Source organism: Rhinolophus ferrumequinum, chromosome 18, assembly GCF_004115265.2.
Source record: "Rhinolophus ferrumequinum isolate MPI-CBG mRhiFer1 chromosome 18, mRhiFer1_v1.p, whole genome shotgun sequence".
In the NCBI taxonomy this organism is placed as follows: Eukaryota; Metazoa; Chordata; class Mammalia; order Chiroptera; family Rhinolophidae; genus Rhinolophus; species Rhinolophus ferrumequinum.
In genome coordinates this window covers 27,013,496-27,085,584 of record NC_046301.1, presented here as the reverse complement: position 1 = coordinate 27,085,584, position 72,089 = coordinate 27,013,496, and the positions used below count along the sequence as shown (strand labels likewise).

Genomic DNA, 72,089 nt, shown 5'->3' with positions numbered 1-72,089 from the left:
GTACAACATAAGGAAGATAGTGGAATTGTAACAGTTATACAAGATGTCAGAGGGGTAGTAGTTTGGGGGAGGGGAGTTATCATTTTGCGAGGGATGTCAATGTCTAACTACACCTGAAACTAATTAAAACAAACAAACAACAAAAAAACTGCATGTCTAAAGCCAGACCAAAAAAAAAAAAATGTGATCTCTTGGGAAGCTCAAGAAAATAAATTCTACCTGAGTGAGGGATCTGGACTTCTGTTCACCCATCTTAATCATTTTTATGTGTATCAGTGATGTTAAATACATTCATAACACTGTGCAACTGTCATCATCATCCATCTCCGTAACTCTTTTCATCTTGTAAAACTGAAACTTTATACCCACTAAACAGTAACCTCCTGCTTCTCCCTCCTCTCAGACCTGGTTACCGCTATTCCACTGTTCTGCTTTCTGTGTCTGTGATTTCGACTACTTTAAGTATCTCATGTACTTGGAATCACACAGCATTTTCCTTTGTGACCTGCTTATTTCAGGTAGTATAATGTCCTCAATGTTATCTCTGTTGTAGCATACGTCTGAATTTCCTTCCAGAAAAGAATACTGTTGGCAATCCTGAACCTCTGCCTCTCCATACATTGTCATTACATGTATCACTGACAATATCAGTAATGCTAAGTAATTTTAAAAGTGAAGAGATTAAGAGGATTACAGGAGTTTTGGAAAGAAAGTAAGAAAATGACGGTGATGCTGTTATTTAATAGATAATAAAATTTTTCCCCAAACTAAGAAAGACAGATCCCTCAATTTAGAAATCCACTAACTATTGAGAAGGACTAAGAAGAAAAAAAGTATCTATCTAGTCAACATTTAGACTATTAAGGAAAAAAGTATACCCTGAACTCTATTAGCCTGTTTGTAAGAAAAGGTAGATTACCTAAGTAAACAAAACAAAACAAAACAAAAAACAGAAAGAAAAAAACAAGACCTATACTGATATCAGACATTTCATGAGAAACATTAGTGGAAAAACAACTTTAGATTTAAACTACTATACGCAGCTAAAAAGTCATTTAAGAATAAGGGAGAAATGTAGACATTTTAAGGTGTGCATGAACTCATAGTTTACCACAGTACATTGTACCTTGATGAAAAACTTCTGAATAATTATTACAATAAGAAGAAAGAAATATAGGGGCATGCTGAAAGGATAAGCAAGTAACTCAATAAAATATATTGACAAATCTAAAGTACTGAATTCAATAATAAGCATCTGTGGTTTTCATAGAATTCTAGAATGAACATTTCAGGCAACTATAACATAGGACTTGAGGGAGTAATGATAAAAGAAGAAAACACTTGTTAATATTCTTATCTTGTTCAGAGAATGAATACAGATATTACATACATTTAGATGTAAGAGAAAAAATTTTACGTACATGTTAAAAATTTTACACATACAGTATATATGTGTATATATATATATACATACATATGTATATACACACATATACATATAATATTTCTATCTGACAGGGAAATAAATAGAATCAAGATAAAGGCAACAGAGAACAGGAGAGAGAGATGGGAAGAGAGGAAGAGAGAGAGAGAAAGAATGGGAAGAACATACTACATAAAATGGCAGAAGTAAGCCTATAGATATTACTAAAAGCAGTAAGTATAAGTGAGTTAAACATGCCTAGCAACAGAGAAACTCAAATTATATTATACATTTAAAAAAACATGCTCAGAAACACAAATGTCTCTCAATCTACTCTCAAATAGCACAAGGCTAGATCTGTTTTATTGGAATTTTGGAAAAGTCAAAGAACCAGTACTTTCAGACTTTCTAAAGTTATTCCAGAGTTTAGAAATGAACAAGAAAATACTCCACTCATTTTATGAGACCAGTGTAAACTTGATAAACATAATATGGGTGACGTTAGAAATTTTTACTATTAACCAATCTCATTTATAAATAGTTATTTTACATAGCTCTTAAAAGGCCATATTATGAGGTCTGATGGTTAAATTTACAAACGTTGCAATGATGTTGCTAACCTTTTTTGATACAAAATTCATTATGAATTTGTACCAACTGGACAAGCAGTTAACCAAGTTTACTATTTGGAAGTGCTGAAAAGGCTGCATGAGAAAGTAGACAACCTGAAATTTTTGCCAATAATTCAAGACCCTTTCATCACAACAATGCACCAGCTCACACAGCATGGTCTGTAGGGTAGTTTTTAGCCAGTAAATAAATAACTGTATTGGAACACCCTCCCTGCTCACCTGATCTGGCCCCCAATGACTTCATTCTTTACCTGAAGATAAAGGAAATATTGAAAAGAAGACTTTTGATGACATTCAGGACATCAAATATAATATGAAGACAGCTCTGATGACCATTCCAGAGAGTTCCAAATTTGCTTCGAAGGGTAGACTAGGCGCTGGCATCGGTGCACAGCTTCCCAAGGGGAGTATTGTGAAGGTGACCATAGTGATATTCAGCAATGAGGCATGTAGCACTTTTTCTAGGATGAGTTCTTGAACTTCATTGCCAGAAATAGAAAAAAAATAATAAGTTCAACATAAAGCAAACAGTTTATCCCAGGAATACAGATATTATTTCAAATTAGAAAATCTTTTAACATAGTAACTACATAATAGCTTACAGGAGAAAAACAATATAATAATTTTTATAGTTGCAAATTGAGGCAATGAGTGTATTCAGCTTTTTAACTTGGAAGAAATTCTAAATGTTAAATTCTGACTATATCACTTGCTTAATGGAAGATGGGAAATAAGTTCTTTCATACAATCTTGGGCTGCATTGTAAATTGATATGGTTATTCTATGGAAATTTTTTACATTATAAATTAATTGTTTTAATTGTACAGTGTTTCTACTTGTAGTTATCTGCTATACAGAATCATTCTCGCATTAATGCTAGGATATATACACATAGATATTTATTTCACTATTATCTAAAATAATGAAAATTTTGAAGCAATATATTCTTAAATTTCATGCATGCAAATGAGTGAATAATTTGGATATATATATGTGAATAGCTCTCAAAACACCTATTGTGAGTGATACATACAGTTAGATCTCATTTATGTAAATTTGAAAACAGTAATGTTTGTAAATTTTTCTTTAAAATGTTATAAAAAACTAGGGGAAAAATACAAACTGATAATCATGGTTGTGTCTAGGTATAACTGCAGAGAATCGAGATAAATAACTGAATGTAATGATTATTTTAAATTTATCTTTAAGGTTTTAATTCAAGAAAATAAGCAAAGTATTCATATGTTACTTATTGATAAAAAATAAAAATAAACCATAATTCAAATGTAATGTGGCAGAATGTTAAGGTAATTTAATTCTCAGTGTTGGAGTATAGGTAATTATTATATTTCCTTTACCATTTTTCTGATTTTTTTTCTCTCCCTACTTATATAGTATATCTAGTATATCTCTCTTTCAAATCTCTAACATAGATACACACACACACACACACACACACACACACAGACACACACAGATTAAGCTTCAAAAGAAACGGGTTTTCCACAGTTCGATGATAAGAATTTTAGTGCCTCCCAAAATTCGTGTGTCAAATATGACGCTAATTCCAATATGATATTTGGAGGCTGGACCTTTGGTGGGTAATTAGGTCACAAGGGTGAAGCCGTCATGAATGGGATTTGTGCTCTTATAAGAGGAGGCCAGAGAACTAACTGTCTTCCCACCATGTGAGGACACCACAAGAAGATAGCCCTCTGTAAACCAGGAAGCTCATCAAGAACTGACCAGGCTGGCACCCTGACCACAGACTACCAGCCTCCACAACTGAGAAATAAAGGGTTAATGTTTAAAACATACAGTTATGGTGATTTATTATAGCAGCTCAAACTAAGACACATAGAGAAATAATCTCAGAGAATCATTAGGGAACAAGAAAAATGCTAATTTGAGTTCCATACCCCATATATGGCGAGGGAAAATAACCATGAGTCACTTGAAATAGATAGTTTCATATCTATTTCACAGTTTGATATCTAACTTAAACAGTTATCTGGAGAGTTCTAATTGAGTACATGCAAGGCAAGGGAAGGAGTGAAATACATAAAGCTTAAGAATGTGAAAGTTTTCTTTATAATAGCAAGGAGATTCCAGAGGGCACAGAAGAAATAGATAGAAAGGAGGGATAAAAAGGAGAGTAGTATCATAGAGTGAAAAAATGAAAAGACAAGAAGAGCTGGGATTTGGGCTGTAATCAGAGATGATGGCTCATGAATAGATACTAAGATAGGACATTCTGTGGGTGCCAAACCCCCTGGAGAACAGGACTGATGTGACCTATGTGGAAGAAGTTAGATTCAGCCTGAATTATATGTAAATCCAAAAGAAGTTAGACTAAGTGTGTAGGGAGGCAACTAGGTGTGTTTCCTTCCAGAACCATTTGGCATGTAGAAAACAGGAGTTGTTCTTATTGTATAGAATGATGGGGTGAGGGAGACTGTAGCTCATTTTATGAGGTGGGGCAGAATAAACCTGGGGTATGTACAAGAATGAGAGTGTTTTTCAATGAACAGCATGCAAATAAATAAATGGAACAATCTGTTGAGACTAAATTTTTCTCTGTGGGCCATCTGGTTCGTATCAATTAGCACACACTTATTTTATTTGATCCTTAAATAGGCATTCTCTCAAAGAGTTCCTAATGTGACCTTAATGTAAAACTGTTCCATATATACATAAAATAGGTACCCTAAAAGACTTGCAAAAGTGCAAAAAAAATAGTATGTTTTAATTGCACATAAAATAACAATTAACTTTATTATACTATATGTATGTGTATATATACATGTACATATGCATATATATACATATATGTGTGTGTGTATGTGTATATATATATGTATATATATATATATACATATATATATATATTCACCTACAGCTATTCATACACATTTATTTTAGTACCTTCCCAGCATTGTACTTGTCATGTGTGAAGTGTTTAACAAATATTTCTTCAACACATTGATGTTATGCTATAACATAAAATATAGCGCCTGAAGAAGAGTTAAATATGATTGCATTACTTAGAGGTTGGCCTTATACATTTTTAATACAAGTTCAGAATGCAACACATTATTATTTATACAGAATTGAGTTAATTGGATATTTTAATTAGTTGAGAATAACCATTATGTTCTGTAGTTAGATTACCAATCTTCAAAGAATTACACTGTAATAAAATATGTTAACACTACAATTTTACTGGACATAAATTATCATTTTCTCCGTGTTTTAGAAAGAACTGCAGAATCATGCAGTTTTCCAGGATAATCATAATGAGCATTAATTAACTTTTATTACTACCATGCATGCTTGAATTATAAGAGATTGAGCACAATTTGTACAACATGTTTCACATATCAAGGAAATTCTTCTCCTTATTTTTTTTTAAAAAATTCTGAAATACTCTCATTTATTCAGCTTTTCTTTTATAGGATAAATGTAAAATATGACCCTTAAATATGTGGATTCTGAATTTTTAGCATTATTACATCGCATTACGCACAACCTACTTTTAAATTGTGGACCACCATGTAAATATTCCAAAGACTTCTTTACTCACTAGAAGAATATTACAATATGCAACTTATAGTTCCTGCCAATGCTCCTATCCTTAAATTATTGTATGTTCTAAATTTATCTCAATGATTATAAATGCGAACATACCTAAAGGGCAGAAGTAATATGCATCTGTTGTCAAAATGTCAGTGTATATTTTAGCCTAACACCCAAAATTAATAAAGAAATTTGGAAAAACTGAAAAATGATTAGAAGTAGTTTTAGTGTAGTAGTGATAGTAATGAGATAAAAAGAGATAATAATTATAATTTATTGCACACTTACAATGTGCTAGAACCTCTGCTGAGCACTTTACATTTATAATATATTAAATCTTCAATGTAACGTTTTGAGGTTGTCATTATTACCCATGTAATAATGGTGAAATTGAAGATCACAGATGTAAAATAATTCACCAAGATTTACACTAGTAAGTGGAACTCTAGCCTAGACTATACTTCCGAGTCTTTGCTTATAACCACTGTGAAAGACAGACTTACACGTTGTAATCGGTAATTCTTACATTCTTTTTTAGTCCCTCTTTAAAATTAGGGTAACTGAGAAAAAGATTTTTTGACAAAGTTTTCAAGTTTTAAATGGCGAACCCCAAACTATAACCCAGATACTATTATTCCAACCCAAGTATCTTTCTTCTACCCTCTCCTTCCTCCTTATATGTTTACATACAACACTGACTTTTGGCTTACTTTAGACCCTTAGATTATTTTTTATTTGATACACGTCCCACATAATTGCTTAAGACATTTCACATTTTTATTCAGACATTTCAATGAATTCTTCTAGAAATTTGAAAGCTTCTAAGATGCCAGCGGACTGATTGGAAACTTGAGTGATTTTTTTTTTCTTTTTAATGAAAGGGCTTTTGAGTATCCAAATGAATGAACCAGAAACATGCAGCTGTGTTCAGAAAGAGGCTTTATAATAGTCCAAGGCAGAATTTATTAGGTATTTCCTCTTAATGAGTTCCATATAATATTCTCTCAGCTAATAAGTTAAAGATCATCTTTATAGCTGACAAGTCTGTAGATTATAACATAGATTTATAGAAACAAATGCTTATGTTTGTTAGTAAAGCATGCAGATACGTGTACGATGCTGCCATTGTGTGCCAAATTCTTGTCCTAAAGAGGAGAGTACTAAAAGCTAGGTGGCATGAGATTGCAGTCCTCAAAGAGAAGCGGATGGGTGCTTGCTATTGGTAAATGCCATATTCCCCCTGTTACATTTCCAACTATAATAAACACGTAAAAGACCATCCCATGGGAATATACAATAAACTGAGCTGAGCTTTTCAAAGCTAAAATTATTTGCCTCTTCATCTTGTTTACCGTCTCACAAAATGGGATTTCTGTTATGTGTCCATGATGACATAGGGCAAGATAATGATAACTGACTAATAAAATCCCTATTTGGTGAGGTAATTGGGAAAGGACCTGTAGTTTGACCGTGATTCTTGCTAAACCACATAGGGCTCTGCCTCCTTTTGGCTGCCTCACTGTGAATGATATTAATTGACCTGTAATTGCCTCAGGCTGCAAATTGGGATTTACTGAAAATTGTTTCAAGTTACAGGATTAAGATCAGATGGGAGTTTTAGTTAAGAAATAAACATTAGGTAAAGTGCATTACATCATCAACTAAGGCAAATTTGCTTTACTGCTCATTATTTCCTCAGCAATATTAATTACGAAATAAAATTCAAATAACACTTGAATATCTTCCATTGAGATATTTGTGCAATTTGCAATTCATTATTTTTCTTTTAGTTAACATCTAGCTTCAAAATCATATGATCTATAGTAAAGAGGCCTTTATTTAGCTATATTAAAGTATTTGTTATTTTTCTTTAAGACAGGTCTTTTTCTTTTAGACAAATGATTGATTTTGTTTGTTCTTTCTTATGCTTTTCAATATGCATTATATTCTGATTTATATTATAGAGATTTGTATATTTAGCATATCGTTCCTTCTCACTCTGTTGACTATTATTTAAGAGTGCCACTCATGTTTTATTCATCTTTACAATTTTTGGTTAACACAAAAACCTTTAACATATGAAATACACAATAAGCATTTATTGATTTATAATTTTTTTTGTTTAGTATTCTACTCTGAGAGGGCTTAGAAGGAACTGTTTTGAGTCCACTTGTATAGTAATAGTCTATCAAGAAAGCCTTGGTTAAAGGTTATAAAAATGATTTCAAACGATTTCTCAGCTGAAGCTTGCTGCTTTAAAATTTTATTTCCACCTATTTATGTAAACTGAAATTTTCATCATCAATATAAATGATGATAAATTGAGTAGTTTTTAGGGCAACTTAATTTGAAGACTGCATATGTAACGGTAAATATTTTAATTTCATTATTCAATAGAGATAAAAACCATATGACTAAAAAACAGGGAAGGTTGAATGAAAACATATTAGTTAAAATGAATGTTTGAAGACATGATATATAAATTGGCCCACTTAAGAGAAATAGTGAAACATAAAATTAACCACTTACCTAAAAGGAAAGGGACAACTCAATGCTCTAGTCACTGCTAAACACATTACATAAAGGTCAAAATCAGTTTAGTTGGAGTTTAAGATGTGAACAGAGGAATGTGATAAACAGCTGGAAAGGTAAAGTAAATATTTAGTAAGAAATAATTTTATGTCAATAGAGGATTTTTTTACTTGGTTCATTGAGCAATACAATGTACTAAAGATGCTTGAGCAGAATGCAATGATCACAAATTTATTTGAAAGAAATTAATGTCATAACAAGTAATATATGTGAGACTGGTTGGATTCTGAACAAAATAAAACATCATTGTATATATGTATATATATGGGCAATTGGCAAATTGAAATAGGTCTCTAGATTATAGTGTTTTACCAATGTTAATTTCTTTATATGGATACCTGGTACGACTGTGGTTATGAAAGAATGTTCTTGTTTAGGAAGCATACACTAAAGTGTATAGACATAAAGAGACATCATATCTGCAACTTTATTTTAAAGTTGCAGAAAAAATGTCTGATGTACATACACACAGTAGGCAGGGCAAAATAAAGCAAGAGTGATAAAATATTAACATTTGGAGAATCTGGATGAATGGAACAGAGGGATTCTTTGTGATACTTTTGTAACTTTTTAAAACATCTGAAACAATATCAAAAAAGTGTTTTGAAAGAACTATAATATGTCAACAACATAAAATAGGTTAAGAGATGACTAAGCTGTGAAAATGGTGAAAATCTACGTTAGCAGCTTTCTGGAGGGAAATTTTGGAGAACCTATCAGAATTTAAAATGTATACATCTGGTATCTGCCTTATAGAAATTATATATATATGCACAGATAATCATTGCAATGCTCTTTGTATTAGAAAAGGAAAACAATCAAAATTTCTGCTTAATTTCAGGCACATTCATGCTATAGAATAATAGGAGGCAGAAGACAAGATTTATGAACATCCAGTGTGTCCTCAAATAGAAAGTCTGTGAGACATATGAGAAATAAATTGCAAAACTATACATATGGTAAAATCCCCTTTATGCTAAATCCCATTATGTTAAATTATCTCCTTTATTTACAAATTAGATAGAGGACATAAATGCCTATAGTAAGGTCCGGTGGATACAAGACAGTGGTGACCTCTGGGGAAAGAGAGAGAAGAGTTTGAAGAGCAAAGGCTATGACAGTAACTTTTAAGTGATTACTCTAAATACATGTTTTTTGTTTCTTTGTTTGTTTGTTTGTTTTAAATAAAACAACAAGGCAGTCATGTATTATTTGGACAATTAGAAAATGAAAATCACAAAGTCAGTTCAAAAATAAATTGAATTATAGTGGAGTGAGTGTGTGACTGCTGAAATAGTCTGATTAAGGATGGGAAACTGGGGTACATCATCAAAATGGCGACGTGAGGTGAGCCTCTGTAAAGCTCCCCTGGAATTTACAACTAATCGAACAACAATAACTCCACAAAGGACTCCTTGCACAGCAGACAGGCAAGATGAAGAGGCCCACTACTGAATTCATCTAAAGGTGGGCAAATGGCGCGAGTGGGGGAGGAGGGAAGGAAGAAGTGCAGAGACAGAGCCTTGAGGGCGCAGGACGCAGACCTAGCTCAGGCTCTGAGCTCGCTGCATCCCGGAACTACCGCAGCTGCAGGAGAGGGAAGAACTCAGACTGCTAGGGCTCCGCTTATGGCCCACAGGGCTGAGAGGGCAGCATATAACACGGCTGAACCAACGCTCACGGCAGAGACCTCGGAGCAAAGACTGAGGGAAGAAGGCTGAAAATGGTGGTTTAAGCCCTCACTGCCGAGCAGAGAACAAAAGCCTTGGGCAGTGAGACTAGCCGCCCCCTCACTACCCTCCCAGAGCTCACCCCGCCTCCACCTGCCTGGTGCTAGAAGCGGAACAGTAGCAGTGTCAGATCAAAAGGACAGAATATTTGCTGTTCTGAGAACTGTGGACCGCAGACACAGATTCGCAGTCCAACTAGTTTCGGCAAAGGTGAGGGAGCTGTGGAAGCAGGACCGGCTGTGGTGGTGGTCGCCGCCATTGCTCTGGGCCACCTCTCACAACACACCTCGCCCCTGACCCCATCTATGTGGGTGGATTCCTGCAGGAGTAAACAGAACTGCTGAAACATACAGACTCTGAATCTGGTGCAGGAAGAGCTTTGGAACTTCAAAAGCTCTCTGCATACCCACAGGGACACTGCGCCCTGTGACCCAGGCAAACTATTAACAGAGGAGAAGCCCATCTCCCAGGGAATCCCCCCATTGTGTGAGAAACTGGAATAATGCAGAGAAAACATAGCACTACTGTGTGAGAGAGAAAAAAAGGCTGCAGTCAGAGAGAAAATAAAACATTCTACCAACAAGTACTGGAAAACAAAAGAAAGACCTCTTCCTATCAACCTGTTACAGAAGCCACTCCTGTAGATGTCTAGGAAGAGAAATAATAAATCAGTAATTGCCATGAATAACCAAGGCAACAAGACAGCTCAGAAAGAAAGTGAAAAGTCTCCAGAAAAGGAACTTAAAGATATGGAAATATGTGACTTAAATGACAGAGAATTCAAGATTGCAGTTCTGAAAACACTCAACGAGATGCAAGAAAACACAGAAAGGCAGTTTAATGAACTCAGAAACACAATCAAAGAACAACATGAGCATTTTACGAAAGAGATTGAAATTTTAAAAAAGAACCAAATAGAATTTCTGGAGATTAAGAACTCAATAGAAGAAATCAAGAATGAAATAACCAGCTTAGGTAGTAGAGTTGACCAGATGGAGGAAAGAATCAGTGACATTGAAGATACAAACCTGGAAATTACACAGATGGAAGAAGAAAGAGACTTGAGACTTAAAAGAAATGAAAGAACTCTACAAGAACTTTCTGACTCCATCAGAAAGAGCAATATAAGAATAATGGGCATACCAGAAGGAGAAGAAAGAGAGAAGGGAACAGAGAATATATTCAAATAAATTGTTGATGAGAACTTCCCAAACTTGTGGACAGAACTGGATCCTCGAATCCAAGAAGCAAATAGAACACCTAATTACCTCAATCCCAACAGGCCTTCTCCAAGGCACATTATACTGAAGCTGTCTAAAATCAACAACAAAGAAAGAATCCTCAAGGAAGCCAGGGAAAAGAAGACGGTAACCTACAAAGGAAAGCCCATTAGATTATCATCAGATTTTTCAGCAGAAACTCTACAAGCCTGGAGGGAGTGGAACCAAATATTCAAACTATTGAAAGAGAGAAATTGTGAGCCAAGAATAATATATCCAGCAAAGATATCCTTTAGACATGTAGGAAGAATAAAGACCTTGCCAGACATACAGAAGCTGAGGAAATTTTCTAATACACGACCTGCACTACGAGAAATACAAAAGGAGGCTATTCGACCACCATCAACAGGGACAATTTGTGGCAACCAAAACATAAAAAGGGGGAGAGTAAAGGCCTGAACCGGAATATGGGAATGGAGAAAGTAAGCGTGCTGAAGAAAATGGAATACTCTAAATATCAAACTTTCTTTTACATAAACTTAAGGGTAACCACTCAAAAAAATCCAGAACTGAAATATATAACGTAATAAAAGAAGAAACAGAGGGAAACATGATAGAATATCACCACACAGTAATAATGAACAACAACAAAAAGGCAAAGAAACAATGGAGACACAACCTTACAAGAAAACTAAAGATAGAATGACAGGAAATCCTCACATATCAATAATCACTGTGAATGTAAATGGACTGAACTCACCAATAAAAAGGCACAGAGTAGCAGATTGGATCAAAAAACTAAAGCCAACCATATGCTGTCTCCAAGAGACACATCTCAGCTACAAGGACAAGCATAGACTCAAAGTGAAAGGGTGGAAATTGACACTCCAAGCAAATGGTACCCAGAGAAAATCAGGTGTAGCCATAATGATATCAGATGAAACAGACTTCAGGGTGAAAAAGATAACAAGAGACAAAGATGGACATTTCATAATGGTAATGGGGACTATACAACAAGAAGACATAACAGTCATCAATATTTATGCCCCCGATAGGGAGCACCGAAATATACCAAGCAACTACTAACAGAACTAAAGGGAGAAATTGACCAAAGCACAATTATACTAGGGGACTTAAATACATCATTGACAGCTATGGATAGATCATCCAAACAGAAAATAAATAATGAAATAGCAGCCCTAAATGACACATTAGATGAAATGGACATAATTGACATATACAGAGCAGTTCATCCTAAAACATCAGACTATACATTCTTTTCTAGTGTACATGAAACATTCTCAAGGATAGACCATATATTGGGACATAAAATCAGCCTCAGCAAATTTAAGAAGATTGAAATCATGCCAAGCATATTCTCTGATCACAAAGCTTTGAAATTGGATATCAACTGCAAAAAGAAAGTAGGAAAAAACACAAATACATGGCGATTAAACAACATACTTTTAAACAACGACTGGGTCAAAGAAGAAATTAGAGGAGAGATCAAAAGATACATAGAAACAAATGACAATGAAAATACATTCTACCAAAATTTTTGGGATGCAGTGAAAGCAGTTTTAAGAGGGAAATTTATATCATTACAGGCCTATCTCAAGAAACAATAAAAATCCCAAATAAATAACCTCATGTTACACCATAAAGAACTAGAAAAAGAAGAACAAGTGAAACCCAAGAAAGGAAATAACAAAAATCAGAGCAGAACTAAATGAAATAGAGAACAAAAAGACAATAGAAAAAATTAATGTGACAAAGAGCTGGTTCTTTGAAAAAATTAACAAGATTGACAAACCCTTGGCTAGACTCACTGAGATAAAAAGAGAGAAGACACTAATGAAATCAGAAATGAAAACGGGGAAGTTATCATGGACATCAAAGAAATACAAAGGATCATTCAAGAATACTATGAAGGACTATATGCCACCAAATTCAATAACCTAGAAGAAATGGACAAGTTCTTAGAAACATATAGCCTTCCAAAGCTGAACCATGAAAAACTGGAAAATCTAAACAGACCAATCACCAGTAACAAAATTGAATCAGTCATCCAAAACCTTCCCCAAAGCAAAAGTCCGGGACCAGATGGCTTCACTAGTGAATTCTACCAAACCTTCAAAGAGGATCTAATACCAATCCTGCTCAAACTCTTCCAAAAAATTGAAGAAGAGACAGTACTCCCTAACTCATTTTATGAGGCCAACATTACCTTGATACCAAAACCTGGTAAGGACAACACAAAAAAAGAAAACTACAGACCAATATCTCTGACCAATATCTACAGACCAATACAGATGCAAAAATCCTAAACAAAATTCTAGCAAATCGAATACAACAATGCATTAAAAAGATTATTTATCACGACCAAGTGGGGTTCATTCCTGGGGCACAAGGATGGTTCAACATCTGCAAATCCATCAATGTGATATATCACATAAACAAAATAAAGGACAAAAATCATATGATTATATCAATTGATTCAGAAAAAGTATTTGACAAGATACAACATCCATTTATGATTAAAACACTTAATAAAATAGGTATAGAAGGAAAATACCTTACCATAATAAAGGTCATATATGACAAGCCCTCAGCTAATCTCATAATTAATGGTGAAAAACTGAAGCCCTTTGCTCTATGTTCAGGAACACGACACGGCTGTCCCATATCACCTCTGCTTTTCAACATAGTGTTGGAAGTCCTTGCCAGAGCAATCAGGCAAGAGAAAGAAATAAAAGGCATCCAAATTGGGAATGAAGAAGTTAAATCGTCACTCTTTGCAGATGACATGATGCTATATATAGAAAACCCTAAAGACGCCACCAAAAAGCTATTAGAAACAATCAACGAATACAGTAAAGTTGCTGGCTACAAAATCAACGTACAAAAGTCCATTGCATTCCTATATACTAACAATGAAATCTCAGAAAAAGAAATACAAAACACAATTCCTTTTGCAATTTCAGCAAAAAGAATAAAATACCTAGGAATAAACTTAACCAAAACTATAAGACATTTTTGAAAGAAATTGAAGAAGACACAAAGAAATTGAAAGACATTCCATATTCATGGATTGGAAGAATCAACATAGTTAAAATGGCCATATTACCCAAAGCAATATACAGATTTAATGCAATCCCCATCAAAATCCCAATGGCATTTTTTAAAGAAATAGAAAAAAAATCATCAGATTTGTTTGGAACCACAAAAGACCCTGAATAGCCAAAGCGATCTTAAGAAAAAGAACAATACTGGAGGTATCACACTCCCTGACTTTAGCTTGTACTACAGGGCTACAATAATCAAAACAACATGGTATTGGCAGAAAAACAGACACATAGACCAATGGAATAGAATTGAGAACCCAGAAATAAAACCACATAAATATGGACAGGTAATTTTTGACAAAGAAGCTAAAAACATACAATGGAGGAAAGCCTCTTCAATAAATGGTGCTGGGAGAATTGGATAGCCACAAGCAAACGAATGAAACTGGACTGCTATCTGTCACCATGTACCAAAATTAATTCAAAATGGATCAAAGACTTAAGCATAAGACCTGACACAATAAACTGCATAGAAGAAAACATAGGTACTAAACTTATGGACCTTGGGTTCAAAGAGCATTTTATGAATTTGACTCCAAAGGCAATGGAAGTAAAAACTAAAATAAATGAATGAGACCATATGAAACTTAAAAGCTTCTGCACAGCAAAAGAAACCATCGACAAAATAAAAAGGCAACCAACTGAATGGGAGAAGATTTTTGCAAACAGTGCTTCCGATAAGGGGCTAATATCCAAAATATACAAGGAACTCATGAAACTCAACAACAAAAAAACAAACAACCCAATTGAAAAATGGGCAGAGGACCCGAAGATACATCTCTTCAAAGAGGATATACAAATGGCAAATAGACATATGAAAAAATGCTCAACATCACTAATCATCAGAGAAATGCAAATGAAAACCACAATGAGATATCACCTCACCCAAGTCAGAATGGCTATCATCAAGAAGACAAATAGTAACAAGTGTTGGAGAGGCTGTGGAGAAAAAGGAACCCTCATACACTGTTGGTGGGAATGCAGACTGGTGCAGCTGTTATGGAAGGCAGTGTGGAGGTTCCTCAAAAAATTACGTATAGAATTACCATATGACCCAGCAATCCCTCTCCTGGGTATCTACCCAGAAAATCTGAAAACATTTATCCATAAAGACACGTGTGCTCCAATGTTCATTGCAGTTTTGTTTACGGTGGCCAAGACATGGAAACAACCAAAATGTCCTTCGATAAATGAATGGATAAAGAAGTAGTGGTATATATACACAATGGAATGCTATTCAGCGGTAAGAAAAGGTAATATAGGAACATTTGTGTCAACATGGATGGATCGTGAGAGTATGATGCTAAGCAAAATAAGTCAGACAGAAAAAGCAGAGAACCATATGATTTCACTGATATGTGGTATATAAACCAAAAACCAAAAACAACAAAAGAACAAGACAAACAAATGAGAAACAAAACCTCATAGACACAGACACTAGTTCAGTGGTTACCAGAGGGTAAGGGTTGTGGGGGGTGGGAGATGAGGGTAAAGGGGATCAAATATATGGTGATGGAAGGAGAACTGACTCTGGGTGGTGAACACACAATGGGATTTATAGATGATTTATAGATGATGTAATACAGAATTGTACACCTGAAATCTATGTAATTTCACTAATAATTGTCACCCAATAAATTAAAAAAGAAAAAAGAAAAAAAAAAGAATATGAAACTGAATTAGGGTGGTGTCAGCAGAAATAGAGAGGAGGTGGTAGGTGTAAGAGGGAGAATTTATAGTACTTGGTACTTTGCAGGATTTACAATGTAAAAAAGGAAGGAAGATTTAATACAGGTGACTGGAATAGTGATGGCTTTCATATAAATAGAAAACACAAGAACCTACTGATTTATGAGAAGATAATTTTTATTTTGGAGACACTGAATTTGACATACTGATATCCAGGTAGATATATTGCAAGACTCTCAGAAAGACAATGTTTAAAGTACACAGATCAGAACTACCCTGGGACTAAGTGACTAAATCCTGGAGATAACAATTACACAGCAACAATTAGTGGATACTGATTGTACTTCTTTGTTACGATCATTGTCTAATGTTCCATTTGTAGTTATATATACACATTTAATCATGGGGTAGCTATTTATATATATTTCAGTATTAAAATTGATCTTAAGAGGCTACAATATTATATTACAGAAAGGAATTCATTCACGTTATTGTCAAGAAATACATTCTTATAGAAAGAGACCTGTCTTCCATTTCATACAGTTCCCACTGAAAACCATCTAAATCAAACTCCCTAATATAAATAAAATTTGCAGGTATTAAGAAGATTATAAGCAAATATAATTATTCTAAGTATATTTTAAAAAATGGTTTAAGTTCTATTCCAGACGTTTTTTTCCTGACCACAGTTCCATTAAGATGTTATTGCCCAGATCCTAGCAGGGTCTGGAAGTCCCTCAGTAAGGTTACTTGTAGCATTTTAAAATTATTCAGATGGCGAAGCTTTTATAACTACCGGGTGATGAACGACTACAGAGAACTAGACTGCATCTCATTAAAAAAAAAAAATTAGTAATCAGTGAGAATCTTTTAAAAATTAAAGTCTTCAATAAAATAGCCTTGAATCACATGTAGCAATTTGCATAAACAATATTTAAGCACATTTTATCACTGAATTGATCATACAAATGCTGAGGTGCAACAAAACTCTCCACATAACATAAATATACTTATTTGGTCTTGTGTTTATGTTATGCGAATTACTGAAAGTTCTAATTTCAGCTATGAAAAAACAAAAAAGGAATATTGACTGTGATATTACTAGGAAAAAGAAGAGTTTTATAGACCACAAAGTGCTGACGTTTAGGTTGGAAAGAGATCAAAGTTAGTAAATCTAGTCTAAATTTTTAGCAAGAAAGAAAATAAAGACAGTATTTACTTAATCTTTACATGATTTGTAACAAATCCAAAAATACTCAAAAATACAGAAAAACGAAATAAATTCAGAAAAAAATTAATTTTACTTAAAAATATGTAAGCATTTTAATAAAATTAAGAAGTTAAAATACTCAAATGATTATGTTTTTTTTTTATTTCCCCCAACTCAAATTACTTCTAGTAATAGGGTATTTTCCTCTGGGTTTATTAAAAATGATGTGAAATCACATATCCATTACTATATTCCAATTTAAAATATATATCTCTTTTTAAGGCACAATGATTTTGTATACTCTGTATCAATAAAATGAAATCCATGAAAATATATTTAGGATTTAAGGTGGGTTAAATAGAATTTCTTTTATCAGAAATATTTGATCAATGTATCTATCCTTTAGTTTTATTTTATCAGAAGCCAGAATTGAGAATGAATTTACATAAACAGATTTCCTTTTTTTTTTTCAAAAATGCTTACTGTGTTTTATTATCTGGCATTTTGACAACACAGACACACTTTAAAATGAGCTAATTTTACAAATTAGTAATTTTTGAACCTTATTTCTCCACAGAGCCCACATAATGATAGCTGATATATTTCTACTTACAAAGTTTAAACAATATGTAATATAATTTTGCTTAATCTGTGATAATGCCATTTAAAATTATACAAGAATAAGATGGCTCTCTCTCTGAAAGTTACAAGGAAGAAAATTTGCAATACTACATACATTAAAATGGTGATCATAACAGGATTCAGCGTGCACATTGTTTTGTTACCAGAATTATCTGAAGTATTTGTCATTTACACTAACTGAGGAGAATTTTTGGATTTGATTTTATGTAGTATGCTTATCCTTCATTTATTCCTAAAGCAATGTTTGCTATACATATATACATTATTATTAGAGCACAGATATAACAAGACCATGCTGCCATTCAAAATTTAAGTGCCACATTTTTCTTACAATCCAATGGCATCCAAAATGCAATATATTGCTATGAAAATGCAAACTTTTTCACAGATTGGCATTTATGAATGAGGTTAGTCACAATGAAGTGGTATTTTATTTTATACAAATGGAAATGATTTATCATAAATATACAGACCAATATATAACATTGAAGAACAAGAAGCAGAAAGGAAACAATGCTCTTGCATAAAGATCAATTCTCTTTGCTGCTGTTGGAATAACAGGTTTAGCAGGAGGCGGCTTCTTGTTGTTCTTTGCCTGAGATTTCCCAAGTCCATTGTTGACTTCAATAGGTTTGCCATAGCAGTCATAATTGGATAATTCAAAATCTCTTGGTAAGCTTCCAACAATGCTGAAGTCATTAGATCTCAGGTCAGACTTAGAAGTACAAACTTTTTTGCATCTGGTCTCACCAACCTGAGAATAAAAGTTAACACACAGTGTATTTAGAATTTTCTATTTATAAAACACATCTCTCCAAAAGGGTATTTTAAAAATCTGATATCATAGTCAACTGATTAAACCATCAGATTGCCTGAACATTTAACTCTAAAATGTTGCCTATAGCGCAAGGCTTATGTCATGAAATGAACTTTTAATAGGTTATTTTATATTAAGGGATCAAAGCATAAATAAACATTTATCTTATGTTCTCCCAGGCTTGTGAGTTCTCAACTGAAAGACCAATAAATAGAAGTCCAATATTTAACCATAATACAGACCATATCACTACAATATATGGATTACAGAAATCTTCCAGTACTTCTAACATTTGTCTTCACCGTGGACCTTATTTCCAAAAGGGTGGTTTATAAATGACTAAGGTATTTATCATTCCAGTGAAACAGATTGTGTCTCTAAACCACACTCATAAATAAGAATTAAAAGATGGTCACAATTATCATGAACGAAATTTACTAGTAGTAAAAGGCATTCCTAACTTGTTGGCTGAAGTTGAATTAGCCAACCACACTCAGAGAGTCTAAAGAAACTGTGTATATTTCAGCCAGATCACATGCTACACATATTATTCCATTGATAATCTCTGAGTTATTAAATATGAATTAATTCTGAAACATACAAAATCATTATTTCACACTGAACTCTCTCTAGCAATCTGAAACGCTCTTGGAAAGAATAGAGGTATAGGCTAATCCCAATGGTTTACGATAGGCTGATTTGAAAGGCTACAGAAGAGCGAATTCTTTACTGCTTCCTCACCCGCTGTTCTTACCTCTGAGTTCTGTCATTCATCTTTCGAATATGCACAATCGACATTTACTGTTTTTATTGAAAAAGGGAAATATGTAATTGTATACTGTTAATAGACTATAGCTACTCTATTTTTGCCTCATTAGTATAGTACACTGACTACGATTCTATTTGCATGGACTAGAATACCGTTCGATAAAATTTATGCTAAATGTAAGAAGTAAAAAAAAATATTCCCAGAAATCCTTCAGGTACTGGGACATTATCTTTTATCTGAACAAAGTCACACGTGTGACTTTGGGATATCATTCATAGATAGATAGATAGATAGATAGATAGATAGATAGATAGATAGATATAAATGATAGATACATAGTTATTTCAGGACCTTCCATTTAAGTTCCTCATTTTCAAATTTTAAAAGGCCATTTTCAGCAGGCAGTCTTCTATCTAAGCTCCATCACCATGCACACACACACACACACACACACAGACTCATACATTCACACTCAACACACCTTCCTTTTCAGTGTTTCAGACAGAAAACGTTTAAAGATCTAGTTTTCCAGGGTTGTTTGAAGAATATGTAAGGCTCAGCATGCATCAGTGGAGTTTTGTAAAGAGTACATCACTACCTTGATTGGAATACAAGTTGAGAACAGGCTCTATATAGCAAACTTTGCATTATTCTCAGAATATCAGAGCAATCTTCAAAAAGTGGGACACAGGAGGTATGCCAACTTTTTCTCCCTTTAGAATTCTCCACTCCAAAAGCTTTAGATGCACTAACTTTGCTTTAAAATCCACTTATCAAAACAAAGGAGTACTCTAGCTTCTGCCAATAGACTGAAAAAGCATGACCTTTTATCAGGTATTTTTACTTTTTCACAAAGAAGGCCAAATGTATTTACTGTAAAAATGCAGTTACTATAAATCATATTTTATATGTAGCTTTAGGTGTGGTTTTAGTATCTGTAAAATAACCAAACAAAAAGCCAAATTTATATGATATTATAACTTAAGTCACATATACAAATACTTCACATTTTCTAATGTTTTATTTACATAAACATATTCTTAGATTCTGCCAGCAATGATGTTAGAATTTGATCTATCTAGTTTATTCAAATACAGACATGGAATGTTATGTTTATTCAGAGAGATTATTTAAATATAATAAACATGTCAGTAAGAGAAGAATATTTCTTCAATGTTAAAATAACATGGAAAAGCACACCAAAAACTTCACTTTGGTTATACTAAATTATAACCATTTTTTTAAAAATTAAAACCTTGTCCAGAGATGCATTTGAAGATTCTTATATTTGAAGTCAGCAGGGGTGTGTGTGTGTGTGTATGTGTGTGTGTGTGTGTGTGTGTTGGTGGAGAAAATTTTTACAGAAGTAATTTTTAATGATGTGACACAAATGAAGAAGGTGTAAGATTAAGTTCCCTATTGAGAAGTCCTCAGGTTCCTTAAATGACTCAGAGTTCATTAACTAATTGGCTAGTCTCATCTTGCCCCAGTCACCAGAAATTTTACACAAACTTTCTTTTATAGTTACTCTCTATACATAAGTATCATAACCTATGTGTACAGGAAAGTACAAAAGTTTACAATATAAATACTATTTAAACAATTATAATATCACATAAAGAGAGATTAAATTAACTGCTTATAAACAAAATAGTAACCCTATCTAACATGTTCTTTAAAATTATCTTGGTTATATTAATCTCTAATTTATAATTTCTTCTTTTTTCCTCATATGAATATGTGTCTCACTTTCATATAAACTTGTCAATTCTGAAAATTACTGGTAGCATCAATGAGATAGTGTGATAATGAAACTGTCAAGGAAAAAAAAAAGATGCAGATAAAAATTTCCTATGGCGTCAAATTTTAGCCTCTAAGATTTTCCTTCTAGTTCTTTTCAGTTTGTGTCTGCACACATTTAAAAGCAAATCACCTTAAGCAATATTTCTTGACCAGAAGAAATAGGCATGATTTCATGGTGATAATAGTATCTTCTACAGATGATAAAAATATGTTCGGAAAGGAATAAACTGTGTATATCATACCAAATTTAAATCAATCCTTGATTTAAAAAACAAACAAACACATATCATTACCATAAAGAAACAACCATCTCATTCCTACGTGAACAGCACAGTTTATTTTGTAATTTCATAAAATCCACAGGCATGGATAGTATTTTGTCTTTTATTCACATCTTTATTGTAAATAGCACATGGCACATACTATGTCTTGGGAATAGGATGATATTAACAACAGTGATTGTCAACTGTATTTATTGAATAGAAAAGAATAAATGAGCAAATAAACAAATTAGTAACCTAAATATTGGAGTGGCTGAGGAAGAACCAAACTTGGGGGCGAAGGGGGAGAAACCTAAGCAAGTATAAATATATAATGGCATATTTTTGTATATAGGCAAAATTATAAAAACTTCTTCCTAAAAGTTAGATTAAATTATCATTGATCTTTCTTACACTTTTTTTAAAAATCATACCTTTCCTTAACAAGTACACTGTTTTAAAAAGCATCAAAAATTTTCTACAATACAAATTTCATGATTTCCAATAGTTAATATTGTTATTCTGTCTAAAAATAAATGACATATAATGTAATTGAAATTGCTCAGCAAAAGATTGTGTTCTGAAAAACAAAATACACTGGAACAAATATATTTAAAACTAAAACTATAATTATATTTGTCACAGCAAAACCAGTAAACTAGAAAGGCAAAAAATTTAAATTTCCTTTTTTTTTTCTTTGCGTGTAAGTGTGTAACAGTCTTATAAATTTATTAAACTTACACACTTGCTATAAGTTTGATGTGTATGTTAAAGGTGAGTTATTTTTGAACTCATATTCTCACTTTGAAACCTGTTTCAGGATACAAATATTACATAGGTACAAGTTTCATTTTGGAAATTGCATTTTGGCCTATAAGATATGAGTGATTACATTTATTTCTGGATATTAAAATTTCTGGTCAACTTTTAAAGTCTCTAAGTATCACCCTATGACTTTTGTAGCAAACTGTCATAGCAGTTTCAGAATCCAGACACATGTCTTTCTATTAGCAACTAAAAACATAGAGAATTAAAATAAGGAAGTTCTTAAATATGTGGAACTTTTATTCATTAGGTAATTATTTTAATGCTTGAAAGCTAATTTTAAAATAATATAATTCAGTTTAATATTCTGGATCTTATTTATCCTTTATAATTATAAATAATCTTGATATGTTCTACAGTACTCCAAAAATCTGGTTCTAGTGTGTCTCCTTCCATCAATATCCCACTTTACAGAATATATTAAGTTTCCCAGATCATGTGCACATTGGTGTTCTCTGTTACTAGAGAATTTCTGCAGTTATTGAGGCCCCATAACTCACCAGATAATGGAGCTGACAGTGGCATCCCTGGAAAGCAAGCACCTGCTCTATAGAACATTTTTGCTTTCTGTCTCTAGACCTCTTAACCAGGGTCCAAGTTAGAGGGTGGGAGCATTAATAGGTTGGAAACATGAAGAACTGGTAAAGATGGGAGATAGAAACAGAGGGGTTAGATATGTCAAAGACTACAGTTTAGTGGTTACCAGAGTGTAAGGGGATGGTGGTAGAAGAGCGTAAAAGGGAGTCAAATATATTTTGATGGAAGGATAATTAACTTTGGGTGGTGAACACACAATGCAATATATAAATGATGTATTATAGAAATGTACACTTGAAACCTATATAATTTTACTGTACAATATCACCACAATAAATTTAATAAAAACAAGACATGACTTCTTTAAGATCATGATAGCTCTGCACTCATGAAAATTTTATACTTACTCTTCATGAGGAGGATTAGGGTATGAAAGAGTATAAAGTCTATGGAACCTTATGCAAGGTAGCAACTAGTCATATGTAGAAGTCTTGGCTGTAGGCTCAGAAAATGAGTTTAATGACTTAACAACAACAAAAGAGCTACAGACAACACCACATGAGAACAGTTCACTAGCTTTCATATCTAAAGATACTTATGTTACATACTTGTGTAACATTCCAGGTAAAGCAAGTGATGATGGTTAGCAAACTGATGTAGTGTGGGGCCAGAATATACAGAACAGGCAAAATTTTCAAGGTTCTAGGATAGTATGGACCTATTACCATATTCTCTTGTGGAATTTCCCAAGCGAAGCTCAGTGGAAATGGTCTCCCAATATACTGACTAGAAGGCATCCATCAGGGGCACTTTGAGGTACATGGACAGCTATGCCTAACCCAGGAAGCAGCCTTTTGCTCTAGGATTTATCAGTACCTGAATCTAGAAACATTGCCCACAATTCTTAGACCTACGATTGAGTATAAAACAATGTCAAGGGGTTAAATCTGTCCAGTTCCTCTCCAGCTACTCACCGCTGGGCTGGACAGATCCTAAACTATGGACATAGTTTCCCTATAGGCCAGACATCCAGTAAGTAAGTAGCCTGCCTGTCATGTTCTATGTGAAGCTCTCTAACTCGATGGGGAACAGGTTGAGAATTTAATCAAAAGCATGACTCCTCTAAGCCTTCAGTATTGGTAAGAGGTCACTACTTCCCCCAACAGTCTTCTAGCATTTCACTAAAGCGTATCAAATGACAAACAATAGAGAGGCCATTAGTTCTGACAAGACTGCCATATTGGATAGTAACCATCAAATCAGAGGTGTATCATTGAACGCAGTGGAACGTCTTCAAGAAATTTGATAAGTCTTTTTTTTCTTAATTATATGTGACCTAAGAGTTTTCCACAAAGTATGTTGTGCTTAGTTCCTGTTCTTCTATGAGAAGAAAAAAAAAAAGAATGAATACCAATTCTATCAAACATTTACACCCAAAGAAAAGTATCTCCTCTTGACACTGCAGAGAGCCATGATGGGGAAAGTCACTTTGTGGGATAATTTCGTTCTTACCTGCAAAGTGCTAATGTGAACCGGAGTCCCTGTACCATTGACGGTATTCTTTTTAGCCACATTTCCACCTTTCCCATCCGCTTGCTCAGCTTTGGCAATTCTGGCTTTTTCTGCTTCAACTCGCTTGGGATTATTCAGCATCACCTGGACAACAGCATATTCCACCAAGGAAGCAAACCCAAAAAGCAGACAAGCAATGAGCCACACGTCAAGAGCCTTCACGTAGGATACTTTGGGCAGCTCAGCAGCAAGGGTTGTGCACTCAGAGGCCAAGCTGAGCACTGAAAAGATACCTATGGAAACAAAAGTAGGAATTAAACTTGCTATGTTCCCCTGTGAAAAGTCCTGCAGGCATTACTCTGATTAAATCCCTCTTAAGTAACTTCCAATTGCTTCTTTCCTGATTTCCTACTCTTTAAAATCCATATTTCATCTAATTCGCCCTGAACAATTCATCAGGACCATTTAAAACTCAAAGAGCAGAAGGAATAACATATACATACTTTTCATGGAAGCATTATTGCATGTGGTTGGGGATGTTTATATATACTCAACATTTAAAACAAAGACATAAAATTTAAACCATGGTATAAAAACACAATTTGGATCTGGTTTAAATATTAAAGATATCCAAAACTATTCTATACTATCTCTGAGGAAGACACAAAACTTATTTTATTTTTAAGCATTGTTTTAGACAGTTATAGAGCTGAATTTTCTCCCAGGGAAAACTAGATCAGAACCAGAATAGAATATATAAAGCAATTTTTTGATAAGTGTCATGATTTAAAAAAATGTAATAGAAAAGGAGAGAACATTCCTGGATATTTCAGGGAAAACAAATGATTCCAGCTTTTCAACAGAAGAATAAAATTCTGCTATATGTAATATTAACAGTATATGGAAAGGGAACTTGAAAGTACCTTTGGAAGACTGGCTTTTCAATTTATATCACTGCATGCAAGCTATTTATAATAAACAAAAAAACAACTATTGACTATTTTGGGAAAATGCATAATATTTTTGACAAGTCTAAAAATTTACATCTAGTTTTGGGTCTTTCATTCCCGGAACATTATACAACATATTAATTCTCATCCCCTAAAATAATCTGTCACTTGTCATACAGAGACATGGCTCTTACAATGAAATTTCCCACATTTTTCATTATTAAGATATAGATTTAGTCTTTGTGATTTTTATTAGATGTAAACCACCAAATTTATTATTCAGATAGAGTTGTCATTATAATTGCTTTTTTCCTGGTTTCCTACTCTTTAAAATCTGTATTTAATTTAATTCGTCCAGTAACTCAGGAGGGAGATTTTCACAAGGCCTTTCTGATAGAAGAAAAAATAAAATGCTACAACTAATCAGTCAACAAGAAGTCAGATATATCATATCCTTATCTATGTAAGTTCCAGGTGATATTCAGAAAACACACACACACACACACAAACACACACACACACACACAAAGTATTGAAAAATTTTAAAACACTCCAAACAATCCAAACTTCTTTTAACAATGTCCTTATTTTGAAGTTTATTCACTTTACCCATAAATAGGGCTCTTGATTTTTTTCCCGAAGTACAGACATTTTAACCCATATACAGACACGGTTTTCAAGTCTGGCTAATGGTGGTTCTATGTCACAGAACACGAAAAATAACAAATTGTAGACGATGGCTATCCAGACTTCATTCTCTCTAGCCACTGCTGATTATATAGCACAGAATAACTGATATTTAGGAAAATGATGCTAAGTCATTTTAAAGATAAATTAGATTGCATGTTCCTTTATTAAGAGTATAAAAGAGTATATAATATTACACAGAAAGATTTCTATAGAAATTGCAATTTGTTTTTAAGTTTGGCATTATTAGGGATTTTAGACTAGTTATCTGGGAATATCACTTACTAAAAATATTATAGGAGCATTAAAGTAGGATAAATTGATTTTGAAATACCACAAGAACACGAAAAGATAAACTTAGTGTAATTATATAGTGTGTAAACATGGAGAAAATGTAGTTAAATGTCAAGGTTTGAAGCAAGTGTTAAAAATAAATAAATAAATAAAAGGTGCCATCAATTCTCAAGCTCATTGTTTCAAAATAGCTCTTTCTATCGTTAGTTTTACAAAGACGTAAGAGAGAGAAGCGTGGAACACTTTACCCAGGGGCACTCTGGCAGCACTCGCATCCGGGTTGATCCAGAAGGAAAGCCAGGAGAGAACCACAATCAGCAGGGTCGGGGCATAGACACCCATCATATAAAACCCAACCTGTCTCCTTAGTGTGAAGATGACTTCCACACACGTGTAGTACCCTTTCGGAAACAAACACATTAAAAGTATGAGGTTCTCGCCCACATACAATTGCAAAAATCAATACTGTACCTATAAGTTATGTCACTTCTACTTGAGGAAATTTCACAAAGTAAACTGCACACACCCACAAAAAGTTTTTTTTTTTCTGTGCATATGAGTATACATAATTGATGTGATCCAAAAGAATGATGTTACGGACCGGTTTCATCTGACCTTTTGCAACTTCATTAAGACATTGAGAAATAGATACCACATGCAGCTCCACTGTGTCACTGTCTTGGCTTTGAAGCCTTTGTTCAGAGAATTTGCAATGTACTTAAAGTTTTCATTACCCACAAGCACTCTCAGAGCAGATGATCTAAAGGAGTCATACAGGGAGCTGTAAATCAAAGTAGAACAAGTTTAAAGGGAAACACTCTGAGACTACCCATTGTCAGTATAATTTTTAAGCCATGTGTACCGCTTCTTATCTAGAATGGATGGCAGTCTACAACAACTCATATGTATATTTCAGCCTTAACATTTAAGAAAATATTGGAAGTGAACATTAGCAAGGATAAGTGTTTTCAGTCTGTATGGAGAAAACATTATGAAGTGCAAGCATCTGACATTCCTTTCAAGTCTCTCTCCTTTCTCCCACCCCAGGTCCTCAAACGTACTCTAACTGAGGGGAAAGGGCTTTATTTTCAGAAGCTGAGACACATGCAGACATTGCTTTACAACATAGTTCTAGAGCTGCCATGACGTCAACTAGTCCCCAAAATTGATCACATCTTATAAGCAGCCTCATACTAGCCTTTGCTGAGTTGAGAAAGTAAGTGACACACATATTCTCCTAGCACTGGAATATTTCCAGATGTTTTAGTTTAATTTTTATATGTTTTAGTCCTTTCCGTTAGCAATTTAAATACAATGTTTAATGCCTAAAGCACTTAACTTCAATAAAAATTTCATTTACCATTCAATGTAAGGTTATGTACAAACACCAAGAAGTTAAAATATCTTCCATTGTGTTCCGCTTAAACTGTACATAATTATTTATAAATGTTGAAACAAATAAATGAATGGAAAATAAATAAAACAGTTATAGGGAAAGGACAATATTTTTACTATTTTATATTTTAACAGCAATATTTATTTATTTTTCCTTATAGGGAAGAATATATATACTTCTGATACTAGAACAATCTTTATATTTATTCATTAATGGTTACCTACAGCAGGTATTACACATATTAGGGTCTTGACAAATGTTAAATGAAAGGTTTCATATATTGTCAAATAACACGTTAGAAATCTATCCTTTTTATAATGTGAATTATAATCATTGTTACTTCTGAGAGATTAAAAAGATATTAGAACTAACATGTAAGAAAAATAAGTAGTTGATTTGAACTGAAGTAAATTCTAATTATGCCAGATATTTCCTTTCCATATTATATCAAAAAACAAGAAATGCAGGGTGTTTGTCTTTTTAAAAAATTTTTAATTTCCTTGAAACTAGATAATTCATTTAAATTGTGCACAGGTTTTAAAAAGATACAAAGGCAAAACAATGAAAAAATGTTCCCCCCTTTTCTGTTCTCCATTTTTATCTTAATTTCCTGCCTGGACAAACAAGAACATATGTTTCTAAGTTACAATCATGTGCAAAATTTCCAAACTAGAATCTTTCATAAATCCAATTTGCTGCAATTAAGAGTTTCACAGAAGTGGTTCTGAAGTACCTGGCTGTGTAATGGCATCACTTACAGAAGTTGATTTTTGTATTCATCTAGTGCGTATGAAATAGAGAATGACACACGTGAGTTTATTATGTATTTTTAGGTAGCCTCAGTGGTCATAAATATAAAAATTTGCTACAGAGTTGTTCACTTTAAAATGAATCTTGGCATTCCATCTCATCATGGTTAAATGACAGGCTAAATAACATGAGTCCTGTATTCTGAAGCAAGTTGCCCCACGTCCCTTTATGAAGGCACCCACTAGGGGAGCCTCCAATGATTGGATGCACTGAGCAGTAAAATACATGCTTGGATATTATCGTGATTTGCTTCATAAACTTTTATGAGAAACATTTCTTGATCTTTTTTGATCTTTTCCTGGTACTGTTACATTTATGAGAGGCAGGTGGGCAGCTAATTGATATAAATGTTCATTGGCAAATTCAATTTAGTTTCTATGTCTTGTGGGGTTTCATTTCATTATTATTCACTCAGACTTCCAATTTAAGTTTCTTTGTATACTTGTTTTTCCATATATTTCTCCACCTTTGTGATGTCTACAATTATAAAAAAATAATTTTTAACAAAGTTAAAGCCAGATCATTATTTGATTATTTCTGTACATATTAAAGAAAAGAATATTGGCCATCATTGTCTACATGTTGCTCTCTTATATTTTTCACTGTCCTACATTATGCATTCCATATATTTTGAATGTTCTATTTTTCTAAACTCATTTCTAAATGTTATCCAAAGATTAAAATGTTTTACTTATATTCATATGATGATTCATGTAAATGCTGATAAACCATGGTTACTGAAACATAGTAAGGGCCAGTTATTTTTATGTTAGCCACAAGTTTTTTAATTTTATTTTCTTTCTTTCTTTTTTTAATGAAAGTTTATTGGGGCGACAATTCTTAGTAAAGTTACATAGATTTCAGGTGGACAATTTTTTGTTATTTTCTGTAGCTAATGAGGTATCAGTGACTTACAAGAACTCAAAAACTAGTACAAAAATCCTTTACTTATCATAAATCTTGAGTAATTCCCCAAATACTCTCTACCACAGCACGCCTTCTCATTTCCTTCTTAGCACTAAGATACATCATACTTACTTTGTTTACTTGTTTATCACATTAGAGTATGGATCTACAAATGAGCACAGATCTGTCTTTTAGTCACTGTTGAGTCTCCAAATAGAGACTGAAACGTAGAACTTAAAGGTGAAAAAAATGAATACCCTCAAGGTTTTTAATGCCATTAGATAATTTTATGCTGTTACTTAAAATTGCTATTTTCATTTTCATCTCTAGATGAATTTTAAAACTTCAATCGGGTCTATTTCAAAATTTTCGAAATAATATAGCGACTGTTTATTTTGAAGTGTTCAGCATATAATCTGGATGTGAGTAACTATTTTCAAAATATAATAGGACTGATTCCACGGGTCATGTAGCAATGTCAGACTCTATTCCAGTGCATCACTTCGTAACAGAAGACCTCGAGCAAGTGTCTTTGCTTTATTCTCCTAATGTTTAAAACAGGGATAATAAAAATACTGAACTCATAGGATTGTGTTAAGGAGTAAGTTACTGAATTCCTGTAAAGCGCTTAAAACAATGCCTAACCTAGAGCAAGAACTCAAAAGGCCATCTACTAAATAGGTGTTCCTACACAATAATCCTAAATGACTCTTCTTGGCTTTCAAACTTATGTTTTTTCATTACTAAGTGAGTTATAAAAATCCCTAAAATTGTATCCATCTCCTTAATTTGAATGAGGAGTATGGGGAGGAGAAGGAATACTATGCCTAGTGCTATGGCTGATTCTGATTTGCCTGGTGACATTCAACAAGTCATTCAGTCACCCTCCACCTCATTTATTTTATGTCAGTACTAATAGGATCACTTCCATATTTAACAATCTATGTATCTATGATTTCTTCATTGAGTAGCTGCATGGTTAGTTTTTGTGTTGTTGTTGTTGTTGTTTTTAAGAGCTCAGCTTTTCCTTTAAAAAAACTTGATAATTTTTCTATTATTATTGAAGTACAGTTGACATACAAATTTTGTATTAGTTTCAGGTGTACAACATAATGCTTCAACATTCATATACCTTACAAAGTGATCACCATATTCAGTCTAGTAACCATCTGTCACTATACAAAGTTATTATGATGTTATTGACTGTATTCCCTACACTATACATTACATCCCTGTGAACTATTGAATTTATAACTAGGAGATTGTACTTCTTATTCCCCTTTACCTTTTTCACTCATCCTGCCACCTCTCTGTCCTCTGGCATTATATTATATTATAATAAATGTAACACTAGGCAACTTGGAGATAAAGTTAGTTTAAGCATCTATGTTGTTGACTTTCAAATAAATTAACAGGTTAAGTAACCTTTATATGTAAGTAGATTATATAACGCTTATATGTAAATAGTCCCTAAGGACTATCTGTTAATTTATTTGAAGACTAACAACAGATGCTTAAACTAACTTTATCTCCAAGTTGCCTAGTGCTGCATTTATTGTAACACTCTAAATGTGAAAATATTCACTCTACTTTTTATTTTAATATCTATAGAAATGTTTTAAATTATATTTTGTCCTTGATGATGTCATGATGGCAGCATTTTAGCTCAAACATCTGCTCTCTAAATTCTACATATTACAACATGTATTTTTATTTTTGCAAAGTCAACATAAATGTTGCAATAAACATGAACTTTATATCTATTCCCGATTATCTTTGTTTTGATTTACCTCCTGATACATAATTAGAATTGTGCAGTTATTTACATGTTGAACCAATTTTTAGTATCAATATGATGATTAAAATTCAATCACCTTTTTTATTTATATTGCTAAGTAAAATAACACTATATTTAATATATAAAACTCAATAACCTACAACTATCAGTAGAGACTCAAAGGTTGAATACTAACCATATTATAAAAGTATTGAGTAGTGACTACTATATTTTCATTTCTGCAAATACTTGATGTAATTTAATGAATGAGATTAATTGATTGTGCTTTTCATAATTGACTGTTCCATAACCTAGGCTGAGCATATTTTACAAGACTACTTACTGATGTCCAATTATTTCACACACTTATTGATTTTGCACAGCATGAAGATTGATGCTTTTTAAAATTAAAAATATGGGTCAACCACTATCTAAAAACTTCCCAAAAGACAATAGAGAAGTATATATGGATCACATTGTTCATATGCATAATATTTGGCCCCATTTGAATCTTGCTAAAAGTAGAATTCCTTGGCAACATCTAAGAAAACCACTGGCTGGCAAAGTTCATACCACTAAAATAAAAAATTAAAAACCTCTTCCCACCCAGAATCACATAAAGCAAAACAAAATTCTCTAGTAATAAAAATTTAAAAACAACTTTGGTGAATGTATTTTTATGAAAGATTTAAATATATGAATGTAAATATAAACTACTTATAAATACTGAACTTATTGTTAACCAGTTTTCTGCTATTCTGCTCTTAGTATTTATTATTAATATTAAAATAAATCTTTGGAATAAGCCTTAGCTTTGTTTAATTTAAAGAACATTACTTACCAGTGCCTTTATAGTATTTTGTACAGTTACCATATTCAATATCCTCCTTTTTAATGTCAAATTGAGGCAAGGCAATTTTTTCTAACTGAACAGGATCCCCTGACTGCCAGATAAATCGTAAATCATCAGTGGTATAGCCAACTATAAACAAAAATAAATAAAAATATTAGTTTGACATATAATTAGTAATTCTTTCTTAATATTCTAATAATCCAAATATTAAACATCAAAATGGTAAAAAAAAAAATGGGACTTCATATATGAGTTTTTTGTTAAAAATGTGAAGAGGTAAAATCTATGGCCACTGATGAAAATGTTAAAAAAAAGGTACAAATAGTCAGCTTAAAAAAAGAACAATTTAAAATTATCAGTATATTTTAACTAGTAAAAATCCTAGAGGGTCATATACAGTAAGTAGTACATTACTCTATGTCACAATTATGAAATGTCATCAATAAAAAACATAGTGAATAAGTAACACTAGCTTTCTGAATGTATATGTTTACAATCATGCAATATGCTACCTGGAAATTTTTTAAGAAATGTAAGCACCAAAACTTTTTTTTTTTTTTTTTTTTTTAATGAAGTAACTACAAACTTCCCTAGGGGAGTTGCATTGCCACAGGAGAGAGCAATAAAACAATCCCTCAAATGAACATTATTATAGCATAAGGAAGCACACATTTTGGGCTTAGGTAATATGGCTATGATTCAAGGATCATATGGGATTTTACAGCATATAGTAGTAACCCATAGTTCAACTCTAAAGTGCATATAGTATTTGTTAAAGCAATACTTTAGTTCTTCTGGTAATAAAATTGAATATAAATAACACAGTTGGGATTTTAATACAAATTGACACACATTGACACACAGGCACACATATATACAACACACACATCAACATGGACATATATATATATACACTTACACCTGGAGAATCTCACAGTTTGAATGTATTGCATTATTCAAATTTATGATCCAGATTAGGTAATGTTTTTCAAAAACAGCAATCACTGAAGAACTTTATAGCATATCAACTAGGAATCATATTGCAAGATATTTACAAGGTTATTGCTGTTTACTCTAATAAAGCCATGGTATATAGGTATTCAGGCTAAAGATTCCTTACATTAGAGTTAATTTTCAAGTTTTATTTCCTACTTTTATTTTCAAAAGATAAGTGTCATAGCAAATTAATTAACATGTTTTGGACATAAATAATCATTTCAATTAATACACCTAGTGTATATTTTATACACTGAAAAATATTTATATGATTACAGAAACAAAGAAAATCCAATTTTTTAAAAAATATTTTTTTATACATCCATAGAAAGTGAATTCTTGGTAGGATTCAGGGAACATTGTTGAATGTTTTCCAAATTTTCTGCTCTTAAAAACTGTGCTTTTTAACATCAGAAATGTTAGGAGTACATAATTTTCTCCTTTATCTTGCCTATGTCACCAAATGATGATAGCAATTGGAATAAGGTGGAAGTGTATACCTACATCAATTTAACTGAAATCACACACTAGTACCAAAAGGATTTGTCTTAGTGTAAATCAATAAAATAAATGATTAACAATAATTTCCCTAAATAAACTATTCTATTATTTGTAGTCAAAAGTATTAGTTTTACCATTGTTATCTAAGATATTAGTATTAATAGAATGCATTGCCTAGAAATTTTAAACATTTTTATTCCTATAGTCATCTAGGGTTTATTTACATACAGCTCTCAAGTTGCATCTTGCATCGTTGTGTATCCATGGGAAACAAGGTCAAGTCCAATGGGCATGAAAGAGTAATAGATAACCTGAAAGTAGAAACAGAGGTCTTAGAAGTTATGTAATATATTTCTCTGTAATATACTAATTTTAAAAGGAAAACATAAACGTACAAACACTAAAGATAAAAGAGTACCTCATGCTGACAAGGACGTCTCCATCCCGAAAAATAAAGAGGAGGATATTTTCCTGTGTTACATCATGAAAATTGGCACTTTTTTCATTTGCAAAAAATAAATCAGGTTTCCACAGACACTTGAACATTGTGGGATCCACTGTCAGTGCATCCGAGCCCCGAAAATCACTAGGGAGCTTCAGCCTGGGATCATTCCATTTTTGTCGCAGGAAGATGTTAACTCTATAGTCCTGTGGGCGGGTGGGGGGGCGGATTGGAGAAGATACATGTGCAGGTGTGTGTTTATTGCTGTTTTAAAAAATGCATCCGTTGCCAGAATAGAAAAGGTTTCAGTTATTAGCAGCAGAAATATGTTTTCTCTTCCAACATTAACCAGGATCAAAATAGCTCTGTCACTAAGTATAAAGAGCTCCATCAGCAGTATAAAAAGACCATTGTGTCTTTCTAATTACTCTCTACAGACATTTTCCGGAGCACTTGCTGGCTCAAACATCAGAATATAACTTTAGCAACAATTGCTTTACCTTTATACAAACACCAGTTATACTCGTTGGTTTGGTGGTGTTATCATAAAAACATGAGAACTGCTAAACATTACCATTATTCTTCCCCAAAAAGTGGAATAAATTTTAGTTAAAAATAGATAAGAAGTCAAGGGAAAATATTTCTACTTGTCTTTTACTAAGTAGCAAACTACAAACATTATATATAATATAATATACCGGGGGTGCCAAAATAATGTATACAAGTGGACACTTTGGTCAACGTTGCTTAAGCAGTAGTTCACTGTAATCAGAAGTGTCTGGAAGCTGTATTAAAATTGTAATAATAAATACCGGTAACAAAAGATGAATACAAGTCACGTTTGACTTTTGCAATTACAAGAGGTGCTCAAAATGGTATACATTTTTTTGGCACTCTCTGTATATTCCTGAGACTATCCTTGACTACGAATACATGTAAATGACTATAAAGAGAATTTGAGATAATCTCATGAGATTTGGATTATGCAAAACAGATGAGAGCATATGCAAAATTTGTAAATGTTATGTTATTTTCAAGTGTAGTAGAAAAAATGTTTTGAAATCTACTAAATAGCTGAATATTTTACTTCAGTTTTCTGCCTATCTCCAAAACATTTAATTTTAAAACTGTGTAAAAATTGAATTATATATCAAGACATATAGATTTTAAGGATATGTGAAGCTAGAAACATGTTTTATATTTGCCAGGGAAATGGGGTTCTGTCACAAATGGGGTGGTTAGTATAAACAGTGCAACTGAGTATTGAGGCATCAAGTTCAGGTCTTTTGATTTAAATTTTATATACCAGAATATGCAAAATCAAGGTATAAATTATATTGGGCTTCATCTTTCTTATTTTCAATCATTCAAATTTCACAAAACACTGTCCATAGCCTTTGACATGATTAAAATGAATGAGATCATAAACTTCAAATCAAAATCTAAATAATTAAATAGAGATGGTAGATCATCTTTTATTAAATAATAAGCCCTAATACATACTCATGAACTATAAAAACACACACTTTCTATATGTATAAAATATAAAATGAAGCATAAGCCATGATCAGTGACTCTAGAAAAGCTTGGGAAATTTAGTTTTTCTCTCATATGATTTTCAGACCATCCGTAGTAATGAGAAGGTGAGGCACGTAATAAAAATACACATTTACTGAACTACAGACAGTGAAGGAAGATTTAATCTACCTACGTCTTACAGCTGCTCTAAAATTGATGTTCATAAACACTTCAAAATTATATGTAGATGATTTTGGAATGCCAAAGTCAAATAAATTAAGGATTATGTAAACTAACACTGAACATATCTGCACCTCAGAAAAAAGAAAAACAAACAAACAACGAAAAAAACATTTTCCCAATCAAATGAACATGGAATCAAGGAGAGTAAGATGAGAACCCTAGAAAATGAAGATCTGCATTACACACCTATATGAACTTTTTGTCAAACTATATGCATATGCAAATTCATAATTGGACTTACGTGATTGCTTCATATCTGTGATTGTGACAACTTAAAAATTAACTCAAATATGTCCAAGATAAAGAATTATCTACCTCATGTGGTGAGTCTTCCAGTAAACACAATGGTGCTTCCTGACAAAAGTTTTATCCATTCCACGGAAACATGCATGGCCTACCACTTGCAAAGGAATACTCATTAGGTCAATCGTTTGCTAATAAAATACCAATTATGCTACCTTAACTAAAGCACATGGTTGATATCTACTTGGCATTAATCTGAGCACTCCAACAGTAGTCAATTTGAAATCATTTGCTAAAAAGCGTCCTTGTAATGATCTGCTAAAATTAATGGGTATTCTAAAAGTATGTACACTAAAATCTATTTTTATCACCTTCTCTAAGTGTCTTATTAAGGTAAATTATAAAAATTACATCTTTAAATTGCAGTATTTATAATACACATTCACAATATTATGATAAAATACTATGTCCTTAACTTGTTTTGTAGGATCAGTATAAAAAAATAACCAGATGGGGTTGCCCATGTATCTTCAATAAGTTTGTAATTAAAGCCCCTTATTTTGGTCAATGACCATGATATGAAAATACTCAAGATGAATTCTTCTTTCTTTCTTTACTTAATTTTTCATTTATTTATATGTATATTACTGTGATATCATTATATAGGCGTTTACTATGTGCTAGGCATATTTGGTCTTAAGAGCTTTACAAAATCACAGCGATTCCTCCTGATTTTCTTATACTTTTCCTATTACTAAAGTAAGACTTAAGTATCTCATCATGTTTTCCTTTCTGTCTGGCAGCTATGGAACTTAAAGCTAAACCCTATAGCCACCTAAATGAATTCATCTCTCAGATCCTAGTATGACCGTGGTTATGTGGCTCTTGCACATTTAGTACTATTTCAGTTATTTCATTGTACTTTTGTTATTATTTTATACACCTCAAATATTTTCCAGAAATAGGGATAAACGAAAAATAAATAAATGAATAGGTGAGAGACTGTCACATACTTGACAAGAATCAGTATTATTTGGGTACATCTCCCAAGCAACTTTGCCATTGTGACTTCTAGACTCAGGATGCTTTATTTTAGCCCAATATTAAGTTTTCTTATTTTAATAGAATGTTAAATATATGTATAGAGATATAAATATTAAGACCTCATTGGTATTCTTTATCTAGATCAAAACAATTGAATTCCCCTTAAAATCTCCACACATCAGCACATTCTTTTGGGAGCACTATTTTATCTTCCATCTATTTCCCAAACGATATGATTAATTCATCTAAAATTACATAGCAAAATCATTTTTCTTTTTCAATTTTTATAGCAATTTTAATACTGTTTCTCCATGTGAAGTTCATTTTTCTAAATCCTTCTTGAAGTCTAATCAATGTTTCCACGCAATCCAAGGGCATATTTATAACATTTATTAGTTATTAAGTTCAAAGCATTTTAATCATCAGAAAGCTGATTAAGCCCCAAATAGCCCTACATAATATCAGAGGCTTTGACAAAATAAAACCTATATGTGGGAAAAATTACAAATGATATAAGAATGTTTGAATTTAGAGTCAACCCCCTTTTTATTCCATATGCCATCATAAATAACTTTTTAAAAATTATATTTGTCAAATTATAAAGCCTAGTATAATGGAGTCAGCATGGTTTTAAAAATATAAAGGTTGTGATTCAAAGCTCAGCTCTAAATCTTAGAAGCTTTCACCCTCAGCAAGTTTCCTAACCTCACTGAGCTCAGTTTCTTAATTTAAAAAAAAAAAAAAGGAATACTGATATCTTAATGTGATAATTAAATAAAATACTCAGTGTAAAAGATATTAATATAGTACCTGCTTTAGAAACAAGTTAGTTTTCATTCCATTGTATATCCTTAAGAATCCAGCCACAGAGTACATTATATACTTTCAGAAAACATCTAAATTTCTCCAAAATCCTTAAGTGGCTAGTTGGCTCATTCAATTCAAAAATTGTTTTTTAACCATATATTCCTTTTCATGCTCTGACTAATCCGGGTACAGTTGGGAGTACTCCCAGAATTCACAGAAATAACTGTAAGAGATATTGACAATCAGTCAAATATAAAACAATTTGGAAAAAGCTATGTAAAGGCAAACAGTTTGCAATGAGCCATCTAATCTGGACTATGAGGATTAGTTGAAAGTAACAAGGTGAACTGATAACTACACTGAGACCTGATGCGCCATGGACATTAGACTTCTGGGTCTGAATTCCATCTTGCTGTGTGGCCTAAGGCAAGTTATTTAACCTCCCGGGCCTCAAATTCCTTGTCAATAAAAACAGACCCAGTTTTTCAAAAGAATTACATGAGATGCAATACTGAAAGCATGAAACCTGGCACCAAGCGAATACTCCAAAAAGTTACCTAACTGAGTGTAAGTTTTATTAACATTATTATCATCATACCTATTGTCACCACTTTGAAAAGATCAACTATTATTGACACCATTCCTATTCTATTGCTGTGAAGATGTTACTTGAAAGTTTACTTAATTCTAAACATCAAAACTAACGTTAATTTTATTAATTTTTCAAATATTTTAAAAAGCATTTTTTGTGTCCTAGCTGTCAAGCACTATGGTAGTTGCTAGCCAGTACAGAGATCAATACAATACAATAGAATACTAGAAAATAAAGAAACAAACAAACAACCACAACAAAACTGGACTTTAATTCATGTTGCACTCACTTAAGATATTTTGACTAACAATGGCAACCTTGTTTTATGGACTACCAACATAAAACATCTATCTGTAATTATGTTCCAGACTAAATTTAATGTTTATGAAAGAGACTCAGTTAACAAGCAGCTTCGCTGTGCTTGGTTAAACATTCTTTCCTTCCTTCATTTACTCATTCATTCAATAGTTATGCATTAAGGGCTTCCTACGTTCAAAGTTTTAAGCTACAAGTCTGAGAGGGATAAAAACCTGAGGTCCATACCGTAGGGAAATGATAATTAAACAAGTAAGGAACTATTTGTTAGGGACACTAAGGGAGATGATACTTGATGAGAGAATAAATGATTGCGCCAGAAACCAGGGATCAGAAAAGTCTGAAGAATGTGAATCTCAGGAGATTATTAGAGAGTGGGAAGAATTTTGACAGGTGGTGAAATCAGGGAAAGGCAGGATTAAAGACAGAAGCAAAAAGTCACTGTTTCTTAATCACTTCATCAACAACACAAAAAAATCACTAAATATCAAAATACAGAAAATGGCAGAAATAATCAAGATCATCACTAAAAGAGGACAGAGCAAGAGATAGAGGTTTTGGAGTGATCAGTGGAAAGGTAGGAGTTAAAATTAAGACCAAAAAATATACAAAGAACTCTTAAAATGCAACAACAACCTGATTTAAAAAAAATGGGCAAAATATCTTAACAGACACCTCACCAAAGAAGTTATACAGATGGCAACTAAGAATATGAAAAGATGTTCCACATCATATGTCATTAGGAATTGCAAATTAAAACAATGAGATATCACTACATGTCTATTAGAATGGTCAAAATCCAGAACACTGACACCACCAAATACTGGTAAGGATGTGGAGCAAAAGGAATTGTCATTCATTGCTAGTGGGGCTAGAAAACGGTACAGCCACTTTGGAAGACAGTCTGGCAGTTTAGTACAAAACTAAACACACTCTTACCATATTACACTCCTTGGTAATTTACCCAAAGGAGATGAAAACTTAAGTCCACACAAAAACTTATATATAGATGTTTATAGTAGCTCTATCCATAATTGCCAAAAGTTGGAAGCAACTTAGATGTCCTTCCGTGAATGAATAAATAAACTGTCTTACAAGATTGCAGACAATGGAATGTTATTCATCACTAAAAAGAAATGAGCTATCACACCATGAAAAGACATGGAGGTAATAAATACATATCACTAAGTGAAAGAAGCCAGTCTGATTGATTCCAACTACACAACATTCTGGAAAAGACAGAACTATGGAGACAGTGAAAAGATCAATGGTTGCCAGTGGGTGGGGGGAAAAAGAGATAAATTCGTGTAGCATAAAGGATTTTTCACGTAGTGAAATTCTTCTGTATGAAACTATAATGGTGGATACATATCATCACACGTTTGTTAAAACGCATAAAATGTACACACCAAGAGCAAACCCTAATGTAAATTATGGACTTTAGGTGATGATGATGTATCAGGGTAGGCTCCTCAATTGTAACAAATGTACCACATTTGGGGATGTAGATGGGAGGACGGTGCATGTGTGGGGAGCAGGGCGTAAACGAGAACTCTGTACTTGCTGCTTAATTGTGCTGTAAACCTCAAACTGCTCTACAAACAAAGTCAACAGTTAAAAAGCGAATGCAACACAAACTATAAACAAAATGAAAGGGAATAAATGCAAAGTTAAGAAAAAATTATCCAAATTTTGGAGAGAAGGTAAAAGGAACACTATTTGCCCTTTCAATATCATACTCAAATATTGTCTAACAAGCCCACCTAAGGGTTGTATTCTCCAGGAAAATGTAATTTTGATGGACTTGCCATTTTCTATTGATTAGGGCCTACACTCAGTAAAAGTAATAAATTATAGAAGATTAATAAATTACAAATGATTTTTATCGGTAGAGATGCCAATGATTTTTGTCAGGTAGAAAAGATATTCCCCAAAATTATGCCTTTATTGCCTCATGGGACATTAACAAGTCTGCATCTAATTTAGCAATCTAATTTCAGCATTCTTTCTTTTGCTTCAGTCTCCGGAATCCTCCACTGAATCAAGCTTTATCATCCTGCTGGTTCCCTCATTAATGAGTTAAATAACTCACTGACATGATCTTACTATATGTATATTTTTAACTTTCAAAAATTTTACTCTGTCCTCTAAAAAGTTAAACATAGAATTACCATGTGATCCAGCAGTTCCACTCCAAGTTATATACCCCCAAAAATTTGAAAGCAGAGACTCCAACAGATACTTTTACACCTATGTTCATAACAGCATTATTCACGACAGCCAAAAGGTGGAAACAACCCAAGTTTCCATCAACTGATAAAGGGATAACCAAAATGTAGTATATACACATGCAGACAATGAACGATTATTCAGCCATAAAAAGGAATGAAATTCTGATGCATTTTACAATATGAACCTTGAAAACATTACCGAAAAAAAAAATCTAGACTAAGGGAGAGTTTTTCCAATATTACTACTTAGAATGGGAATGTAGGGAAAAGAAAAAAAAAAAAACCCTAGGGTGATCAAACTTTAAAGGGCAATCTAGAGGACTGAGAAGAAGAAGAAAACTCTGGGAATGTGATTTCACCACAGCAAATGGGCAAAAGCTTAGAGAGGGTTAACAGCAACAAGTGCCACAGAGGGTCAAGTACAATCAAACTGAACACTCTCAGAAAATAAGGAAGCCATTGAAGATTTTAGCAAAAACATTTTTGGTAGAATAACATATAAAAAGTAAGATTACAGAGGATTAAGATTACAATTATTCTTAACAGCAATCTGCTCCTAGGTCACAAATCTTGAGAGTGCTAAAATATGTTTTTTGAGCCTATCCTGAATTCTTCTTGCTTTCAGTGCACTACTGTCAGCTAAAAACTTACACATAACCTGAGTCTCTACTGTAATCCTTTTTTTTAAGTTTTATTTTTTAGTCGAACTCCAGAGTTATGTTACAATGAGCATCACTGAAAAACTGAGAATTGCTTTTTTGCATCGTTTTTCATCATTATGTATTACTATTTCATTATGAAAGTGCCTTACAGATGCTTTTCTGTTAGCTATGTAGCTATATACTATTAGGATTTAATGCAGGTTGCAGCAAGCTTATATATCTTTTAAGAATGTTTTAAAATTTTACAACTTAAATTAATAGTTTGCATTCAACATTCATTAAAAGATAAAAGCTCATTAGTTAGTATGCTTTGGTTAATGTTTTATGAACACTTCTAAATGATTGCTAGTGATTGGCATTTCAAATGCTCTATATTAAGATAACTATCTTTGAAACCTTTTTATTTTCATTTTCAATTACTCAATCACAATAATTATAGCTCTATCGTTTATTTTGCAATGAACAAATTTCCAGCAGAAACAGACTTCCTTTATCAATGGGAAATTACTTAATTGTTTTTAGACAACTTGGTGACAAATACTACTCATTGTTCATTCCAAATATAGCACACTGTTACTCATTATCTGGAAAGTGGATGGTCTCCAAAATTTTCAGTACCAATTAACACCCAAATTAAACTATTTCTTCAAGGCAATAAAACATTTCATAACAAGACATTAAAAATGATTGTTTCATTAATGATATTTTAATATTAAGAACAGTTTATCTATAGTTCGTGTTGCTGTTAGGATAGCTCTTCTGGAAACCTGTCACATATGCAACCCTTATCTCATTTGGTTTCTTTAAATTATGATAAAAAATTAGCATTGAAGAAAATAAAGGAGAGCAGCTCTCATAGCAGCTGGCAGCATTATAATTAAAGTTCTGTCAACAGAGCTGTTATATGCCTGCTTTGAAAAGAATTTAAATGTAGTTGTTCGTGAGGTTAAAAGTTTCATCTAAGAATTTCAAGATAACAAAATGCCAGTAAAAGTTCCTAGGTTATAGTTCAGCAATTTTTTTCATATGTCATTTTTTTAAAAAACATTTTTCGTTAAATATTATTTAATAACACCTTATGAATATTTACTTTTTCTAGATCTAGGCCAATATTCCATTTTTATTAGGAGTGCCTGCTAGGTGGTGCAATAGTGCCATACTAAACTATACACTCCATAAGAGTAGCAGTCTGCTGAATTGAAAGTGCCCAACATACTTCTATTAAATGCAAGGGTAAAGAAATGACCTCTGTGACATTTTGACAGGTTAGGATATTTGCTTAGCATTATGCACACCATTAATTTAATTTTCCTATAGCAAGCAATAACAGTGACAAATTACTGGATGGAGAAAATAAAACTTGGCCATTCTCATCCTTCCTTATTGCCTAATACAATATTCTCCTTCATGATGTTTAATTACCAATGTTTCTGAAATAATAAAGCTAGGAGAAAAAAGGTAAAGAGGAAAGTATGAATGACAAATTACATTATTCTTCATTTTAAGGCAGAAACACAAAAGAAGTCACTTTGACAAAGAAAAGAGACAGATACAGTATATTTTTTAACTACTAAGAACAGATTCTCTTCTAAATTACCTTTATTGTGATTAATGAATGAGAGAGTTCAGTGATCACTGAATAAGAAAACCACTGGTTAGTTCGGCATTTCCATACATTGAAAAAGTCATATGTATAATCAGAAAACCCTCCAGCAGCATTTCGGAGTTAAAAATCAACAAGTGTTCATCAGCATGTGTATTACTTTCCTATTGCTGCTGTGACAACATTATCAAAAACTTAGCGGCTTAAAACATGACAAATTAGTATCTTACAGTTCTGGAGTTCAGAACATCAAAATCAGAGCCACTATGCTCAAACCATCGCACCCTCAGGGTTGGTTCCTTCTGGAGACTTTAAGGAGAGAGTCCATTCCCTTGCTTTTTTCAGCTTCTAGAGGCCACCTACATTCCTTGACTTGTGACTTCTAGCTTGTATCAGACAAGTTCATACTGTCCTCATTGCATCTTTTACTACTACTTACTCTGATCCTCCTGCCTCCCTCTTAAAGGACCCTTGTGATTATACTAGGCCCACTTGGATAACAAGGAGAGTCTCCCCCATCTCAAGTTCCTTAATTATATCACACACACAATGTCTGTGTAAAATAACATCACAGGTTCCGAATAATGGAACGGGGACATTTTGGGGGAAGCATTACTTAGCCTACCACAGGGTATAAACCCTAAAGATAAATAATATGAGAAAAAAGAAATATACAACCATTTTAAGGTTTGTGTATCTGAGATGTAAAATAGAAAAAAAAAAGGCAATTATGTCTAAGACTATTCTATAATAAATGAAATAATACTGGAAAGTTAGTAACAAAAGCAACAAAATACAAAGAATAGTAAACTATGACAAATTTTTAAAGACAGAAGTTTAAATCTCTATACAAGGAAATGTGGAAAACAAAATTGTATTTAAAACAACAAAAAGGAGTAATTGCCAAGAACTAGAAATAAGCTCTTTTAGCTGATCCCCAATATGACTTTTCTTTCTTGACAGGCACAACTATGTTGCTCAAAAAGAGTTGAAGTCTATTATTAAAACAAACAAAAAAGTAATGCAGCAAAAAGACACAGAAAGTCTGACAGGATCATGAATTGCACTGCAATAATAATTTAATATAATTACAAAGCATGCCTAAACCAAAGAAAGAAATGGATTATATACACAGTCTTTTATTTCCATGAAAGAGCTCTTATGTATTTCTGATGAGGTAAAGTGCCTGTGTATACATTATTATAATGAACTGTAATACCCAATTTTTACCCCATGAGTGCAATAGTTCACATTTTCAATGTGGAAAATCCTACTGATTTAAGCTAAAAGTAAGACTTGAATGGAAAAAAATCAACAAATATTATAAGCATAACTATAGAGCTCATGCCACGTAGCCTCTAACAAACCATCCTTCTCACTGTTTTAAATGCTCTTATTTCAGTTGTCACAACTAGTACCATAAATATTGATAAAATTAGGATCATTACGTTTATTTGACAATTTTGGTGATGCTACTATTAATGTCAATAAATACCACTTACAATATTAATAATGATACCTTACAAAAATGTAAGATAGCAGAATGTAAATCAATACAGAGATATGAGAAATAGGAACAATAAAGCTATAAAATGAGATCATAAAACAAGCTGAAGGAACATATAACCACAGAGGTCTGAAAGAGCTTAAGGGATATAAATATGGCTGCCAGTTTTCCTCCACTACACAATTATAGTTTGTGAATAAATGTGAGGTTACTTGCAGTTTAGCCAGCAATTTACAGCATCAGAACTGGAAAAAAAAAAAAAAAAAAAGGAAAAAGAAAAGCAGGAGGGAATGTTTTCCAATTAGAATTGATTAACATTTCCTGACAGCAGTGCTAATGCCTATGACCTTGATTGCTTCTTTATTTGATAATTAGCTTTATACACTAGAGGACTAGGTTGCCTTGTCCCTTCAGAAGCTGCCCTATTTCTGTCAGCCACCTGACTTGCAGCTATTCATATTACATTCACCCCCAAGCTCTGAGTTCTACATTATGTTTTCCACAATAAGCAACTTCCAGTTGAAGTAATAAGGTTTGAACTAAAGAGGAAAGTGTTCACCACCCAGAGTCAGTTTACCTTCCATCACCATATATTTGACCCCTCTTTTACCTCTTCTACTGCAATATATAGATAATATTGTAGAAATATATACTTGAAACCTATATAACTTTACTAACCAATGTCACCACAATAAATTTAATAATTTTTTAAAAAAGTGACAATGTAGCAATATCTTGCCCATCTTGGGTCCAGGATCATTAATAAAAGTCAAAATCTAAAAATAAAATAAAATAAAATAAATAATAAATAAAGAGGAAAGTGTTGGGTAATATTGAGGCTTCCCAAATTTTAGGACTTTCTTTACTTCAGCAGATCTTTGTATGGTAAAGTTCTAGAGAATTATTAATAAACAAACCCACAACTATATTATGGGGCTCCTAACACACTTATAAATCGTTCATTTTCTTTAAGATAAGATTTTATCGTGAAATATTACATTAATTTGCAAATGCATGAAAACCAAAGTGACCATTCACTGAGAGTTACTGTGCCAAGCAAAATATTTTATTGGATTTATTTGCTTTATTTTTGTAATTTTTTTCACTCTTTTTAGGACACAGCAAATCAAGTATAAAGTAGAAACAAGAATAAGCCTGTGTGATATTGTAACTCACACACTTTCCACCATATTGTCTCCACAAACATATATTCTGTATTTGGTCAAATCCATTGCTCTCTGTTTTCCCAACCTCTTGTGTTGGGGGCTTTTCGTTTGTTTTGTTTTTAAAAAATATGCTCTCTGGCTATTATCTAAAAGACAAGATATAACAAAAACTGGCAAAGATGTAGAGAAAAGGGAACTGTTGCATAGTATTGGTGGAAATGAAAAGTGGTACAATCACTATGGAAAATGGTATGGAGGTTCCTCAAGAAATTAAAAATAGAACTACCGCGCAACCAAACAATCCACTTCTGGTTATGTATCTATATCCGAAAGAAACAAAACTATTATCCAGAAAAGATAATCTGTATTCCATGTTCATTGAAGCATTATTCACAATAGCCAAAGTATTAAATCAACCTAAGTGTCCATCAACAGATGAATGAATCAAGAATATGTGGTGTATATATACAATGGAATATTATCTGGGCTTAAAAAAAGAAGGAAATTCTATAACTTGCAACAACATGAGTGAACCTGGAGGATATTTTGCTAAATAAAATAAGCCAGACAGAGAAAGACAAATACCTCATGGTACCACCTATATGTGGGATCTTAAAAAAAAAGTAAAAGTCAAATTCATAGAAAGAGTGTAGGAAAGTGGTTGTCAGGGACATAGGAGTGTGGGAAATAGGGAGAGCTTGATGAAAGGTACCAAATTTTGGTTATAAGATGAATTAGGTCTGAGGATCTAATGTATAACAAGGTGATATAGTTGATAATACTATCGTATAATTGAAATTTGCTAAGACAGAACTTAAATGGTCTCACACAACAAAAATTAAAGATAAATGTGTGAGGTGATGGATGTGTTAACTCGTTTGGGGAATCATTTCACAATGTAGATGTATATTCAATCATCACATACACTTTAAATATCTTATAATTTTATTTGTCAATTATACTTCAATAAATCTGGGGAAAATAAAGCCCAGGTTATTGAAAGAAAAAAAGAGAAACATCCTCTCATAATATAACTCTTATCCATACATATATACCCTTTTAGTTACCCTCCTGAGCCATTACTACTGACCAATATTTGTACCAGGTAATGAACAACAAGTTTTATCTTAGATCCATTTTTCCCTTAGAAAACATCTTAATGTTACCTATACATCTATAACAGCTTGTGCCTTTCGTGACTATTATGCAACAAGTTATCAGGGCATTTATTTTTGAAAAGATTAAGCAAATATATAAAATATGTCAGCCTCAAAAGACATGTCTATAAAACTCTGTTTTGCAGGGATGCATGAAATAAACATTGCTGAAAGCAAAAAAAAAATAATTATAATAAAGTAGAATATTTAAGTCTATTTGATGAGTGTGACTCCAGTTCTGAATCTTTAGACTGTGTCTGCACAACACAAAGTGAAAGGAAAATTGGGTTTCATTCAGATTATTTCAGAAACAAAACAAAACAAAACAGCAAATACAAATAATTTGGCTCCTCTGGATAAAAGTCTCTAGAATTTCAAAAATTAAGACTCTACAATAACAAAATGATTCAGTCTGTTATTTAACCAAATAAATGTTCACATGAATCTGTTCCTTAAACATTTTTTGCCAACTGTTTTATGGTTACTTTGACTCACTTTGTGCTAGGTAAATAGAAGAATGCATTTGTTCATTCATTCAATCAATGTCAGCTAATATAAGAAATTATTTATTTATATGTTCACTATTGAGTGCCTATGGTCTTGTGTATTTTGTGGAAAATGAAGAAGTAGAATACATTATCCCTGACTTTAAGAGATTTATAGTCCATTAGAGAATAAAAAGAATACACACAAAAATATTTTAATTACTGTAGAGTCTATCAGATTTAATTAACAAATAAATGATAGAGATGAAAGACCTGGATTGTAAAGAGAACAGGAAATGAGTCAGAGTAGCCATAAAAAAGTTCTGATTAGAAGATAAGAGATCAAGATGAGGGATAAATATAGGAGCATGGACTCCAGAGGTTGAATCTGGTCCCAGCAATAAATACTCTAGGCTAGCTACTGTGATGAATCTGTGCAGGGGAATAATAAAAGATTTGTTAGGAATTATTAAATATTTTATTATAATCCTCAAGTAATCCATAAAAAAGTTCTCCCTTTTCTAACATCCCTTTCTCCCAGGTGTTTCCAACGTGATACAATCAAGTAACTACTGATGGGACTTAGAAAAGATGAGGTATCTGATGTTTGAAAGGCATTCAATATTTATTAAAGAACAGGCACATTAATGATATGTACTGAGCTATGACACATGGGTAGCCTTTATGCAAATGAGAAAAAATATCCTTGCATTAGTTGTCCTAAAATGCAAAATAGAGTTGGGGATGTTTTCAACAGACTATAACATCTTGATAGTAGTTTCGGATTAGTGTAGTGGTGCCATGAAAGATAAAACAGGGTATAGAGAAAAGTATAGAGACCGAATAACTCCTCTTAAAGTTTCACCTTGAGAAAATGACATCTCGTACTCTTCCAAAGTGAAGTGCTTTGATAGACTAATCATACTTTCAATTAATGAGTGCTATACTTGTCTCCTGAGTAATATATATTGTATTTGGCAATATATATCATATTTCAGAGCTGTCTTCTACTGATCTGTACTGTATGTCTATGTCATTTAGGTGAACTAAAGAAGTTACTGGAAGTGAATTTTGGACTTGATTACAAAATTTTCTTTTAAATTATTCTCTAAAAAATGTTTAAATATTGTCTAAGAAAATCAATTATTCAGGAGCTAAATACATGCTTCTATAAAAAAAATAAGATAAAATTGTCATCACAATTAGATTAAAAAATAGGCATCATAATTTAAATGCAATATACAATTGCTTTTGTGACACACTATTTTGATACTAGGAATAAAGGAATAAATAGTTTCAATCATTCTTTCTCTAGTCTGAGATATCCCCTGAATAACTATACTGTGCTCTAACCATTATTACTAGGTTTTCAATCCAAACCTTGGATTATTACTTAGGAAGAATTTAAGTATCTCAAAAATACAAAAACAAAAATCAAGAACAACAAATAAAAACATGGGCCTTCTTTCTCCCACTGAACTATCATTTCAACATGTGGTTTTTTAAAAAGAGCACACATCTATATTCTAAAACATCAAAAAGCAAGTGGACTTGATTGAATGTCTTTTGAGAAGCTAAGGGATAATTACATCACACGTCACTCAGGAAATCTAATCATACTTTATAGCTGTTTTTGTCCCGAAAAGTCCAACTCATCATGGATGGCAGCTGCTCCCCGAATCCTTTCTTTTCTATTCTTTCCAGACAGGACCCTGCCTGTCACTCCTTCCCACTCTTCCTTTGTTTTTCCTTGCTCATTCTCTGGGTTACACAATCAGAGAGCTCCATGGCCATATTTTATGAAAATCAATTTTGTTTTTTACAATTGTTTGCTCCATACACCATAAAATTAGCACAACAGAGAAAACAAAGATTCTCCTCAGGAAATTGGAAGAAAACAAACAAACAAACAGTGAACACTAATATTTTTGAATGCTTATACAAATAATTACATTATAGTAAAAAAAATGTTGCTCCATGTATTCATTGCATAAATCCATTTCCCAGGTGGTATCCAATTAACTGTAAGGAGTGAATACAGTAATTCTTCCAAGATTGTACTTTTTAATGCAGTATTAAGGCTAAACTTAAATTATATAGGCACTGAAATCACTGATTTACCAAAATCTTGGAAATGGATTATTTTATACTAGGGGAGAGCATGCATTTTTTTCCTTAGAGTTACTTGGTATTTTTCAGTTTTAATATTACATTCATTATGCTCTAGTTTAAATTTTGATACTTAAAAATATTAAATTAATTGCACTATTACCATTGTTGTCTCTTGAATGGATCCAAAACTGTTGATAAAAATGTTGACAACTACATCAACAGGAATGCCTGTGAATAAAAATAAAAATAGAGTCTATAATTAGGACATGTGAAAACTTGATCAGAATTTTCATATTTCATGGTTTATGCATTTGATTTTATATTTTTTCCCAATCCACGAGATGTAAAATTATAAATCAGTTCTCAATTGCTATTAACTTCTTTTTCTAAATAGGTATCATAACACAAATAAAAAACGAGTTAAATTGTAATTTATGATGTTTTCATTCGGATATATTTATTTCTTAAATTGTAAAGACTGGGAAAATACATTTGCCTTTCAAAAATTTTCAAATCAGGCTAATGCATTTACTTTAAGAAAATATAAATTATTTTTTTTAAAAAAGTCTTTCTTAAAATACGGTTTAATTTTTGCATTTTTATAATTATCCCAAATCCTTACTTTAATTGGTAAAGAAGTATTCAATACACTGTACTTAAAATTACTACATTTTTATTTTTAATTCATGAAAATGGAAAGTTACTCAGAAATATAACTGAGTCATTATAAAGATTTTTGCCTGACCTTTTGGAAAATAATTTGAAAGTTCATGGAGTGAGAACTAAGGTATAATGTTGCAAACTTTTTTTTTAATTCATTGTGGGCTGCTGGTTGCGCTAACAAAGGGAAAATGTGAATTTAGCCTTTCAGCCACATAACCACTGACTGATGAAAAACAGGTGGTGAATCAATATATGGTAGACATGTGACAATCCAGACCATGGCTGTTGTTGAAAGTAACTGAATAGGTTCTGGTAATGAACAAAAACCCTGTTTTTACAACATAGTTGTATAACTTCAGTTGACTAGAAGCAGCTGCAGACTTTTTTTTTTCTGTACAGGAAAAAAAAATCCAGCTTTATAATGTTAATCTGATCTACATTAATACCTGTCCTTAGGATTACAGTTTTCCAGAAGAAATCTGTTCATATAGCTTTTCCTAACTCATCAAGAGGACAAAAAAAGAAAAGGAAGTTTGCACAATTGTACAATCTTCTTGTGACTTTTATTGCAAGAATGGATTTTGTTCTTGAAGGTTGTGATAAATAGTAATATTTTGTTCAAGTAAAAACTATCTATGTTGTAGAAAACATAGTCACTTTTATTCACACAGTTAGCATGGTTTTAAAACCATATGGCCATCTTTTTTTCAGCAAGAGTAGAGGGAATATTTTATCAATATGAAAAAATAATTTTTTTTTTGATTTTTAATCTAAGTACACATCAGAATTGTTCTCTATCCCTAAATGAGTTTATGGCCACTTTCCTACAAACTATAACCTTGGTGTCTGTGAATGAAAGCCAGCTCTGTATCCAGAACCTAAATTTAAATCACTGAGGTTAAGAATACTGAGTACTCAGAAAATTCATTACAGAGGTTAGCTCATTAATTCACAATATACATTAAAAAAAGGAACCATATAAAACTATTAAAATTAATATTTTGCTTATCTTTGAACATTTTTGGCATTAAATTGCTCTGAAACTAAGTATATTATAGGACAGTTACATGTCAATTTAAAATCATTGTTTTGAATGTCACAAATAAATTATTTCATACAGGTAAAATTAACTTTTAAAATGCAAAGAATGAAGATATTTGGGGAAAAAAACAAACCTTTGAAATTTGGTCTTATCCTGGGATCATAACTAACCAATAGCCTATTCAAGATATTGCTGGTGGAGTTGGCAGGGACTCGGGCAAGGTCCTCTGCTGACTGCTGGCTGTAAGAGAAAAAAACAAAACAAAATCCTGGTAAGTGTTTAGAAATAGCAAGCAACGAGAATGGGTAATTTTCACTGGAAAAAATACTTTGCTTTTTGAGACAAATCTATAAATTACAGCATGATGTTTCCAAGTAGAAGTAAATAAAAAGTAGTAGACATTGTCAGAAGCCCAAAAGATATTTGTCAGGAAAGCAAACAAAAAACCTATTTTAGTACTTAATTTTACCATATGCATCAAATACTGTCCTAAATACTCCAAGTTACTTTATTTTAAATAAAATTAGACAGACAGCTTACTTGTCCTGAAGTAACCTGCAATTGAAATCTAGACAAGCACAAAGGGAGTACAGGCAATGTGATAACAGCAAAGAAAAAAAAAAAAAAAAGGTTTGAAGACTGAATAATATTAATCTTCTGCCTAAGCAAAGGAGTACATGAATACCATAAGATGGTATGGCCAGAGACATATATAAAATTAAATTGCCCAAGAAATACACAATGAATGTTCTCATTGAGTAAAATATGACCAAAGGGGTGTGAAAATATGGAAATACACTTCTTAAAGGAAACCTCATTTAAAATGGAGTCGGGAAGCCCTGTAGGGGGTGCTCTCAATCAGGTACCCCTTCTTGGCAGCCTACACTAACAGGAAGAAGGAATATTAAGAATTATTTCAACAAAGGAGAACGCTATTTCAACAAAGGAGAACGCAGGAATTTTATCTCCTGTGATTAAGAAAAGGAAGGAGGATCGCTCCTGCCCCAGCAACAATACACTAATCACTGCTTTTGCAAGCTATGATAAAGCAGCACAACCTCAAACTCTTGTTCTTCTCCAATGAACAACCCTCCCCAATTTCCTCCTAAAACCTACTAAAAGCTAACCTTCACTTTGTCTCTTTGTACTTGCCTATGGTTCACCATAACTTGCTTGTCCCAAATTGTAGTTCTTTACTATTACCAAATAAACTCAATTTCCATGTTTTTGTTGTTGTTGTTGTTGTTGTTGTTTTTTGTTTTTGTTTTCAGTTTTGAGGTTGACTGGGGAAATTGGTAAAAGAAGTTTCTCTATTATCAGATCAATTAAACAAGGAAAATACTCTATAGAGCTATAAGATATTACGATCTCTTTCTTTATATATATATACATATAGATATGTATAGTATGTATACATATGTATAGTATATATATATATATATATATATATATATATATATATATATATATATAGTATATCTATCTATCTATATATAGCGTATGTATAGTATGTGTGTGTGTGTGTGAGCGCCCGCCCGTATTTGCTGTCAACTATCAGAAAAGGTAAAACTGCCCTGTTTTTCTATTTCAATTAACTTTGGACAATGGATCTGGACTATTGGTATTTGCTTGAGAGCACTTAAAAAAGACACAAACCACACCTTCTCAGAAACCAAATGGAAACTGTTTAGTTGTTTATTATTTGTTTGTTTTACCACCCATGAAATCTTGTCATATAATCATTTTCTCAAAACAGAAAAAAATAATAATTCATGAGAATCACAAGGAAGATTAAAACTACTTGGAGCATCTAGCACTGTCCACTCTGTATTGATATGGTAAAGTGTCATTTTTATAAATGATATTAATTTATATGAAACAAGTTTAGATGTATTGGGCATGGCTGTTTTGAAATTCCAGCTCTTACCTATCAGGCAATTCTGTTCTGAGTTAATTATCATACAATCTGCTCTTAAGATACAACCACTAATGTGAGATATGACTGATATTAAGAAATTTGGAAAAAAAATCTAAAAATACTATGAATTGATACAAACTTTTCAAGTAGATATCAAAGTCCAAAACATTAAAGAAAAAAACATGAAAATCAATTAGTTAAACCTCCCAAAGTTGCAGGGGATTATATAGATTTTTAAAATTGCTTCTCATGGTTTTCTCAGCTCCAATACCATATCTGCAGGGAGTTGGGGACTGGTAATAAGATTTTCCATTTCATTGTAGGTTAAACTGTAACCTCCTTAGAACCAACTGTTCCCTTATCAAAGATAGAAAACTCTAAAGAGAATGAGGGTATGTGGGAAAATTGGATATTCGGAGGCAAATTAGTGTTCAAATTCATCTACAAGTTTTCTCATTCAAAGGATGAAAATAGAATTGATTAATAACAAAACATGCTTGTATTGGTTCAATTAAGAATTGCTATTATTGTGCCTCTTGATATAAAATACTTCACAGGTACATTCCTTGAATGAAAGGACAACATAATGACAATTAACAGTAGTTTGTAGTAGGGAACTTTCCAGCCTAGTATTTTTCTTCCAGCTGTGAAGGGTGGAAGAATATGCCACCCTAATATATGTCTCTTTGGCATAAGGATAATTTTGAGCTAAAGGCACTTGAAAATCAGCAAATGCAGTGAGAGTCTTTCTCTCAACTGTCCTTATCTGCCTGAAAACAGATCCTCCAAAAGGCACTCCATTGTCATAGATCCTCTCCCCAGGAATTTCATCAAATAGGAAACACTTTTATAGCAGGATAAGAGACTAGAAGTGGACACCACACCCAGACAAACTTTGTCATAAACTATCCTATAACCGATCTAGTTTTCTAAGGGCCCATTCACTTTTCCTAAAAATTGTTTATTCTCCCTTTAGTGGCCTATATCCCTCCTCCCCTCCCCCTATTAAGATGATATATAAGCTCTCAAATCTCAGGACTTATTTTGGGTTTTCACTTTTTTTTTTTTTTTTGCTGTGATACCCCTGTACATGTAATATTAAAAATTAATAAATTTGCATACCTTTTCTCCTATTAATCTGCCTGCTTATTTCCAGTTTACGTAATAGACCCAGTTATACTCCATAAGCTGTGTCAATCAAACTTATTTTCTAGCCATTCTAACTCAAAAACATTTCTACCAAATTTTATCCTTATCTTTCTCCCATTCACTGGCTCAGAATAAACCCCCTTCCTGGAATATTGTAACTTCTACTCCTCATTCTATTAATCTAAACCAAACCTGTCCTTTAACATTGATTTTCTAAAATCTTGCCTCAATGATCCCACCCTATTCTAATGAATACAAACTGATAAATATATATTGGCAATTATTTTGTACTTTCTTTTCCTATCCATGTGTGTATTACCAACAAGGTAGGATACAGACTGTATGATTCTTGAGGGAATCATGGCCTCTATATTTTTGTAATTCCCTGAATTGCTTCTATAGTATTAAATACACATTGGTTCAAGCACTTTCCATCTGCCTGCTTTTCTAAGTAGACTTCAGCCTCAAGATACCTGTGTATGCTATAGCGGTAGCAGTTCCACACATCATTTCCAGATGAAGAGCATTTCTTCCTGAGGTGTCCTCTTAGGAGAAAGAACTCCCCCCACCCCCTCAGAAGCTTCCCAGATCTGGACATTGCCGAACCAATCACTGGCCAGGGGGAAGAAACAATCATGATTGACTCAGACAATAGTCTAGTATGAAATAGATATTGGAGAACCAACCATTGTGTCCATTACATTCTTTCATTTGATAATCACAGACACTCACTTGTTTAAATGATATTAGCCACCCAGAGACCTGCTTTTTAGCGGAGTGAAAGAGAAAGGCCAGACTGGTAGAAGAGTGAGCAGTAGGTGAGTAAATGGAACAATAGAGTTCATAGTATATGCAGATATCATGACACAGCAAGGTTAAGAGATTTATCTAAGGTAATAGAATGAAAAATGAAAACTGGTAATACTGATTCCTAGTTAACATTTTACAAAAAGCCTGCCATAATGGAAGTGAAATATTCTCTACTTATTACCGTCCTTTCATATATTGTTTTACATTGCTTTAGGACAATAATACATATTACATCTTACGTTCTATTAGTCTTACTAATTTTTTAAATTATTAGTCCTGGAAAATCTGAATTTGTCCTTTTTGCAACTTATCAGTGTCACTCTTCCCTCAAGACATCTCCAAATGCTTGTATTTCTCTCCACAGCAAAAAAAAAAGAAAAAAAATTCCTAATTTGTTAACAACAATAACTCAATGTTGGTTGACAAAAAGAAAAAAAAAATCTTGGCATTTATTAAAAAAAAGGAATATATGAAATATTCTATGTCCCCCTTTCTTTTATTCTTAATTTGTGTCAATATACATTTTCATGTCTCTGATGCAGGCAACCTGACATAAACAGTTCACCCTTCTTATATTAGAATTTTAGAGACATTTTAAAAGTTAAGTGAAATCCAATGTAGTTTATATTCACATACATGGATTTAGAGATTTTTCCTACCTTAAGAAATAGATAAATCATATTTTTTTAGCTGATCAATACTAAATAACATTAAAGTCACCTTTACACATTAAAAAGTCATTTTAAAAGCCTGGATACCTATGCCACTTTCTTCCAAAAAGCTAAACCAATGTGCAGTTAGCATATTTTCCTATATCAGCACTTTACTACATATAACCTTATAATTTGGAAAGGGACTAGTATTATTTATATAAAATATGCAGGGATAAGAATAGTTAAATGATTTTAACCAGGTCACACACACTTAATGCTTGTTTCATTATTAGAATCTTCATATTCTGAATGTCCAGTGTTTCATTTGACTGTGCCATTTTGTTTTATTTCAAGAAATCTATCAACAATTATGATATTATTACAAAACAGGTTTTATTTCATGGAAATATGATATTAATTTAAGAAAACAACTTACTCTACTCAGGCAATGTGATCAAATGACTAGAGAAAAATAATGTTTTATATCAAAAGCCTTTTACAATCTCTTTTGTTCACTTGCCTAAACTTGAACCGATGTCATTACTAATATGTAAAGTTATGGCAGGAATTTATCAGGCTGTATAGCTGTATGATATAATGTTTTCCAGCTCTAAAGGAAAAATCCAGAAATTTCTTTCCAAAGGGGGAAGCTCAGTTTTCCATTAACTGTAGAGCGTTCATATTTTACATGACCCTTTAGTGACCATGCTGCACAGTTCCATTTCAAAACTGATGTGTATGAGAATATTGTCTTAATCTCCTCTCTCAAACCAGGAATCTGAGCCCAAAGGGATTGTTTTGCTTTTGCATAAAGTTATAAATGCCACAGCAATGGTCAAAGTTCTCAGACCTGAATGTGGCATGGTATATGTCAGCATGAGTAATCTGGGAGTGGGAGCTACGAAGTTTTCAGATGGACATGAACTGAAGCAAGTACAAAACAGCAAGGAAAGAGCAAAGTATATAACATGTGTGGGTTGTAGTATACCTCCTCTTTTCTCTAGGGCAGTGATTCTTTACCTCTTTACTAAGTTATAGACACCACTGAGAGTCTGATAAAAGCTATGTTCTTCCCTGAGAAATGTACACAAAGTTTGCAATGCTGAGGGTTCCTGGATCTGTGGACCACAGGTTAAGAAACAACTCCTCCATGTAAACAAATGCGGGTATCCTCATCCAACGTGAGAGGAAAGGAAAAGAAAAAAAAATCAGGTATCTTGTAGACAGAAAATAAGCTCAAAACAAACAATCAAACAAAAAAAGGATGATGAAAATATGGCAAAGAGACATAGAAACCAATTGAAATAACTCCCAATGGCCAAATCTGGAACAATTTGAGCAATAAAATAAAGTAGTATTGGGTTATATTCTGAACCATAAAATAAAATCCATGAGTCCATATAGATATATGCCTCCCCAAAACACATAACCCCAGTATAATCATGAGGAAAAAACATAAGTCAAATCCCAATAGCACGATGTTTAACAAAATAGCTGACTAGTAGACCTTAACATTGTCGTGCAATATACAGATGATGTATTATAGAATTGTACCCTTAAATCCTATATAATTTTACTAACCAATGTCATCCCAATACATTTAATAACAATTAATTGAAAAAAACCTGTCATGCTCATTAAATAGAAGGATAATCTGAAAAACTGTCACAGCCAAGAGGAGCCTAGGGAGGCATGGCGACTAGATGTAATGTAACGTCTGGAATGGGGTTCTGGGACAGAGGAAGGACATTAGGTAAAAACTAAGGGACTGTGAAGAAAGTATGGACTTTAGTTAATAACAATGTATCAATATTTGTTCTTCAATTGTAAAAAAAGTACCATAGTAATGTAAGACGGTAACAACAGGGGAAACTACATGCAGTATTTGTGAACTCTGTACTATTTGAGCAACTTTTCTATAAACCTAAAACACTTCTAAAATATAAAAAAGTGTATTTAAGACAGAAAAAAAAAGAGCAGAAGGCCAAAGACACATCACCAAAGAAGACATAAAGATGGCAAATGAGCATATGAAAAGATGTTCCACATCATATGGCATCAGAGAAATGCAAATCAAAACAACAATGAGATACCACTATACACCTATTAGAATGACCAAAATCCAGAACACTGACAACAGCAAATACAAATGAGCATGTGGAACAATGGGAATGCTCATCCATTGCTAGTGAGAATGCAGAATGGGACAGCCACTTTGAAAGACCGTTTGGTGATTTCTTATAAAACTAAACATACTCTTTCTATAAGATCCAGAAATCTTGCTCCTTGGTATTTATCCATAGGAAATGAAAACAATGTTGACACAAAAACCCTGCACACAAATATTTGTATCAGTTTTATTCATAATTGTCAAGAACTGGAAGTAACTGAGATGTCCTTCAGTAGGAGAATGGATAAATAAGCTGTGGCACATCCAGGCAATGGAACATTATTCAACGTGAAAAAGGAATGAGCTATCAAGCCATGGAAAGATATGGAGAAATGTCTGATTCCAACTATATGACATCCTGGACAAAGCTAAACTACAGAGACAGTAAAAAGATCAGTAGTTGCCAGGGGTTGAGGGGAAAAGGTAGATGAATAGGTAATAGACAGAGGATTTCTGGGGCAGTGGTGATACTCTTCTAGGTCATCAGACAAACATGTATACAAAGACAAACACTTTATATATTCAAGTAAGAAACTAAGTATTTATTTATGAATCCAGATAATTGAGGGGCTACTATAGAGAATATTTATTTGTTTTGCATTTTCCTAATTATAATTTATTATTATCTCTCTTGACAGCCTCTGTATTTATTTTCCATTCTGTTTTCACAGATTAAACTGTGAACGGAAGGTTTGTGAATACAGGCAGTGATATCTTTTACATGATTAGTTGAGTTTAATTAGTTTATATTTATTGAAAATAATGTGTTTATGGGTACATGTGTATGTGTGTGGCAAAGTCTGTCATGTTATTACAGGCCAAGAATCATAATTAAGAACAGTGTTCCACAAGATTCATTTTATTTATTCCCCTCAGTTGGGCTTAAGGAACTTTTGGATCCTGTAGAAACATTTTCAAATCTTGTCTAACTTCAATTATGCAATTACATCATCCATGGCTCAAAGAAAAATGTTTTTCACAAAGTAGAAACATCTATTTGGAGAGATGCTGGGTTTTAGATACTAGCAATTTCCAAATGTCATCAAAGGCTATGATCTTTTTGAACTTCATATCACATGTGAGATCATCTGTCCTTGAGTACTATAAGTATCTTCTATCTATATGGTATGTTTCTCAAACAGTGTAAAACACTATACATTCTCACTACTTCTCATTAGTTTTCTAATTTGATACAAACCTTATGACATAAGGAATTAAACCTCAATCCAAACAAAATGTTTACTGTGTAATTACTTACCATAGTATGCAGAAATAGTAATACATTCTGGCCCAGCAAATAAAAATCTACAGTAATAACCTTAACTCTGCTATTAACTGTAGCTGGAACAGTACTTACCTTTTCTCAATTTTCCATGCATAGCATAAATATAAAATGTTTCTCTTCTGGTCCAATAGAAATGGCAATAAGATAAACCCACAGTCACACACATAATAAAGTTAAGTGTGGGTATAATAGAAGAAACACTTGTCTGAGTCAAACGACTGGCCTTCTAGCTCCAGACAAAGATTCCTACATAATATTGCACAAATTTCTTACCCTCTCTGAGCCTCAGTATCCTCACCTTTAAATCAAAGGTTTAAATGACATGATCTCTAAAATCCCATTCAGGGGATGATCCAGCTCTACCGGTAGTGGAGACTCTGGTGCTGCATTCTACCTATTCTCCCACCCCGACTCGCCCCCTCAAAACTGAGGCTGCTGCCAGCAATGTGCCTGCTTAAGGGTTTGAGATGGGTCTCTTCTGGAACAGCCTTCAGCTGAAGGGAGGTGTCTTACTCTGCAGGCAACCGACACCCAAAAACTTCCATGTGGGGACACAAAGGAAGGGATCTGAGTCCCTTCCTACTAATGGAGACAACTCTGGAAGGCCATCCCAGCTTCAGAGCTCCCAGTGGCATCAACCGATGTACTCTCTGCATGTAAATCTTCATCTCAGAGTCTGTCTCTGAGAAGATTCAGGCTACACGACCAACTAAATAATAAGATGCCTTAAAGAACAGAAACCTAACTGTCCTGCAATTATTACACTGCACTTCTGTTTTACTTTAGACATCCCTGCATTCATTTAACAAAGTTCTTGAGCATTTACTTTATGTGGTGCATGGTGCTGGTTATGCACTTAAGAATCCAACATAAGTTGATTATTCTCATATAAAAGTGGTATTTAAAACTGTGGGTTCAGATGAAGTTGTCTAGTTATTCTTGGAATTGGCTGTGCATCGAATTCATCTAAAAAGTTCTGCAACTACTGATACCTAGCCCCACTCCCCACCTCCAGATGTAATCAGCTTGGGATGAGGCCCAGGCATCAGGATTTTAAAAGCTCCTTAGATGATTCTAGTGGTCAGATGAGTCGCTTGTTAGAAAAGAGAGTTACAGTGAGAAGAGGACATGGAATTGAAACATGAGGAACTCCAACTCATCATGGCCAGATGGAAGAAAAGAAGCCAACAATTAAGACAAAGAAGAAACTTCCTAAGAGGAAGGAGGGAATACAGAAGTGTGTGATGTCAACAAAACTCAAGGAAAAAGAATATTTTATGGAAGCATTAGTTAACAGGACCACATGGCACAGAGAGGTTGAGATGAGGACTGAAAACTCCGTGGGATTTAGCCAAAGGGAGAGCTGCTTTTTTAGCTGAGAAAGAGAAACCAGATTGGAGCGGAGACTAGTGAGTAGTCGGGAAGGAAATGGAATAAGGGAGTACATCTTTGAAAAGTTTGATTAGCAGTGACTTCAGCAAGATGAAATTGGAAGCTCTGAAGCTTGCCTTCCCCAATGGACCAACAAACTCAATAGCAACGCATGAATCAATTCCCTTTGTCTGAAATCCAGAAACTAGTTGAGAGGCTTCTCCATCCAACTATCTGCAGTGAAATCAGTAGGGAAAGTGTAGATACCCTCTCGCCATAATCCTCAGCCCCAGATATAATTCAGAGGGAACCCTCAGCTTGCAGCTTCCCCCTGAGCAGGAAAAGAGTCTAACCTCACATCTAATATCTCAGCTTTTCTAGATGTTACCTTAGGGACTGGCTTCTGTCTCACCTGCTTTGGAACAATGACTGGGCCCAGTACACATCAGTGCCCTGTGGACTACAGAGGACCAAGCAGCGGTTGGCACAAGTGGAGCTCCTCATAGCTCCATCCCAGCCCCTTCAGTTCACAGCAATTGGGCTATGATCCCCAGCTCCTCCCTGTATCTGTGCGCTCATGATCCTTGCGTTCACAATAGCCACGCACATGTGGAAACACTCTAACTGGACACTGACAGATGAATGGCTTTTTTTTTTTAATGTGGTATATACATATACAATGGAACAGTATCATCCTTAAAAAAGAAAATCCTGCCATATGTGACAACATGAATGAACCTTGAGGGCATTATGCTAAGTGAAATAAGTCAGTCACAGAAGCACAGATATTGTGTGATTCTACTTATATGAGGTTTCTAAAATAGTCAAACTCATAGAAGCAAAGAATACAATGGTGGTTGGCTAGAGTAAGGGGAAATGGGGAATTGCTAATCAACAGGTAAAATTCCATCGTGTAAGATGAATAAGTTCTAGAGACATCGGTGTACATCAGTGTATGACATTGTCCTATAGTTAACAATGCTGTACTGTACACTGAAATATCTGTCAAGAGGGTAGATCTCATGTTAAGTGTCCATGCCACAATAATTTTTATTTTAATTTAAAAACAACTTCCAGTGAACCTCCCCAAAACCATACTGTGTGTATACATACAGTAAATTTTAACTAACATTATTGCTCAATTTAACTTAGACAAAAAATAGCTAAATTAGTGTTTTTTTTTTTTGTTTGTTTTTTTGGCTGAACAAAATGGCTGATTCCTTGAACTATTTACATAGCTATTGTTTGGAAACAAAGTTTCATTTCTTGGCTCTCTTCTAAGGAGAATCTGGCACATGGGGAGATAAAAAGTAAACAAAGTAAAGGCCAGCAGGATGACATGTCATTGGATACAGCTCGTAAATACTTCAACTTTGAAAATTAATAAAATAATTCTACTTTTTTTAAAATCGCTCCTCCCAGAAAAAGAAAAGTTTGACTATTTGGATGCTAGAAAAAAAGAAAGCGTGACTACAGATGTGGGTTTTGGAGACATGTTGCACTTTTCTTTACATTAGTCTGTAATGTAAAACCTGAGTGGATTATAAAAGACCCAGTTGAGTGGGAAAGCTTGAAAAAGTTAATCCCAATTTCAGATTTCCTTCTCACTCCCACCCACACCCCCCCCCCAAAAAAAAAGAAGTCAATGAGATATAAATGATGGGGGCAAGAATTGGCTTTAGATGGGAAGAGATCTCCCACACTGTAAGGAGGGAAGGGAATAGAAGGAGATGGGAACATAGGTAGAACCACGCATCTTGTAGTGGAAAATTGAGTCAGACGGATTTAGTGTCACCCTTAACAGTTTCAAGCTAACAATCCAGAACAATTTTCTTGTGTATCTGCCAAAATGTAAAAGTTTTTACATGAGCATCTAGAAGATAAAATACAAAATATACTGCACCATTTTATAAAACAATTCAGAACCTTAAAGGTAACCAAAAACACGTTCATGTGACGGATTTTGAAATTTTTTTTAAAGGTAATGATATCGTATCCAGTACTGTTACCAAGTAATTAATGACATGATTAATATCATCACCTGTATTTTGTTAACATTGTTCTGGGGGAGGGGGAAAATGTTCTTTGAATGTAAATTTTCAAGAGTTGAAACTGTTTCTCCCCTACAAAACTCATACTAAAATAGAACTACACATTCTAAATATACTACACAGGTGGTAGTCAACAAATATTTAGTGACTGTCTACTATAACCAGTCATTTCCTTGGCCCTGGGAAAATATTAGCAAACAAAATATACAAAAATACCTGCCCCCTGGAGCTCAACCCCTGATTCATGGAGTAATTGGCAACAGGACAGGAATCAAAAAGTCCCCCATCCCTATTCCTTAAAGAATACTATACCATGATGTGGTTTGTACTTGATATGGTTTCAAATAACCATTATCCCAGGTCTAACCACATTTATGAAAAGGTGGTTATTCCAATGTCCTGGTAAATATCTTTATTGCTACTTTGATTGTGTTGCTTTTCTTCCCATGTGTTTTTTTTTTCCTTGTTGGCTTTTTAATTCAATCTTTGAATACAAATTAGAAACAAAATTGAATATATACTATGAAAAGTTGACATTAGTGGAGCCATTTTAAAATAGAGCCACAGGAGCCATTCCAAAGGAATAGCTTACAAGTCTTGCTCCTTGAACCTTTGGAATGTTTAAACTGGGCAAAATAACCTTTGGATTGGGCCAAGCCAACATCGTATTATAAACAGTTATTTGTAAAACTAACAGGAAAGCAGACATCCTGAACACAAGAACTGTTGGTTATTATGGACATTCCTTCTGAACATAGAATCAGTAACCAGCCATGTATAGCAAAAGAGTAACTCAGTTTGTTAACATCGAGGAAAATTCCTTTCTTCTATTCATATAATCATGTCTCTTCCTTTTCTCATAAAAACAAACAAACAAACAAAAAGCCCTTGCCTTCACTCTTATAATCAGGAACCAATTTGGGCTTCTGACTGAATCTGTGCCCTCGAATTACAATTCTGTGATCTCAAGTAAACGGTGGTGCCTCACACTGTGGCTGTTTGGTTTTGGGTTAACGATACTATGTCAATGAAAATCTCAGCATTCGGTGTCATGTGTACGAAAAAGGAGGAGAAGCTGAGTCTAAAATTCATACAGAAACACAAAGGACCTGAAGAAGAACAAAGCTAGAGAACAGGCATCCCGCTACAGTAATAAGAGAATATGTAGTGGCATGGTGTTAGCGGTAGCAGACGAGTGGTACAACTACAATTTAGTAAAGTATGGCCTTTTCAATAAATTTGCTGCATTAATTCTATGTGCCAGTTTTAAAGACGAGTCTGGACCCTATCCCATATCATACATACAAAATAAATGGAAGTGAATTACAGAAATGTGAAATATACAACAATACAGCTTCTAGAACAAAACCTGAAAGAGTACTGTCATGATGCTGGAGTAGAGACAGATTTCTTAAATAAAACACAAAAGCATTTAAAAAGATTAATAAATCAGACTTCATTAAAAATGAGTACTTAAGTTCATCTGAAGACACTGTTAAGAAAGTAAAAAATCCATCATAAAGATTGGAGAAGAGATTTGTAGTACATCTATGTGACAAAGAATTTTATCTAGACTATATAAATAACTTCTATGTATTGATTATAAGAAAATCAACACAATTTTTTTTGATGGATAACACTTGAAAAGGCACTTTACGAGAAAGGATAACTAAAAGTCCAATATACATATGAAAAGGTGCTCAGCAACATTAGTCATCAGGAAAAAGCAAATGAAAATAGCAATTTGATATTTTATACCCACATCTCATGGCTAAAATTAAAATGACTGCTGATAATAATCGAGTTTTGACAAGGATGTGAAGCAACTGGAACTCTCACGCATGAATGATGGGAGAATTGAAAAACTGCCCATACCTTCTGAAATCCACCCTATGAAGACTTACACCCTATGAAGATAGGGTATATATATATATATTATCCTGTTTGGATGAGTGTTTCCTAATGTATAGTTTTATTTTAGTCTTTGATAAAATATTGAGAATGATAAAGCCGAAATTTCACCAGGAAACATCATCCTGTTTGAAGATGTTCTACTAATTAAACAGCTATGAACTCATCTAGTTTTAATATTGAGACCATATTTATAAATATTGTCCATAGAGATCATATGTTATTTTCAAGGACTTTAACCAATCCAGACATAATGACTTATAAAAGCCAAAGATCTTTAGGCTTTTACTCACTCTTTAAACAAATTAGTGTGAGTGTGTGTGTGTGTGTGTGTGTGTGTGTGTGTATGAGAGAGATTGAGAGGGAGAGAGGGGGCATGCAACAGGCACTATGTTGATCTCTTATGATGAAGTCAGTAAGACAGTGCTCTCAAGGAGCTTACAATCTAGTGGGGAAAGCAGACAATTAAAACAGATGATTACCACACAGTATGATAAACATGGCAGGCAATTAGGGTACTATGAAGACCCAGAGTGGGTCTATCTAAATCCGACTATCAGGATTAGGAAAAGTTTCCCAACGGAAATAACAGGGTGTGACAGAGTTTGAGGTCATTAAGGGGCAGTCAGAATAAAATGTTGGACATATGGGTGTGATGCTCTTCAGAATCATCTGGGCCAGACATTTAGGAGTCAATGGTGAATAAATGGTATTGATAATCATAGATTTGGACAAGACCACTGAGGCAGGAGTTAACTAAACATAGAAGGAGAACACTGGCATTTTCGGTGAAGCAAAGAACACTTTCAGAGGTGTGAGAGAGCAAGTGTGTATGAGACTTGCCTCATATGTGGGTTGGGCTAGGATAGGGGCTGGGACGGAAAGATAGTGCTGGTGGTGTAGAGGCCAGTTCAGTAAGAGCTTTGGGTACAGCCAAGAAATCAGGACCTTATTCAGAAATCTATGGAGTCCCTTAAAAGACTCTAAGCATTAGAATGACTTGACTATATTGAAGATTTAGAAAATATGCGCTAGCATCAGCGTAGAATATGAATTGATGGGGGAAGACAAGAAGCAGGAAGACAGAGTTTCCCCAATAAGGGTGGGGAAGAATAATAAAGCATGGGAATGAAACTGAAGGACATGTTCCAGAGATGGTGAAGTCTGTGGATTGAAAAGTCTTGGTGGCTACTGAATTTGAGAAGCTAACATAAAGTAGAAAGAGAAAGTCTAAAGTGATCCCCAGGATTTTTATTTGGAAGGGAAAGGAAGTGGTGCTATGATTTGCTCTGAAATGAAACACTATGTTGGAAGGGATGGGGAGGATTTCTGAACTCAAGTTTTACCATTTTAAGTTGAGTTTGAGGTCAAAATGGGGTAGCCAGATAGAAATGCTGGCTGTACACTATGGTGTTTTTCAGCGATGTCTGGTCTGGACATAGCAACTTAGGAGTTAACAGCGACTAAATGGTAGTTACAGCCGTGGATTTCGACAAAATCACTCAGGCAGAATGTATAGAAAATCAGAGGAAAGGCCAGTAGATTAAGGTCAATGTCAATTCAAGCTGTAAAATAAAAGCTGTGTCCAAGGACTTAATCTAAAATATTTTTTTCTAATTTACATTTTATTTCTTATTTATTCATATATAGTAAATTTAAAACTTGAAAACAAATTTATGAGGCAACTTGTCAGTGTTGTATTGATTTTTCATTTATACATCAAAAAAACTACTACTAATAGCATATATTTATGATTTTAGAGCATCTCAAAACAATATATTTAAAAATATATGTAGTAAAGACCGGGAAAAGTTTATGATATGATTCAAGCTCAACATCAATATTATACTCTAGAATATTAAGGACCCCAAGTCTTTTATTTCTTCTACATTTTAAAACATTTTCCCTTGATGTACTGTCTTTGGGAGAAAATATTGTTATAACAGTAAAATGGGATGTGTTTCGTTCATGTTTGCTACACTTACACAACGCATTAATGCATATGTCTATGCAACACCATTGTTTGATCGACTACTTTAAAAAAAGCTTAAATAAATCGAAACATCATTGGGCAAGAATTTCACTATATTGAGGAGTATTAGCATAGTCTGTACCTAATTTCTGAGTTTTGTAATCTTAAATATGCCTCGTGGTCAAGATGTTTTATACTTAATCAACCTACACAAAATGGGCAAACTGTTTAATCCTCTAAGATGCAAATACTTTGCATATTGTTTCATAGCACATTATTAGAGCTGAGATTCTTAATCTGGATGTTCAAAGAAATTTAATATAATGGACCCAATCATAGCCAAAGAAAATTCTACGCTTCTGAAGTTCACAATTCAGTGGTAATAAAATCACAAGTCTTAACATGATGTTCAAACAAACAAACAAACAAAAAATATAAATCTAATTCTCCAAGGTACAGCTACTTTTTAGTAAGTCAGATTTGGGGCAGCATCACCATGGCAACTATTAGTAAAGCTTTATCTAGTGTCATGATTATAAATAAAATACACTTTAAACTATAGTAGAAAATTTCAAAGATAAAATTTCAATTACTTACTCAACACATCTAAAACAATGTGATAAGGCTTACCAGGTACATGTTGGGCCTTTCACTTGAAGATTTCCAAATTCATCAAAAGAGAACTTTTATTTTTTCACTCTTTCTCTACTAGATTCAGCTCTAAAAATCTGTCTTAAATAACTATAAGCATATATAGTCAGTTTATATATAAGACAATTTTAATAGTGTAGTTCTGAAAAGGGATAAAGTGTCCTCTAAAAGACTTGTATGGTGGTTATTAGGCTTACTGATGTCATCTTCAAAACTCTTGATTCCTATTATTTAATGGAGTAGGAGGAAGAAGATATGAGCCCTAGGAGCTTCCTCATATAAAGAAACCAGACTGATCAAAGGTATCTTGACCCCACATATAGCATTACCATGACTGCAATACGTATATAAGTTTGTGTCAATATGTCAACATTCATCATATAAAAAAGGTTAATATAGAGAATATCTAAAACATGAGAAGGTGTCCTTTCACTTGGGAAGAGAAAGGACAGATTTAAGTCTATTTCTATTTCCCTAAAATGCTAATCTCTTGGTTGTGGCACAAAAGCTCTGAGAGTGAAGAGTAGTTAGAGATGGTTGCAAATGATAGTTATTCCTGAACCTTCCCCCATCACACACTTCATACCCAGTTGGGTGTTGCTCAGGAGGGAACCATGGCTAAGCCTCCTTAGATGGCTAAGGAGGGACATGTTAATTTAACTGAGGGTCATCCCATGACATACCCAGAAATCTGGCGCAGACTTCAGACTGTGTAGCCCTGGAGTAAAAAGGACTATTAAAGCTGAAAACCAGGAGGTATTTCTTAATACATTGTTTATAATACATTATACGTTGTTTAATGCTAGTCTCACATATTCATACAAATATCTATTCCAAAATACCAAGTATAACATCCTTTCTTTACAAAATATACTTCCCAAAATGTACCTTAATATCTTTTACAGAATATCTATAAAAGTATAATAATCTACATTTTAATAATGGTGATGCTGGAATAATATTACCTGTGATCAACATGGCAGTTAAGAAATCTTAATTGAAAAATGATCTGTAACAGCAAATTAATTTTAACTCCAGATCACTACATACGTTAATTACCTAAAAGCATATTATATTTTGTGAAAGTTATGCATATTATCTACTGTTCAATTGCTCTACTGGATATTATTTGCTGTTATTCAGTAGTAATATTAACCTTTCCTATTAAACAAACAAATAGAGAGTACGAACCAAAAAACTATGTTGTTTTTTAGGGGGGTGGGGGTGGTTCACATTTAGATTTCGTTTTTACATGTAACTTCAAATTTAATGACATATTTTTGGAGAAATATCCTAATTTCCTAATATCAGTCCTTTACCAAAAATATTGAAATAGAAAACTGATCCACCACTATGTGAATTTTCTTGTGCCATGCATCGATATAAACTAATAGACTTAACATTATAGTTTAGCCATCTGATCTTTTAATGAATGTCCACTTTTAGGAGATATTTTTTAAAAATTAACTTTTGTACTTACATTTGATAAAAACATAGAATCTCAATATCCAGTTAAAGCTGCACATTTAAGTAAGAAAAAATATTAACTTTTTTTCCACTTTTATAAAGGACGTATAAAATTTTATAAGCCTGGGCCATAAACGAAGCTTTATAAAACTTGACCTTTAATACTGGGAATTAGCTTTCACGTTTTAACCGCTCTTCAGCCTGTCATTTTCTACCTATGAAACAAATGGGTGCATATTCTGATGTGAAAAGCTCTGCTACTATGTGTTTCAATAAACCACCTTACTTTGATAAAAATGCAATAACATTTCTGCATATAAGAATATAAGACGTGGAGAACATACGATGGGCATAGATACTGCTTCTTTTTCCCCTTCCCCTTCTTTGAAGACTTCTCTTTAGAATAGGCTTCTTCAACACACAGGGAAATTAAAATAAAAAAGGAAATCGCCAATAAAAACTTCATCTTGAAAAGTTAAATTTCAGGAGATGGATCTACAAAAGAGGACAAGAAAACATTTACAGTTATGAAGCAAATGATTAACTATCGTGTTTCCCCGAAAACAAGACCTAGCTGGACAATGAGCTCTAATGCGTCTTTTGGAGCAAAAATTAATATAAGACCTAGTATTATATTATGTTATGTTACATTACATTGCATTACATTACATTACACCTGGTCTTATAGTAAAATAAGACTGGGTCTTGTATTAATTTTTGCTCCAAAAGATGCATTATTGTCCAGCTAGGTCTTATTTTCGGGGAAACACAGTATATGACTCTTTAGGGAGTATGATCATTACCATCCAAGGGACATTTGTACATCAGATCCTCACTGCTCAATCCTATGTGGTTATTCTTCCCTATATATTATGTGATGATTTAACAGTAAAAGGTAGTTTAAATAATGGCAGGAAATAAAACCCCAATGAGATAGAAAAGATACCATGCAATATTTCTGATCTTATAATTATATAAAATTATAAATTGATACTGAATTGCACAGTATATCAATCTATGTTTAGAAAGATATCTGGAAGGATCTTTAACACGTGTTAAAATGGTTATCCATGCTAATACATTTTAGTTAAATTTTTGCCTTTTTTAATTGCTATATTATTTGAATTTTCATGTATATTTTTTACAAACAATACACAATTTTAAAGGGAAAACAATTCTAAGTATTAAAGAACTGACAGATAAAAGAAAAACGTTAGTATCAAAGAGTTGCACACTCTAAATTCATTGTTTTTTATTTACAAACACTAAAGTTGCAAGTTACCTTTTACCAAAAAAGGTGCATATTAATTTAAATTAGCTTTATAGCTTTCATACTTGCATGATACTAATATTTATTATCAAAAAGATGATCTCTGACTCAAGAAATTCTAGGTAACATTATATAAAGTAATATAGCCAGTATGGTCAGACTCTTCCAAATAATCTTCTTAGCCATTTTTAATAACATTTTCGATGATCAAATGAGAATTATATTCTTGCCAGAGTCTGATGCATTAAACAAACAAACAAACAAAAAACAACTTTAAGCTTCTACTAACATTGGAATATTTAAACCTCTTCTGCATACTTCAGTTCCAAGCCATAAATTGTTTCTCCTTCATTGTTTTCTGCAGAGGGACAGACCTGTCATATACCTCAACATTAACTCAACACCCAGCGCACACTTACAAACTTGCCTCTCCTATGTCGTGTTTTTCATCTCCCTTTTTCCCAGAAGTGATTTTTTCACATGTATGCTTTACACCCACTACAGCAAAGCCAGGTCCTTTATAATGAAGACAGCAGAGGGTGCTTATCAGGCCAACTGCCAACAACAGAGGGCTCTTCTCTGTCAATTTACAGCACTGGATGGTCCCTTCCCCCGTCCTACGGAGGCATCAGCTTCCAGATACCTTTGCTCACAGCAGCAGGTAGTTCTCCCACCTTCACATCCTTTACCAAGAAAACAGAAGGGTCGTCCTAACGGTTTCAAGGGGCCAGCAAGAAATTGATCACTATGCTCTCTTTTACCTCCAACCTTTCCAAGGGGACAGCTGCAATGACTGAAGGATCTTCACAACCAAACAATGCCAGGAGCCCTCCCCTCTCGCGTTCTCTATCCCCGGCCCTCTGCATTTCTCCATCCGCAGGGTGTCCGCGGACGCCACAGCATCTGTGACCGGGCTGCAGCTACTTTGCGCCCCCGTCCCCGCGCTCGCCTCCTCCCCATGCACGCCGCAGTGCTCCGCGTGCCTCCGCCACGCCAGGCTTGGACCCGGTCTTTCTGCAGAGGCATTTGTACCGTCCCCAGACTACCGCCACTGTCCACCTTGTCCTCCCCAGCCCTTCCCTCCGCGGTGGAGCCCCGCACACGTACCCCAGGCGCTGCCACCCGCAGCCGCCAGGCCGGGACGAGGAGGCGCGGGGCCCAGACGGCGGTGGCTGCTGGGGGTGCGGCGGGCGCAGAGCGGGGGCAGGTGCGTCCCGGCTGCCCGCGCCACCGCGGAGCTCGGCTGACGCGCCTGCTCCGGTCGCGGAGCCTGCGCCGTGGCGCGCCGCTGCCGGGCGTCTGCAGCCGCAGCCGCGGTCGGGGCCGCTGCGGGGACCGCGGGCCGAGTCGCGGGGAATCGGGGACAGGGGGACAGCGGAATGGGGGCGGGAGGAGGTGTCCCGACCCAGCGTGGACGGCGTCAACACCTTCCTCTCCATGCATTGCAGAGGTTTCAGATCAGAAGGAATGCAGTCCCCCTCTGGGGGACTAAAGACTATGGGAGCGGGGGACGGGGGGAGGTAAGGTCAATGTTGGTACAGAAGAAAAAAAAAAAAATCCTTTGCAGAAGCTGCAATCGTTTAGGGTCACCTTTTGACCACTAGTGACAAAAAGCAATAGAACAATAAATGACCTTCTTGGACCAAAGCCGACAAGTGACAGTTTATATTATTGCCTAGACTCCTGCTCTAACCTAATTTCCGAGTCTTGTTTCCAGTTTCCCAAAACCTGACTCTTCTAAGCATCCTCACACTGGGCAAAATGAATAAGACCATATAATCATGCAGGTAATGCTGTTTTAACATTTGTTACATAATTGACATATGTACAGAACTTTATATTTTCAAAACCCTTTCACTGCATTATCTCATTTGGCCCTCACAACAGTCATTCCTGGGCAAGTGTTGTGTCTTCATTCCCATTTTGCAGATGAAGAAAATGAAACTAAGATATATTAAGGGATTTACTTGGTGTTACATAGCTTGAATGGAATTTACCAGAGACTCAAAGTCTAATTGTTACACTTCTGGGTCAGATATGATATCAG

At 33.7% G+C, this 72,089-nt stretch overlaps 1 protein-coding gene across 2 annotated transcripts; it reads right to left on the bottom strand.

Annotated features, from left to right (window-relative positions):
- Positions 1–17,281: 17,281 nt before the first annotated feature.
- Positions 17,282–71,321, bottom strand: GLRB (glycine receptor beta). Of its 2 annotated transcripts, none has more exons than XM_033135329.1 (10): positions 71,150–71,321; positions 69,117–69,267; positions 51,498–51,604; positions 49,820–49,887; positions 33,951–34,180; positions 33,761–33,843; positions 32,024–32,164; positions 26,542–26,694; positions 24,363–24,655; positions 17,282–18,593 (listed from the first exon to the last, which is right to left on the bottom strand). In XM_033135329.1, the coding sequence occupies exons 2-10, from the start codon at positions 69,236–69,238 to the stop codon at positions 18,297–18,299; spliced, it is 1,494 nt and encodes a 497-aa protein (XP_032991220.1). In that variant the 5' UTR covers positions 69,239–69,267; positions 71,150–71,321; the 3' UTR covers positions 17,282–18,296. The 2 variants fall into 2 exon arrangements, with proteins under 2 accessions (XP_032991220.1, XP_032991222.1); XM_033135331.1 differs by lacking the exon at positions 71,150–71,321 and adding an exon at positions 70,804–70,940 and having other exon boundaries at positions 17,350–18,593.
- Positions 71,322–72,089: the final 768 nt, after the last annotated feature.

What these genes read in the sequence shown, in the direction of transcription:
- GLRB (XM_033135329.1), bottom strand. Translation starts at nt 69,238, where the DNA reads ATGAAGTTTTTATTGGCGATTTCCTTTTTTATTTTAATTTCCCTGTGT. An exon ending in GATAAGACCAAATTTCAAAG is followed by an intron (nt 49,888 to 51,497) that starts GTTTGTTTTTTT and finishes TTTTATTCACAG; the next exon opens with GCATTCCTGTTGATGTAGTT. An exon ending in AAAATACTATAAAGGCACTG is followed by an intron (nt 26,695 to 32,023) that starts GTAAGTAATGTT and finishes TGTTTCCGAAAG; the next exon opens with GGTACTACACGTGTGTGGAA.